The sequence below is a fragment of the Pholis gunnellus genome (genome assembly GCF_910591455.1).
Source record: "Pholis gunnellus genome assembly, chromosome: 17".
Classification (NCBI taxonomy): Eukaryota; Metazoa; Chordata; class Actinopteri; order Perciformes; family Pholidae; genus Pholis; species Pholis gunnellus.
Window position 1 is genome coordinate 18,038,922 of NC_136544.1, and position 60,948 is coordinate 18,099,869.

The following is a 60,948-nucleotide window of genomic DNA, read 5'->3' on the forward strand; positions in this document are numbered from 1 at the left end:
TCTGGCTTCTTCAGTCTGTCTACGTCTAGCAGGGGAGATTCACTTCTTGCTGTTTTTCTCATGCTCTCCTGAATTCCATCATTATACTTAGTGATGCCAATCGACCTGCACATCACACTTAACTTGCAAGTTGTATGGCTTTCAAATATGTGTTTATAATATGTCGTATGTGACAAGGTTAATTATATCATATCTTGATTGCATGTTATTCAATAACATCCTAGTTTGTCTTATTTAATGGACAGATGTGAGAGTGGTAATAATCTTCTCATCAAACTCTGCCAGACAGTGAATAAGTGTTTCCCGAAAATCACAAACTAAACGCTTCGAAATGTACAGGCCAAGAAAGGAAACTCTATTTTTACAGATATTTAAATGTGAGTATTGCACTGCTACTTTTTGTAAAGACCTTTTTTTTTAAATATTTTGTAATTGTATTAGAGCGTACATTACTGGGTCACAGATAATAAGAATGACTGACTTCCATTTCAAGAATCACTGCAGTTGGTGGTTATTTTCAGATGTCATTGAGTATTCACCTTGCCTTTCAAAAACACTCTTGCTGCAGGCAATGCATTATGTGTGAGAGACCCAGATATGTGGGTCTGTGGGGGGGCCGTAATGCTTTTGGTGCTGGGAACATTAGCTGCTCGGAGGGGGAAAAAAACTGTGGACCTGCCACAGCAGAGATATCCAGAATTGGAATGCCAGTCTTGGCACATAACCCAGAAAAAATTGTGACTCAACTGTGGCAATAATGTTTGAATGTCCGTCCAGTCCACTCCCAGGTGAGCTAATCCACAAAATACCATTACTTTGTTTACTGAGCTTGTAGTTTCTTTGATTATTTTTAGCGACATTCAAAGCACAAGCGTAAAAAACATTTTGATACGACTAGAAAACAATGTTGCCACAAAAAAACAGGCACTGTGTTGCTCAAGGGACCGCAACGTTTACGACCCACAATTTCGAGCTGAGTGATAAAAAATTCATATAAAACTTTCATATGAACAATTAAAGCACAAAAAATAACGGTTAAATCAGAGATTTTCAACCACTGTGCCGCCGTGAGAGATCGTCAGGTGTGCCATGGGAAAATGTTCAATTTCACTTAATCGGTCCAAAGAAATATTTAATTGCTGCAAATAATTTGCCATAGTTGAGCGTCTGAGCCAGCATTATAGTGGCTGGCTAAGTAATGAATACTCTTCCATGCCAGTGAGTGGCACTAGGTAGCGCAATAATGACCTTGATAATTTAAGACAGTAGAATTAAATGATGAGCGGGAGAGGTTGCGGTGACAAGATGAACAGCGATGGAGAAATATTTGAAAAGGAAAAATGCAGACTCTGAACTGGGCCCTGGACAACATTCTGCACCGACTCCGTTACGCTTGGTTTGTGGGGAACAGCTATCCAACAGTGCCATGGTCCCAAGCTAGCTTAAACGTCATCTCCAAACGAAACACCCGTCACTTCAAAACAAGAACATGTATGCTGTGTTATGCTACAATGTGTCATTCTGTAACTCTTTTGGTTGTTTGTGTTCTTTTCAATGAAAAAAATGTACTGCGGATCAGAAAAGGTTGAAAAACACCGGGTTAAATGATTTAAGAACTAAATATCATCAGCAAAAAAAAATAGAAATGTTATTATTCTAATTATAATAAATAATACAAATAATTCACTGAGGTCCAGGAAAAAAATACCAATTATGTTTAAATAATCACTTGATGTTCCCTTTGCCAGAAAATTATATATTTACACTTGTCACTGTCTTTTCGAGCTCAACTATTAAATTATTCACCCATTATTTAAAGAATTGATTTATCGGTTTGTAGTAAAAATTCTCTGATTCCAGCTTCTTAAATGTAAATATATTTTCTGGTTTCTTCACTCCTTAGTAACCTGAATATCTTTGACTTGTGGACAAAATGACATTGTAGCAACATAAAAATAACATTTGAGGACATCATCTTAGGCTTTGGGAAACATTTTTTTCACAATTTTCTGACATATTATCGACAAATCAATTATTCAATTAATCGAGAAAATAATTGACAAATTAATCGACAATGAAAATATTAGTTTGCAGTACTTTGCTTCTGCAACTTCACTGTGTTGATAATGTGACCTTGACTGGTGTCCTGTACGAGTCTACTGTGTGCTGTTCAGTGGAGACCTCAGTCTAGAAAAGTGAAGAGGACATCAGTAAGAGCTTCAGCTGCATGAGTCTCCTGTGCAATGTAATATGAAACACTAGTCTTCGATCAGGCCTATTTTCAGCCCACACATTTTGCTGGAGCAAAGCTGATCTCCCTGACATGCACTCTTGGAGGATTGGCAGGAGTGACACAGACACACACACACACACACACACACACACACACACACACACACACACACACACACACACACACACACATAGAAAAGACACTTGGCTGGGTTACTCAAATCCAATTGGGGCTAATTTTGACCTTTGAGGCAAAGTCTCAGGTCTGTCCAGCCTCCTCATCTGCAATGAGTATGTGAAAACATTCAGTCTAATCTCTGTGTTTATGTCTCTGTCCGTCTCCTTAGTTTGCATATTCAGTGGAAGCAATAGTTTGAGGACAATCGTCACATAAAAATGGTCACAAATATTTCAGATCTGTCTCTTATATATCAAGTATGTACTTTGTTATGTTGAGTTACAGTACGTTAGCTTGTTTTAATGAGCTGCTGATGTCACTGCTGCATTTCAAAGCACGGTTTGTGACGGTTTTGACAACGTGATCATGCTGCTCAATTTGTTTGAGGGCCAGAAGACTTTTCCATTTACAACAAACTGTGCTTTTATTCTACTGAGCTTCTGTCAGAGCTGTTTGTCACTGCTGCTAGGATGGACGTTTATTGCTGATGTTCACTTTCTCTCTGCAAATTTATTTTCTCCAAGTCATAAATCTCTCCACGCTGTTCCGTCTGCCCGTTATTTTCTCATCTTTATTGCTGAAGTCGTTAGGTGGAGTTGAATTGAAACTGACAACTGCATCACAGCTGTGAATTTAGTTTTTCATGGAACGTGTTTTCTGACAGCCTCACATATTTATTTGCTGTTGCACTCAAGCAACACCTGCACATTTAAAAACATAGTGATCAATTGTGAGTCTCTGCGTGTTGTTGTATTGTTGGTATTTTACCCACAGATTCCACTGACTTCTCAGTCACTGAAATATGAACACATAAAGGTGATACGTTTTGAAATCCAGAGCATATCTATGATTGTGAATTTTTCATTTAATATAGCAATCAATTTTTGGTCCAATGTATATCTGTTACAGTACATAGGTAATGACGTACTAAAGATTCTATATTTGTTTAATCATACAGTATAACGATTGATAAACTTTACAGCATTGTGGGAAAACTAAACTTAACTGTATTGTACTTCTTAAAAAAATACCAATTCTCTGCTTTCAAGGGCGACTTCAGATTTAGATGAGACTATTGAGCAGCGAGACGAGTCTAAAAGGGAACAAACTAAAACCTAATTTCAGAATTTTCACACTTTCAAAAGCAAACTCAAATGCTGGGCACCAGTCCACTTTACTGGACAAAACTGTGCAGCACACTGACAAGTGATGTTTGTAATTACATCTTAAACATTTAATCAATGAATGCGTTACTTAATAGACAGAAAATAACCACCAGCTATTTTGATTATTGTTTCATTGTCAAAGTATTTTTTTTTAAGCACCAATGTAAAAAATTCTCAACTTCTAGTTTCTTCAATGTGAGGTGGAATATCTTTGGGAAAATGTCATACACAAAATGTTTCATCAAGAATCGAATTGGTAAATTGATTTACATTTAGAAATGGTGGTAAGTTTCATGCCTACCTTTTTATTGAAGGTTGTTCATTCTAATATACGTCTGTCTGTAAACTGCCAATTGATTTAAATTAAGCATAAGCTGCCAGTGAGCAAAAGAAAATGACAGAAAACACTCTTGCAGTCTGCCAAATGTCCCTTTAGCAAATAGCTGTTTGATTACAATGTGAGTGTGTTCTTTTGTGTCAAAGTTGGCTTATTGTGGAAGCGCTAATGAACAACTATAAACCAAATGCTATAAATGGGGAAAAAGGAAAATGCTAATGAGCTTTTCAGCTACTGTACCCAAGGGGATTTCATATCGACCCTTCAACTCTTATCTATTTAAAACAAATGTCATCCTTCTCCAGATGATAGCGCTCAGAAACCTCAGTGGCTACAGTGAAGTTATTGCCAAATGACAGTGTCCCACCTCTCAAATTGTTCTGACATTTACATTCAGAGAGTCGAGTTGAAGCTGGTTTATTTGTATAGGCCTTAATCACTGCTGCAGACTCTTGAGGACTTAGCTGCAGCCACACTGACAGAAGCATACTGTTCGGAAATGTAATGACTCATGAGTAATCAAGTTATGCATTTAATTAAGAGTTCAGCACCAATGGCTACCGATTAGTTGGTGCCATTTTTGTCATAAAATTACATTTTTATTTTCTGTAGAGTACAGCATACTTTTGCTCTTATGTTTTTCTTTATTGATATATCTTAGTAAAATCAGACAAAGGAAATGGAGCACTTGGGCTTATGAGATAGTTGGGCTATTAATAGAACATTTGCATAACTGTGGATAAAGCAACAGGATTAATGATTGCAGAATTAGTTAAAAGAGAAACCAGTTATACCGTGTGATCATAAGGTTTGTTGTCGCCTGATGTTTGCTGCGAGTTGATTTCGAATGAGCATAGTGTGTGTTTCTCCTCCAGGACTTTGTTTTCAGCTCTGTTTACTTTTTTCTTCATTGCAGAACATCTCAAAACAACTTGATGGGTTTCAAGGAAACGTCATAAAAAGTTTAGAGCACTGACTAAAGAATAACTTTAGTAATTAATTCTCCAGATTTCCAAAATGTCTACGAAACACATGTTTTCAGCAATGTTGAGCAGTTGAAAAGTTGTTTTTTTTTTCTATTTTTTTATTTAGCAAAAATCACTTTCTAATTGGTTGCCTAATTGTCAAAACTCTTGGGCAACATAATTGTAATGAAACGCAGACATATGAACTCCAAGCATTATTGCAAGTTTTATGACATTTTCCCTGCAGGTTGCAGATTAAGCAAGACACTTGAGTACGCAAAAACAACAGTTTTGTGTAGAATAGATTCATGAGCTTTGGCTTTGTGTTTGATGGAGTGAAGCAGCATAAACCCCCTTCTAAAAAATGGTACTGACACCAAATTACATACAGTAAGTACTTCAGTGAAACTTGTTATCCTTCCTCTTCACACTTCATGAATATGATATATTGAAATGAGTGAAGTGAATGTGAATTTAAATACAGTCATTCTGATCATTATAACCTCAGCATTCATTTGTTTTAATGTAGTTGGACATTTGAGATAACAGATCCTGCAAAATCATAATGATTCACTCCCAACAAAATGCCTGCAAGGGGGAGAATCACTGACTAATATTATCACACTCTTCTAGCTTCGTACTTAGCTCTATATTTGGACAGAGCTGATGGAGGGCATATGGACTGAAAAGATTTTAAAATGATCACTATGTGATACTGAAGCAACACTTATAATTTTAACCTACCAGATTCCAAGGAGCCAACTGTGTCTCATAAAGACTTCACTGCCCCCATGTGTCTGTGATTAAATCCAGGCTACTATAATGTCCCTATTTTAAAAGGATGAGGAGACATTAAGGTTCAGTCAGATCACTAATTTATTCTATCAATGCTCGTTTATCCAAAGCAGCCGAGGTATAGGGTTTGTTTTGGGGAATAATTACATGAGGTTTACTTGAGGATCGTTCTTAAAAGCCAAACTTGACTGTATTAATAGATAACTCCTCCACAGTTTCATTGTCCCACTATCGATCCTCTAGATATATACTCAACCTTCCAGTCTACTGATTTCAACTGTGACTCTTCAGAGAAATCCTCTCTGAATTAGCTGTTGGTTTAAGTTGACACTCTTAAAGAAAAGTATGATTATTCTGTGTTATTTGGACCCCTAATCTATTGCCTGTACTTAATTTGGTGTGCCGAATGTCTAGCTGCCTATCATGGCTAGACAGCTGTCCAGAAATGATCTGATATTTTCCTCCACACAGCAGGTGATAATGCATTATTGCTTATCATTCTGATAGAGGAGCTAATAGGCTGCAGCTGTTTTTGGTTTTAGTCCTCACCAAATCCTCAATAAACAATGTCACCGTTTGCTGTAGCCTCTGTCATATGTGTTTCTCTGAGGAGGAAAATTGTATATTGAGTTAAAACACACTAGATGGCAGTGTAATCCACCCATCCATTAGCTTGGAGACTGAAGCCAATCCGATTTGACATTTGGTGAGAGGTGCGGGACAGACAACCATTCACGCTCACATAAACACCTATGGGTAATTTAGAGTTGCCAGTTAAGCTCACCTATTTCAGAGCTTCTGACGAAAACCCGCATGCAACGTTTATGTGTAGAGTTCCCAACTGGCCCCAATATTGAAACCTGCCTCGATCCCTAGAGAGCGATATTGTGGCATCGTAGATTTTTTTGTTCACTTCACTTAAATTCAATAAAATAAGATTTATGGGATAGCTTTAACTTTATTTGCAAGGCTGTAAATGAATCTGTAATATTAAAATCTATATCTACGATTCCAAAAATATATATCAACCATTTTGAGCTGCTGAGTGTCACATTTTACAACATGCTTTTTTTCCCCACAGTGTAGCAAGGTACAACAGAGAATGGGATATTTGTTGTGAAAGTGATGGAGTAGAAAAGCTGTGCCAAAAGTGAAGGTCAGATGTAAAACTAGATAGAGCTTCCTAATATACCAGTATATAATATAAACTTAACCGTGTTAGATTGCATTACACATCACAAAGCTGCGCTCATAGTGCCCTCCTCTGGTGAGAGTCTTACAAGTTTAGTGGGCCAGCTTGTAGTGCTGGACATAGTTAGATAAGTGCGGGTCACTCTCTCAGTGATAGCCAGGCCAGTTCTATATTTAGCTTATTATGTCTGCCAACACAAGCTGTCCCATGTTCCTGCAGCAAGTGAATTTCCTTTATTGTTTTTGATGATTCAAAATGTACAATCATTAAAAATATATGTCCTGCCATGTGTCAGGTCTTTTATTTTGCCTGGTAAGTGCAGCCTGAATTTGAGGAGCATAATAGAGTTATTTTTTGTTTTGTTTGGGTTAATTCAACATTAAGAGTGGTGGAATAGTGTTATAACTTCCAGGACACACAGAGGCTTTAAAAAAACCACTCTGTTTTTCAAGTTTGAAATCACACCAGTTGAGGGAAATATGGGGGAGTTTCAGGGGGCTCAAAGCCAGAGGGGGCGCTCAGAGAGGCAATATGCTCTTGTACAATTTTGTGCAGCAAATCCAGTCTTATGTCTTATCAGTGCACCCATGGATTCAGGCAGTACAGAAGCTTTTGAAATATCAACCAACTTGATTAGATTATCTAATTGCCTCATATATCTTTTTTTTCTGTCTGGATTAAAACGAATACTCTCCCAGGAACCCTTGGCCTTTGCAGTCCTCGATGCATATGCCATGTGGGTGTGGGATCTGCAGTTTACCGCTTCAGGCCTGAGTAAATATTGCAGCCATTCCAGGCATTGCTGTGAATGGTGGAGGAAGGAAATGTCTGTAATCAGGGTAACTTCACTGTTTCCCATAGTTGAAGCAGGAAGTAAATCGGTTGCAGAGAGATGACAGTAGATGAATGGAGGGAGCATATCTAACTGACAGAAAAAGGGAGAGGTCTTTGGTAAGCTTTTAGTTTCCAGTTTTGGATTGCAGCTCAGTGTAATCTATCATATATTATTCTGATACCCGTCATCAATAGGACATTATTTCACATTTTTATAACTCATTTCTGCTGGGAGGAAGCACATTTGTGTGTTGATCAATGTGACCTTGTGTTGTCTTCAGTGTATAGGCAACATTATACATTGTCCATTTGAAAACAACGCTGCACACTCTATATTCCTGGCATTTATAGAGTGCTTAATGCTTCCCTTGTGGTCTGGACTGTGTTCTGGCAGCCCGCTGCTCTGACTGTCCTTCTCTCCTGAGGCTGAGGCCATGGTTACACTGTTATTGTTACCTGTTATTCCAATGAGCAAATGTTATTCCTGATCTTTTTCTGGGGATACAAAAATGGTATGCATACTGCTTTGCTGTGTTGACGGTGAGTATATTGTTGGAGAGTTCAAGAAGAAAATGTTCAAACTTAAGATTTAAAGAGGACATCTGCATACTGACTTATAGTTCCTGAAATTAAGATTCACTCGAGTCTCGCGAGGGTTTTAGTTGCACAAAAAAACTGAGTCATAATATTCCAAACTGAATAAGGGAAAAGGTTTTCTCTTTCCACTCAGGCATGGAAAAGTTATGTGGTGCCAAATGTTGGCACCTCATCTCTCTGTAAATTGGTGCATTAACGGTAATTCGGATAAATTACCTTTTTCACACTCCAGGAACTCCACAACTCTATTTTTCTGATGATATCATCACATCAGTCTGAGACTATACTAAATGCTAAAACCAAGTTTCTGTAAATGTCATTAGAATTAATAGCACATATAATGCAATGTGAAGACCATCGCTGGCATAAAGCAAGAAGCTTTCCCCTTGCATCAGCAGAAATGTAGGCCTGTGATGGCATTACATAAAGCATATCTTAGCAGTCCCCTAAACTGTCCATCTACACAAATACAAAAGCTACTTTCTAAAAAATTGTATTTATCTCATAAAATAAGTAAGTAATGTTAATTTAGTATAGCAGCAGAGCAGAGATGACTTGCGAAGGCAGGTGAAATAGGAATTGCAGTAGTCTAGCCAGGATGAAAAGCTGAATGAGCATCTCTAGCACAGGTGACGTGCAATGAGGGCAGGGGCAGAGTGTGAGCAGGTAGCCCGTCCAATCATTTCAGATTGTGGATGTGCTTATTACAGTCCATCGACAGCCAGATACCAGATTTTTCCTTTTTTTGTTAGAGCATTTGATATATACTGTATGTATTTGATATTCTCGGGATGTAAAGAGAATTTCAACCACAGCAAAGAGCAGCTATTTTAGACATATTGGGTCAAAGCGACATAGAAAAGAGAGAAAGCTGGAGAACCAGTCCAGTGTACTCCCAGAGACACCCACCCACTGCCTAAGCCTTCCAGTCAGGATGATGTGATCTACAGTATCAAAGGCCTTGCACTAAGATCCAGCAGCACAAAAACAGAGCATTCAATCACCCACATCAGACGACATAATTATGTCATTGGAGACTCTTGAGAAAAGCTGTTTCAGTGGAATGCTTCTGACTGAAACCAGATTGGAATTTGTCTAAATTGTTGTGTGCAGTCAAGACAACAGTGAGCTGTTTGGCAACAACTTTATCCGAAAGGTTTGAGATAAAAGGCAGCATAGATATATGGATCAAGGTGAGTTTTTTCAACTGCATGTTAAATGGGACACAACCAGATTTCAGGGCTCTATTTATAATAGGAACCAGGCATAGACCAATAGACCCAAGTAGTTTAAGCATGGTAGGTGATAAAATACCTACAGGGCTTAAGGGAAGTTTCACGCTGCCCACCAGATCAATGAGGTCTTGCAGGGAAATTGTAGAGAAAGTGTTGGCCAAGTTGGATAAGCAGAATAGGGAGAAGAAGAGGGGAAGATGCTAACCCTGACATCTCTAATCTTATTAACAAAGAAAGATAATGCAATCCTTATTTGAAAAGTCAGGCACATCAGGACGTGCAGGAGTGACAACGTTGTTGATTGGTTTTAAACAGGACTGAAGGGTTGCGTTGGCTGGAGGAAATTAGGTTAGCAAAGTAAGAAGCCCTTACATCCCTAACCATGTTGTTTTCATACAGCTAAAAGTATTTTTTTAATGAAGACGAGGAATATAGAGCGTGGTAAATTTCCACAGTTGCTCTACTGTACCCTTCTACATTTATGCCGGAAACGATGAGTAGTGTAATTTAACCACGGTAAAATAGAATCACTTTAAGAATGGATATCCTAATCTTAAACATATTTTCCCTTTGCACTCATCAGATATGAACAGATAATAAAGACAACTAAGTCTGTGCAGTATGAAACATGATTATTCAGAGAGGATGTGGGCTTGTTTTGACTCAAAGCAGCCTTAATACAATTGTAAGAGTTTCTGTTTTCTTGAGGCTGCCACTCATAGTATTGGTTTCAGGGTCCACTATGTTACTCGATAAAAACACAGAGGCCCTCTCTGGCTCCCAGGACAACACCACGAGTCGCAGCATGCCAGTTAGAAAACAAGAGGTTATTTCTGTCTGTGGTCGACCCTTACCCGACCCCCCGCCAAGCAGACTGCTGGCCGGGTCCACCGGGGAGGAGAGAGGGGAGGGCCACTCGAGGGTTAATTAGACTTATGGGAAAGGTATGGTTGTTGAAATCAGGGAATGTTGGAGGGGAAGTGTAAAGGAGTAGCCCGTCCTTCGCTGTAGTTGTAACATTTTGTTTTCTTACATGATGTCCAGATTGTGGGGAGAGACCGTTACCCCAGACACACACACAGAAACGGAAAAGATCTTTTTTTCCCCCTCATCCAGTTGCTTGTTCTGGCTATACGATCAGCTATTTTTAGCAGCATAGTCTGCGCCTGCTTTATAGTGTTGAGTTAACCACTGGTCAATGTGGACATGTTTCTTCATAACAAGGTTCTTTTGTACCTCTTTTTTTAAAGCATTTCCCTATTCTATTATTTATAGCTGCGTGCACATCACTCTCAACAAATGCTTTGTTATGATGCCTTCCAATTTAGTCTCCCATCAACCCATTTTAAAACGGCTATTATCTTTTATTGTCCTCATGTTGCAACACGAAGCCAGATGAACTTTATGATGACTGAGGAGATAAAATCCTTGAGGTTTAATCACCTTTGTCTATTTGACTGTGAAAGAATGAAAGAGAAGAGAATTGTTGAGAAATCAACCTCAAGTAGATATTATGGGATGTTACTCATTAAAATGCCAAAATAATGAAATAAATGTGTCCATCTGAAGTTGTGACATGACTCAGTTATATTGCCTGACTGATTTACCATAACTATGACTAAAACACAATGGTGCAATACAGCCTGTGTTTTGGGGATTTCATGGAAAAACCCATGGTTCATCCAAAAGAGCAAATACAAATGATATGTGGATGTTAGTGGGTTGATGCGCATGCTTAAATGTAATTACAGTTTGCCTTTGCAGCTGTGAGCATATTTACTTTTTGGTAAGTGTGTGCAATTAGTTGTTTTTGGTGATGATGTTAACATGGCCCAAGCTGCCACAGGCCTGTCTTTATTTAGCCTCCCGTAGCAGCTGCATGTAGCGCAGCTTCAAAGAAAACTTGAGGCCTACGGGGATTTCCCTCTGGCTTTCCCACCATCTGCAGAGGCCTCCATGGGATGGGATGTTAACGGGTGCTATGGAGACTCCCCTGTGAAAATGAATAGCCACATTTACTGCAAAGTCTCAACACATGCAATCTCTCTCAACATCATTGAAAATGCTCATAATTATGATTTTATATCATGTTCTTTTTATGTCCATTTACAGGCTGATTTTCGTTCGCCAGCCGGCATTCTTAACATTTTGAACTGCAACCTCATCATTATTGTCTTTGACTAAATTTACGTCCAGGTGTCATATGATACACGTAATGCCTTTTACTAAAGATAATGCCATGGCAGCCACCCAGACTTTAGCTTACCATGATAAAGAACTCCACACTAAGGCTTGAAATGTCAGTGTTTTATAACCTTGCAATCAGTGCTGTACAGCCCAACACCTGATACTTTGGGAACTAGTTTGATTAACAGATTAATAGTTTGATTAAACTGAACATCTGTCTTTGGTGTAGAAGCACATGCTCAACAATGCGCTTCAGAATTTATTCATTCTAACGTCTTGGCTCAGAGTGGGCCATAAATGAGCTGTGTGTTATGGAAGGAGCTGTCTGCTTTGCATACCTGCACCTAAATTACTCCAAATGTGCATCTTATCCAGACCTTCCCTGGGACTCTTTCTGGAACCACCCCAAAGAAAATCCACAAGGAATGAAACACAGTCTGGGTTTATAGGAAATATGTGAGCTGAAAGGGGCAGTATTGATGACTCCCTCATCACTGCACCTGAACTTGATTACAGTGTGCCCATCAGCAGGAACCATCCAAACAGGACAGGGTTACTCCCAAAGCCTGGTGGTTTGGAACCAGCTCATGATCCTTCAAGAGTGGTTTTTCTACCTTTTAATGTTGTTGTTCTTATGTGATGAAAGTTAACATCAGTGTTTGTCACAAAATCTCGTTTGACCATGACACTGTACTGTACTGTGAGCAAAAAGAAGCTGAGCATGTTTTCGTAGATCTAAGTATGTGAAGCCCCCACATGGGGCTTGATGTTAATACGTGCTTTGATGTTCAAAGAAACTTTATCAGTGAAAAAGAAAGTGTTGATTTTGGCTCTGAAGAATACTCTGGCACCGAGGGTCAGGAGTCTAATGAGATTGTTGGGATCACAGTGATGGGGCTGGAGTGCACTTTCTCAACAGGACAACAGTATGACAGCACAGAAGCACAAACTATCTGCATTACTGGTAAAAAAAAAAATAGATCGATAATAATGGCCATTTGTTTGTCCTTCGCTGTACTTGTTATCATTCACTAAAGAAAGGAAACATTCTGCAACAATCACTTCTATTTCAGTGGGCTGTCATGACATACGTGACATGCCTTCAGTATAATCAAAGGTGTGACAGAGTCCAGAAATTGAAGCAGTTTAACAACACACAGACACAGCTAATAAAAGTTGTATCCTGTTGACTCCACATTGCTAAAGTCAGTTACAGATAGTTTAAATCTAATTAGATCCTAAGCGTGTCCAGGTGACAATAACGCAACCTCCCTGATCAATGGATGATCAGACAGACCAGCGTTCACTCTTCTTAAGAACCTATATACTGTATTTGTTAGCCTTGTAAAATCATGGAGCAGACAAATTAAACATACATATCAAGCTAGATCACAAGAAATCCTCTCCATCTCGCAGGAACGAGTGAACTATGTGTGCTCTGAAAAACAGCTTTATCTTTATGGATATAAAGAGCAACTTAAATCTAAAAGAATCACTGGAGCATACCGCTTAACGTCTTCTTTTTATGTGGAAAAAACAACAGTTTTGCTCAAAAAACCTTCAGGCCAGAAGTGTTGATGGTTTTTTTCCACATAAAATGTAAAGTAGAATGAATAGTAATGTTCCTGCAATTGTATTATTTGGCTCATTTGGAAGATCTGGAACCGAACTAATTTGTGCAAACTTTTATGGATATTTGCTGTATTATTTCTCTTGGCATGGTCCTGTCATGACTTTGAGTGCTACTTTACTTAATATTGTGTATAAGATGAAACAAGGATGTAGAGTAGTAAATAAAATTGTTGCAGTTATTCTTTACCCGGAGTGAAATAAATGGACACCCACCTGGTAATCATACAGTAATCCATATTTTTTGTAGGCCCTGGTATAACAGCTTTGATGTTGAGAGGCATTGGGAAAGCGAGTATGGATTTAACATGGACAGCACATTGAGACCTGGTATTATTCAGCTGAGATTCAAGGCTCATAATTGCCCTCCAATTGTACACCAACATTAGAGCCCCTTTTCCTCATTTTTAGGTTTTTGCTCCCCAATGCCATGGGTCATGCATTCTACTGCATCACCTTTTTACTACCAAACGTTAGTTTGGAACCATGTAACGCAGCTGGTTCCTCATTGAAAAATTGTGCTGTGGTAATGGGACAGATGAGAATGGCGTTGACCACCCTTGGGGAATGTGCAGCTCCTAATTACAGAGATTCTCATCTAGACGGGGAGGCCCAGAATGAAGTTGTGCAATGTTTGGCTCTGTGTCACAGAAATTACTCATCCCACTGTCACTCTGCAGTTTTTCACATGAACACAAAATAAGCTAGTCTAAGTAATATTATACAGTACATACATTTGAGTAATTGACATAGTATATGGCAAAAGTAAAAAAAGACAAAAATCTCTCAGGTCAACGGTCAATTTATAGTAACTTGAGAATTTAATGACTTTGGTTTTTCATACACTACTTTATGTGTGCAATTAATATCCATGTTTTCATTTTTACTAAACTCCCCATCACTCATGCATAGATAAGCAAACACATGATGCAGTATAAATAAATGATATTGATGTTTGCAGCCCCTGCAGAATAACACCTTTAGGATGATCAGGAGTCAAGTTTCACTGACACCTAAGAGTCTCACTCCTCCTGCACAACCAGAAGATCTGTCCCTACAGCCTCTGCTGCCTCAAGGACTGCAAGATCGGTGAGCTGACCTACACAGGAATGAATCAGTGACCAAAACATCAGAGTTTGGTAACACATACTAGTATGTTGACCATTTAAGAGCAAGAACACTCTGGGAAAACAAACGATGTGCGAAGTGATTTGTTTGTGTAATGACGTCAGGAATTTAGAGCAAATTGCCTTTGGAAGCAAACACGTAATCACAGCTTAAATTGTTACTGAGATCAAAGATTTTCCTTGGGAACATGGATTTATTACATGTTTACAGCAGTGCTATTTTGCATTATTGCATCATTAAAATATTTTAATTTTGATTCAATGTTACAAATATTTATAACTTTTCTTTTTTTGACTGACAAAAAAATTCACACTGCGCTTTCTAGAACCGATCACTCTTAAACAGGACATATGATGAATTACAATTAATTATTAATAATGTAAAATTCACAAAGCTGAGACTTTTAAATCAATTCATTAACTTATTCAGAGTGAGTTGTGAATTGTTTTCATCCCGTAAATTCACAGTTCCCTTTTTGGTAAAACAAAGTGTTGCTTTGTACACATCGGGTATCAAATAAAATAATAGGTGTCTTCTGGTACAAATATGTAGGTTCACTGGAAGAAGGGAATAGTTGTGGAATAGGGGGGATCAATTGTGTGTGTTAGAGGGATGTAGAAATGCAGTCTACTGTAAGTAAGACAGGAAGTGTGGGGAAACATTCTGAAGAACTAGTGGCATCATTTCTTTAAAATGTTGATAGTGATTATGGTGTAGAATATGTGTGCTCCAATCACTTAATAAAGCATAAATGTAGTCTGGGTAAAGCTGAACAAGCATGACTCACAAGTTTCCAGATGGAAAATATGTTGTCCTTAATTTCTGCAATAGTTAACAGACTTTTCTGTACTTCAGTTGTGATGAAACACAATTTAAAGTATGTGTGTTTACAGCCCTTGGTTTGGTTGATGACTTTTCCTTGGTCCCGACAGAATGAACAGAGTTACATGTGTGGAAGCACCCTTGAGCTTCTTATACTTGTTGGGACGTTTCAAACAGTGATGTGATTTGTTGCTAAGTTATAGAATATTATCTTTCTTCAACATAAACTTGCAACATAAATCAAACACTGCTTAGTGACTGCAACTGTTAAGTTGATTCGCTCCATAACTTAGTAATTATAAAGTGTTAAGTGAATGGAAAACAGCTGGCAGGTGGGAAGCATGATGGATGTAATACTGTGTGATCATCATCAATGTCGTGCTATTGTTGGGGTGCTAAAAAAGATGTTAAATTCCAAGTGTCCTGCATACGGTCTAGAGTTTTTTTTGTTTTGTTTTTTTTAATATATTTTTGTGTGAATGAAAAACATCTTGTAATAATACAAGTTCAAGGTGATAAATTAGACTTTTAAATGGTTACTTAAGTTGTGAAACGGCACTCGTTCTGGACTGGGATGGGAATTTGAGAGGCCACAGCTGTCATTAATGCAGGAGAGATGTTTTGATTGTGGAAAAAACAGGTGTAAGGCATTCATGAAGTCTGTTGTTTTGTTTCTGAAACTTTGGAAATGGGAATTTGAAAGAATGGCGTGTATTTATGGACGATGTGACATGCAGAAAGAAGTCTTTCCACACACCAAATGCTCCAGCGACTCTCCCATATTTTTGATGGTCTTGTTCACTATTATTTAATCTCAGCAGTGAGCTGTCATAACATATTGTGTCTGACTGTACCAGTCCCATTTACTTTATCAACTCCATATTTACCCTGTCCCATGCTGTTTGACATGCATATTTCTTGATTGTTAATCTGGAACAAAGTGGTCTGATCCTCCCCGGTCAGCATGCATTGTCCTGCCTCGTCATATCGCAGGAACAGCCTGAGGACTGATAGCATCCTGATTCTCTGCAGCTTCCCCTTGACATCAGACCCTCTGTGAGATCAGATGCCTGCTCTTTAGCATTGACATATTTTTTACCCAGCCTTCCTGGATCCACTGAGACACACAGAACGCACCACAATTAGTGAAATTCCCTTTTTATCTCACTTCCTGTTCGTGCATTTTGTAGTCATGGATGGAATCTAACCACCATTGTAAGCCACGACTAAGCATTGGCTGCTCTTTGCCCCCTCTTTGAATGTTTACACACTTCAGCTGTTTATTTTAATGTAATCTCATCACATGTTTTTAATATATAGTCGCTTACAAGTTGGAGTTGCTGGGAATTATTATAAGTTATAGACTCAGTTAACTCCTAACTAATCATTAAAAAAATGTTTAAAGATAAGCTTCCATTTCCCTGTGGACCCAGTGTGTTTATTCGTGTCATTGTTATTTAGTGCTACAAAACGTTTCTGGAGAAAAGAACACTCATGCTGTTTCTCATGGAGATAGTCCCACTCAAAAAACGGCTTGTTTTGATCAAATATGTACTGGTTGTTTTGGTCCCCTGCTGATTATGCAAAAAGGAATATCAAAAGTTCCCCGGGGTTTTGTGCTGTAGTATGATGAGCCCTGTGAGTAGAGCAGAATGACCTAGCGAGGGTTAACATGAGCAGTGCTGTGTTCCCTCCTCCTGACATTGACTGAGCACACACACTCACTCTCTCTCTCACTCTCTCTCTCTCTCTCTCACTCTCTCTCTCTCTCACACACACACATTTTCTCCACTGAGGCCAGCACAGAGCCTGAGAGGAGGGACTGGTAGCAGCTCTGAGAGCCAGCTGTCGTTCGCTCCAAGTCTACTCTCCCTGACTCCCTCGATCTCCCCTAGCCTCATCACTCCATGGGACTCCAGACCTGGCCGACAAGCAAACCACTGTCCTCTATGGCCTGCCTTGATGTGGAGGCCCCTTCCATCTGCAGGGGTAAATTTAAATCAGGTGATTTTTCTTTTGTCATTGTCTAACCTGCATGCAGTTCATTGTTTTATTTGTATGTCTCCGTAAAATATACTAGAAGTTTTTTTTACTAATATTTACTGATGCTGGCAGTACTGACAGGGGGGGTTGTAGTGACGTAGCTGCAGCCCCAACAGGAAATGACAGGGCAACAGTAAAGCTCATCACAATGATTCATGCCAAGCATCGTTCTTACAGAAGAGACTATTGTGTTCTCATGAATCATAAATCAAAGTTACTTTAGAAGTCACGGACTGTGAGAGAGGGAATACTCAGTTTTTACTGCCTATGTTTATATTGGCACTCTGTTGAGACACTAATATGGTTTTCTGTCACATCATACAAGCACAAAGTCACTCCTGTTATGTAAGTTCACACAAAGAGCTTCATTCAGATGAAGTGCCATAACCAGATATGCTTCTGATCAAGATTCTGACCATTATTTGCATGTTTTTAATTTTCCTTGTTTGCATTCATCTCCAGCAATTTCCTTTTGATTAGACCAGGCCTTGAGTTAGGGTTAACCTAACTTCTATTTTTGTTTTAAATACAACACAAAGCTGTCTTTGAATGATAACCAATGTTACTGGTGTTTAAGTTCTATATTTATTTAAGATTATGGTTTTCTTATTGTAACTTCTGTGAAGTCACATTTAATCTAAATATTTACCAATTAAGCAGGTTCTTGAGAGTTCATTTTGAGACAGACTAAGAAGATGGATAACATAACAATCTACTGGCAAATGTGTATAATACTGAATATGTATGGCATGCAAGAAGTAAACAAACATTTTAATTCCATTCTGTCAGAGCCATTATGCAAGATTTGCAGGTTTAACATATATTCCATTTCATTAAATTATTATTCATGACCTGACTAAAGATAACTATTTATTAACCAGACCCAGACCAGTTTGCCAACACAGACTTGGAGGACACGCCCACTCATGGGGAAGGAAACTAATGTTTTTCATCTCTTTGAGTCTGGCTTCATTTTAGGCCCTTTTTGTTTTGGGAAAATAACGTATTTCTGTGATGTGCTTACAAATATTCTTAAATTAAGAAAGCCACTGACTACCCATCAGTGTTTTATTCAGGCATTCATTTTCAAGTAAGAAATAGTTAAAGTTCAGCAGCCTTATTTGTCTTCTATGCATTCTCATTATCAACAATCATCTGATTCACACTGTTTAAGCCTTGCTGATACATTTCTACTTTGTTGAAGTGATTTATGATAAAATGAGTCATGATATAGTTTAATTTTAGAACATGTCAGCTAATATGTTTATAGACTTTTTAAATAATCACTAGCTGAATATACAATACTTCATTGTTTCCAATTTCTTACAATACAAGACAATGTTTATCAATTCAGTTGAATTCAGATAGACTTTATTTTAGAAATCATCATAGGAAAATGCATCTAAATAGGCCACCGCACACACAAATTACTTTTTGATAAACCAATGTAATCTGTACAGTCATGGTTTAGTCTATCTCTGGTTATAGATGCCTCTTTGCCAAAATGGTGTCTTGTTTATAGTCACACTAATGTCAACATAACCCAGTGTCAGTCTGTTTCCAAACCACTTTGTTTTTGGCTTCCGGTACTCTTTGCACAGATAAACCGTTTTATTATTATTTGTTCTGTTTCTAAAAAAAAGCAACAGGAAAGTCAAATAAAATAAAAGTTCTGATGGGAGTCCTCCAGGGATGATTTGCTGAGAACAACATGGGTCTGAGATTAGCGATTACATCAGTAGACGGGGATTTCAGCAGAGCCCTCTCTCTGTTTCTCCACAACCTCTGTTTACGCTCTGCTGGTGAGCAGGAGAGCAGAGCCAGTTTGCATCATGGAAAGGTTAGCCAGGGTTCAGGTTGAATACAAGAAGTGAGGAGCACCCTGGGCATGAGGTGTACCCCCATAGTGATGCTCGGATCAAACTCTTTATTTTCTTGTGGCCCTGAAGGCAGCTTTTGATGGTATTGATATGCAGCAATATGCACTCATACATTGTCTTGCCTGTGGCATTTCTTTCCAAGTCACAGTGGATATAAATAGTGAGACAAACCAATGGCAATTTTTTAACAATCTCCTGGTATGATCTGTCTCAGACTGACCATAACCCCCCTGGCCTGGGTTTGTAATAGGAAACACAGCAGGCGGAGCAGGCACACTGTGTTCTCTTCCCCAAAGTTGATGGGCTGCTGTGAGAGTAGACTCTGCCTCCCACCCTTTGCCTCGGCACTTGTCACTTTGTGTTCCCTTGCCCACCAGTGGAAGCCCGTGAACGTCCCCTCGGCTCTGCATTCAACCAGAGACCCCACCCCCTTAACTACCCCTAAATTTCCTGATTCCCAGGCCTTGTTCTCACAGCTGCCCAGTTTATTTTTGCTAGAGTGAGTCACAGAGGCTTGTTCAGACGCCTTTCCCAGGAGAGTAGAGCAAGTCTGTGTGTGTGTGCATGTGTGTTTGTGCGTGAGTGGGAGTAGCTTTTCCCTCTGAGCCACTGAGTAGCTCTAAGCTGGCTTGTCCTCACTGTAGTGACGAGACACCGTCTCTTCACTACAGTGATGACAACAAGGGTCTCATGTACCTTACACCGCTGCCTCATTTGTCACCATCACCCGTTACCTTTCTATACAAACAGTTTTTACTGAAATACCATGTACACGCTCACTTGTTTATAAATGTTTAAACTGGGATCTTACTACAGTTTATATTGAAATAACACGGAGGAGCTTCCAAGTGTATGGGGCGCCTGCATGCAAGACTCAACAATTTCTGCTGGAAGATAGTCATGTCTTTGATATTCCACAATAACATAACTGATCACTGCTTTCCACCCAATGCAAAATTACATTTAGAAAGCTATTTATTAAATACACATGACTTGGCTTTTGCTGGTGTCATGAGCATCTCCAGTGTTGCTCATTATTGTGACTGCAGCCCTGACATTAATCCCTTTTTTATCCTTTTGTAGTCTGTACTGTAGTTACTTTGTTTGACTCCTCTATGTATTTGCATCCACACAGAGATATCGACTCTCGTTGGGAAGGCTCTTGGCCAATCAGGGTGAACTGTTCAAGAGCAACTTGTGGTATTCTTAATAACCCTAGTTAAAACCATACAGGAAGGGAATAGGATGTCTGTGGTGGTGAACATGGTTTACTGTTGGGCCTTGAGGTAGCGTATTGATTGAGAAATAATAAGTACTTTGTTTTATTTGAAGTCTGGCCTGTTTCACATTTAAAGCTAGAGAGGGTTGTTAGATGACTCGTCGGACTTGGCTCTGAATGGTAAAAGTTCAACTTTGACCTCTGTGTCTCTGCACTCTCACAGTCCTTCAGCTCTGTTTGCAACAGAGGAGAACTCGGAAGCAGCTTGTGGAGCAAGGCATCATGCCGCGTAAGTATTCACATCACACAATAACAAAACCCTCAACCTATGCTTTGAAAAAATCTAAACTAATTGACAAGCACTTAAAGAAATACAAGAAGAAAGTAACCAATATGTCCTGTTGTATCTCATAATTATCCTCTAATTTCCTTATTACTTGGGTTATTTTCTGTGTCTCAGGCATCCTGCTGTTATTTGTGATTATGCAATTACGTGTTTTAAGTGTATTCATAGCAACATGCACAGTACTCCTGCTTTACTTGTAGTTACGGTAATGATGTTGGAGCTCATACTGATCTTTTAAGGTTAAAAAGATGACATCTGCAATCTTTGCACATAGAACAACTTTATAATGGGGAGTTTTATGTTATAGAATTGTGTTAATGGCTTAATAACATAGTGTGTGTCTCCACATAAATCAATTGCTTTATTTAGACAGTATGAAGTGTATTGTCCTACTCAGACGGTTGCTAATAGAAGCGTAACTGTACTCATGTAAACATAGACAATGATGAAAATGACTCAAAGATTTAACAGGGATAAGGCATATATCAGAAAGAACTCGCTCCTACTTTATACCATCCCTCCTTTGATGTGACAAAAGTGGAGCACACTCAGTCCCTGTACTACACCTAATAAAAGATGAGCTGAATATGTGACAGAATCGTGCTGATAGCTGGAAACCTAGAAAGAGAAAAAGACAAAGCTCTTTCTCATTATCCTGTTTGCCTCCTGCAGTCAGGCTTTCAGCTCCTCTCTGGCTCCACACAGCCACAGGAGTCAGCGACTGAGCCTTCAGTGGAGGTCCTTGGCCTGGCCAAGCGTGGCCTGCACACAAACCTCCCAGGCCATTTTTCTCTACGAAAGCACTATGCTGCTCCCACACTTACAGGCTCATGGTAGGTATGCGGTGAGGTTTAGGTGACGAGCAGGAATGTTTTACTTTGCTCCTCTGACACACTCCTCAGCACCCCCTGGCCAGTGAGTCCTTAAACCAAACAGCTCTCGTCATAGCAGAAGTGACTACTCAGTGTGCCAGACCTCGCTTAAAGCAGGATAAGTTTATTCTGCGAGATCAAAGATTAACTTTCTGCAACAATCTCTCTGCTTGAGTCAGTAAAGCTGGTACTTCCTGTTTGACTCCCATGAGGTCCTGTTTATTAATATCACACTCATGCAGAACGACAAAGGCAAAAAACATGAAAATAATTATATGAACGATGGATTACAATGTACTCAAGTCAGTGTGAAAAGTGATTGTTGTGATATCCGGGAGAACAATTCCAACATGTTAGAGCTCACTACTGTGTATGCAGCTTTGATAGATTTGTACATAATTTGACATAAATCATGCATATTTATATAACAACTTTATTCATTTTGAACTTCAGGCACATTTACACTGTTCTAAAGTTCATTTTGTGCATTGTCAACTTTCATGTTGTGAAACTATTGGCTGCTGGGTGTCGAGGATTTCAGGGACACTGTGATAACTTACATTACAGTGTCTTCAGTCTCTACAGGGTGTAGCCTTGTTATACTTTTTATGAAGCAACTTTATACGTTTAAACTGCTTCCATTAGTCCATTACAAAGAATGTTTACAGTAGAACTATTGTGTAGTTTACATTATTCCACTGTTGTTACATTATCCTTTCTGTTGTTTTGGGGATCTTATCAGTAAGTTGTTTACGAATTAAAGTTACTCTGTCATAACTGCAAAAGAAAAAGGCCTTTTTGAAATAGTTGGAAGGAGACCTAAAATCAATAATCTATTATTTTAAAATGGAAGGAACAGTATGCTCGTGTGTGGAAATACAGTTTATTGACCGAGAAAAGTTATGAATTTTTTTGATTCACCTTCTCACAGCTCTGAAAACACCTGCTGCCTTTCATGAGCAGATTCGCAGCCTGGAGAGAGCCAGGGTAGGACAAATATCATCACACTAATCATCTAAATCTAAATGATGCCCCCAAATATATATTTAATTAAATTGTCTTTTTAACAGACTGGAAGCTTCTTAAAGCACAAACTCTGCAGCAGACCTGAGCGCTCCGAGTTGGTCCGTATGCACATCCTACAAGGTAATCTTCCTCCTGTGTGTTCTTACTTGGTAATGGCTTCTAGATAACAGAGATGAATATGGTGCTTATTCATCCAATCTCACTTTGAATTTGTTTTACAAAGTTGGAACCAGATAAATGTCTTTAAGGTTGACAGAAGTATGTGAGGTCTGGCTGAGCCTGCAGTGACTCATCCTGACAAAGCAGTTAAGAGTCTGACTGTTCCTGGTCATATCACAGCTAATGATCCTGTGTGTATTTATCAGAGACGCAGGCTGAACCCTCCCTGCAGGCCACACAGATGAAGCTAAAGAGGGCCAGACTGGCTGATGATCTCAATGAGAAGATCGCCCAGCGGCCTGGACCCATGGAGCTGGTGGAGAAGAACATCCTGCCTGTGGACTCTGGTGTCGAAGAAGACATCGATGGTAGATACTCATCAATGCCCTTATATCCTCACTTTCAGAAGACCAGAGAGAAACATTTAGTTTTAGCCCATTTTAGTGCTTCGTTCACCACTAACTGTTCACCTCTTACAGTGACAGCCAGAGAATGAACTCAAACCTGCATTGCAGCACATCAGGCACATGTTTTAGCCATAATTGTTGTAATTGCACCTGTGGAAAATATCTGTGAAATATCAGGACAAGCATTGAATGGACGGCTATTCAATTTGGTACAGATGATTTCGCTCTAAGGATGAATTGTAATGGGAGTTTGGTTATCTCCAGACTCCCAGGCACCAATGCCATTATCAGGTACATACATTGGTGTGTGGTCACAGCCTCCAAACACATTACATTCCCATTAGCCTCAGCTGTAATTTGTGTTTAGTGTGAATTAGCAAGTTAACATGCTAAACTAAGATGGTGGAACTTGGTAAAAATTAGACATGCTTAGCATCAGCACATTTTCTTCAGTACCAAATACAGCATCACAGAGCAGGCTGAACCTTCCCTGCAGGCCACACAGATGAAGCTGAAGAGGGCCAGACTCCTGTACTGTCATGTGCTCATTAAATTGATGGCTTCCTTACTTTGTAGTATAACTGATAACTCAAGTTATCCTTTAGTTTTGATTTATCCTTTAAGTATAATAAACTGTACTTGCTTATGTTTTGATGTTGGGCCAACAGGTGGTGAGGCAAACAGTTCTAAGCCATCAGACATTTTTAACTTTGACGAGGACAGCAGTAATGCCTTATCATCACAACGGCCTGCCAGCCAAAAATCTCCCAGCTCCACCTCTCAACGGGAGTCTGGCGGGACTGAGGCCACTTCTACTTCCTCTTACTTAAACTCTCCCATACAGGTACACCAATATCTTGAACCACTACAATTTATAAAACATAAACTGGTAATGTCAGCAGACAAACCAGCCTTTTTTGAAAAGTTCTATAATGCAGCAGAGGCTTAAATGTATATAATTCTTTAAATAAAGCCAAGAAAGTTGTGTTTGTTTGGACACTGGTCGTGTTTTTAATTCGTGAATATTTTTAGATGTAATTTAAGTTTATTTACTGTATGCATATACACTTTACTAATAATATATTTATCATTTGTAGAAACATTTTGTATTTATTTAACATATTTAGATGTTTGATAAGTGCTATTTTTGGTTCCAGTTGAGGGGTTTTTCTTTTCTTGCATGGGATGATGATTAACAGGCATAGTGGCTTGACTGTTCTTACTGAACGGATCATGTGGTTTCTCTCTGTCTCTGCTTTTCTTAGCACTCCCCACCACCTAACTCACAGTCCACATCAGATGTAGTCAGTGAGCAACAAAGCAAACAACAAGCGTCTACACTTCAGCCAATCTCTACTGTTGTCCCCAGTATCACACCGGGACCACTTCTTGTGAAGGTTGGCTTCAACTGTTTTTTTAACAGCTCCGTATTTGACCAAAGTAATTTCAATGTCTTCTTAAACTTATTGTTAGGAGTAGTGCTTTTTTTAGAGGATGACTTCATTGAAGCAGAGTATTCACTTACAGTCTCCCAATGTTTACAACCAACTGACATGAAACTGACCTCTGGTACTGAGCCCTTCATCTCTCTGATTTATGGACTTTGTTTTTGTTTTCTTTTTTGCTGCTTTTGGAAATGAGATGAAGGATGCAATGTCAGAAGACACAGAGTCTGTGTTTTGTCATACTAAAAGTCATATCAGTTTTAGAATGAACTGAGAGTCAGCATTCAGCCAAGTTAAACGCAGTTCAAAGAACAACAGAGTTTAAATTCATTGGGTTGAAATGTGTTCCAGCCACAGTTTGTCCTCAATTAGGGTCAAATGACTGGCTGGCCTTCCTCATTCAGGCTGTGTGAAATGTAAGACAAAAATGAAAGGACGTGTGTGAAGCAATAACTTTGCGTTTATCATAATCCAATTATCCTCTCGGAGCATAAGATGAACTCTCTCCTTGGAATACAATAGGAGAATGAGTTTGACAAATTGGAGGGTGTCCGCTTGCTTCACCCAGCTTGAGTTTCTGGTTTCATAGCTAGAACCTGCTGCTCTTAAGCCAAACCGTTTTCATGTGTATCCTGTAACTGCAGGTGGTAAAACAATAAAGGTCACATTTCCACTACCCGTTTCCTCATCCTGAGGTTTTCATCGGGTGTCAGAACAATGTTCTACCTTAATGCTTCAATATACAAAACCCAGTATCAGTTCCAAGACTTGTAGTGTTGGTACTGGCAATGCTAACTGTATTCCCTGATAAAATTGGACTGAGATCAATCACAGGAATAAATATATCCTCCAGATGGTCCTCTCAGCTTTTACATGCCCCTTTTCTATGTTGTGTTCTGCAGCAAAGCCTGCCCAAGCTACCCAGCGATAGAAGTCGCAGCAAAAAGAGCAAAGAGCCCAAACCACGGGTAAAAAAGTTAAAGTACCATCAGTACATCCCCCCAGACCAGAAGCAGGAGCTCAATGAAGTGCTGATGGACTCAGCTTATGCCCGTCTCCTGCAGCAGCAGCAGCAATTCCTGCAGATTCAGATCTTGAACCAGCAGCAGCAGCAGTACAGCTTCCAGGCCGCCCTGCCTGCCCCACCCAAGTATGGCTCCATTTATAAGCACAAACATAGATGGGATATGGCTTACCCACAAAGTTTGCCTTTATGCGTATACGTCGATAAATGACTTTAAAGAACAAATATTGCTTTTTTAAAGAGTTAACTTATTTGAATATTGTTTTTCAACAAACCGAGTCAAAAGTCTATACCTGGTTTTACAGAAAGTAATAACTGTTTAGCCACGGCTGCTGTTTGTCTCAAATACTTTACATGTCCTGCCAACAGCTTCCTACACAGAAGCTGTTGATTGTGAAAAATGTATAAACATTTAGCTTTCCTCTCTAATCTGTACTCCCTTTTTTTCTTCTGGTCTTATTACAACAGACCAACAACTGAGGTACAAACCAGCTGTTCCAGTGTTGTTCTGAGTAGAAACGCTACGTCTACCCCTGTACAACCCCGCCACACTCAGACAAACTTCAAACCGGATCATTTACCAGCTAATCTGGATGAGATGAAGGTGACACATTGCTGCCTGCACACAGTCTTGACTATCGGCACCTCATGCATATTGCAGCTGATAATCTGTTATCTTTACAGGTTGCTGAGCTGAAAATGGAACTAAAACTCAGATCTTTGCCTGTTTCTGGGACTAAGACAGATCTGATAGAGAGGCTAAAGTTGTACCAGGAAAACTCGAACAGTCAGATTGCTGCTGTCAGTGAGACATCAGCCTCACAGTCTGACAACAAAAAGTTAACCCCGCCTGTGTCCCCTATAGCCTCTAAGGTGTCCAGTCTGGGCATAGAGGACAGTAGTATAGCAGACAGCCCCACCAAGCTCTCAGAAGCTCTGTCTCCAACTCACACCGCTCCCTGTGGGAACTCCCCACAGAGACCTCCACGGGAAGAGTGTCCCACAGAGACAAGGTCCTATGAGAAGGACTCTGAGAAGGACCAACGTCTCCACGATAAGGAGCGTCAGATTGAGGAGCTGATGAGGAAGCTGGAGCAGGAGCACAGGCTGGTGGAAGAGCTGAAGATGCAGCTGGAGGTGGAGAAGAGGAGTCAGCAAGCAGATTCTCCAGCTCAGCTCATACCTCTTGCTCCCATCCAGGTCAAAGAGGAAAACAGGACCTTATCAAACTGCTCAGCGTCTTGCGGTTCTCCTGGTCTGCCAGTGTTGGTCAAACAAGAGCAGGTGGCTCCTCAAAATCAGTTCATCATCAGCGACCAGACTTTCAAGCAGCCTAAAACCTTGCAGCCAGTCGAGGCTGGAGCTCGGATCCTCCAATCTGCATGTCGTCCTGCCTCAGCCGTGACTATCCAGCTCCCTGCCAGCGGCATTAAATTACACACTACTGTTAGCAGCGTAGCCCCAGGTCTCATCCAGACCTCTGGACAGGTGCCACAGAAAATAGAGGCCTCAGCAGCATTACAACAGCAATGCAGCACTCAGATTCAGCCACTGACAAAGGTAAGAAAACACACTAATGATTGCACAGGCTGCCATGGTTCATCTCTTTATATGTCATCACTATCAGTTGTGATTTCCTGATAGTTTTCGATGGCACCAGCTAATCACACAGCACAGGGTTTTTTTTTTTACATTGTTGATGCTCTATCATGGGTAACGCCTCTCTGTTGCCACAGTAATAACAGGCCTCAGCTGCGTGGTAAAATCCTTCCCTATTCACATCAAAAGAAGGCTTGTGGAAACTTGGGTTACTAGAGCAGGCATTGAGTGAATGTTGACGGTAGTGCCCTGACTGCGCTCTGTCGTCCCTCTGCTCTGAGCCAACATACAACCAGCCAGAATTAGCAACAGAAACCACAACTAAATGCTAAACGAGAACAGTCATGAGCTAAAGCAGGGAGTGCAGAGGTATCTTTATTTAGGTTCCACAAAGATATGTGGTGCTCTCCTATTCTGTGATGCCATTAATGCATTATTAAATGATGTCTCCATGCTGACCTGTTTAAATGTCTCTGCAGACATGGAGGATGGGTCGTACAGCACAAAGCTTACTCAACACATTCCCAGTGAGTGGATGTCCTGTGGGAGCCTCCTCTAGCCAACCTGGTCCTAAAGATCCAACAAATAAGGTCCTTAGTCTCTCATGCTCTTTTTCTTTTTATCTAAAGCACTTTATAACTGCTGTTTTCCAAAGTCCTGTCACCTGGTTTATTTACTTATTGGTACCCCGATGTTTTTTAATTTGATGTAAAGGACCGTTGTCTTTTCCTGTTAAACAGGCTCCCTGTACCAGGCAGCCAACTGTGATCTTGCCAAAATTCACAAACCATGTGTCAAAGTGTAAAGACCCACCCCGCTATGAGGATGCAGTTAAACAGACACGCAGCATGCGAACAACTGTTCAGGTGACAAATAAATACACTCTTAAGTACAGTATATTGTTTTAAATTGTTACTATAGCCACTCAAACATTAAATGGTCATTCTGGTTTCTCTGCAGGGTCCCACTGCTGCTAGCCAGCAGATGGATGACTTGTTTGATGTGTTAATCGAGAGTGGTGGTGAGAAATACTGCAACTTTTCTTTTTTGGGGGGCTCTGGTAAAATAAGATGTAAAGTATTTATGATTATGGGATTCTCACACTGAACTTGTGTTTTAGAGATCTCACCCATCATCAGACAGGATCCTCCCAGTCTGGACAAGCCTCTCCCTGTGACAGCCAGTGTAACCACCCTTCCCATCAACACGGTTTTATCGCGCCCTCCACCCGTCATCCAAGTGGCCCAGCTGCCTGCAGCACAGCTCAATCCCTCGCCCAGCTTGGCTGCTCTAACCTCTAGCAACCAGCTGGAAACCCTCCCGGGTGCTCACACCAAGCCACAGACACTGAAGCTGATAGAGGAGCGACACTCGCTTGTGGTTACCATGGAGGGATACTTAAATGAAAACACATCACCCTCTACTTTGAACTTGCACGGCACCAACATGGACAATATGGATTGGCTGGACCTTACCCTGTCTGTGCCAGCAGAGGGGGTGAACTCTTTAGACATGTCAGCGCCAGTGGGCGTCTTCTCCTCTGACTTCCTGGACACACATGAACTGCACTTGAACTGGGACTGACTGCTGTCAAGGAAAATCCGTACACCCATCAGACAGGTTCAGATAAACATACTTTTTATGCAAGGGAGGCTGCATTTATTTCCTATGTGGAAAAATAGGGTTTTTTAGAGGTTGTGGCAGCTCTGTTTTGTTTTCTGGCCAAACAAAAACAAAACCGAGCTGCCACAGCTCTGTTTTGGCCGTGTACATTAGCTCAGTAATAATCTATTTGTGCTGCGTCACTTTAGAAATTCCTGCATTGCTTCCTTTGAGGTCTTCAAACCCTTTGATTGTACAGGGAGACAGGGGGACTGGCACTGACAGATTGAGCAGACAGTTTAAGTTGCCTTTACAATTACAATCTTAATTTATGCCACAATTTTGCTATCAATATGTTCTCACGTTATTGCCTTCTCTTTGTCTTCTAATTATAATGAATGTACAGTGTTATATTGGCCTTAGTAAGAGCAGGAAAATGTCCTAATGCTGGTTTAAGAACTAATGGACTAACACTACATTTAGCTGGGCGCTATTATGCAGTTCATTCCACCCTGACTCGGAATGATTATCACTATCAAAAGAGATTAACACACATATGGTGAATGTTCCCTGTGTATATGTAAATTGTGAAGCATAAATCAGATGTTTGATTGAATTGAGAACGTGAATATGATAGTGATATAATATGAGACCACTGAGTTACCACTGTGTCAAATTAGCTTGACCAAACAAGTATTTACTACAAAATACTCAACACTCAAAATTGCTCCATCTCCAGTTCTGACAAGATTTCTACCTGATCAGCCAAATCTTCACTTCTGGATCTCCAGTATGCATCTTTACACTATGTAAAACATACTGCACATGCGTTTGTAAATCCAATAGTCCTATCAGCTTGAAAAGTAGAATACAGGTAAGGGCAACTAATCACAAAGGTCATCCGCTGTGCTCTGTTAAGGCTGTTTCCAAATGAATAATGATAAAATAGTTCTTGGAACATCATTCAAAGACTCTTGAAGGGTTACAAAATATTAAATTATTCTTGTTTTTTGTTTAGGCAGTTTATTCAAGAGGTGTAAGCATGGCAGCACATACCAGACCCCAATCTCTGTGTGCAACAGACATACTGTACAGACACATCTTACAGAAAAATAACAACATCCATCAATATGAACCACTGATCCCTTCCAACTGAAATAACATGAATGCATTAGAGTTGATTTGTATTGTAGCGACATCTGCTGGCCACATCCAAATCTATTCAGCTTGAGCAAGCAAAGACTGTGGTCTGACTGGTATTCTATTCTTTTAGCAAATTGCAAATAACGACTTCTGGTATGATGAAAATATAATTCAGTGTCAAAGAAACCACCATACACAACATGATGAACCACAGCAGGATAGTTTCTGGGCACTGTGCTGTATTATTAGGGCTCTATTGTCTGCCTCTGCAGGTTATATGGAGCATTGCTGACAAACTCATCTAAATGCTGAGGGGATTGTTTAAAAAGGAGAGGATTGTATTTGTCATTTGTATTAGTTTTACTTTCAGCACATTACTGCTTCATTTGACAATCCAAATGTAACCCTTTAGAAGACATTTCTGGGAAATACAATGCTGAATATTGTTAACGACTTAAAGTTAAAGTCTTACTTATCTGCGGGAACACACTGTGATTCCTATAGCAATACTACATCTACATGTTTCTGATGTTAATTATGGTTTATCTCAGGGCTCTGATTTTGGCCCTCTGCTTTTCTCTCTTTATATTTGACCTCTAAGCCAAATTTATTCCACTGCTTTGCTCATGATACTTAGCTGTATGGGCCTGTAAAAGCAGGTTGTCATTCCCAAATAATAATTTAAGAGGTGTGCTTGTCTGGATGTTGCGCATTCTGTTAAAACTGAGATGCTGGCCCAGCTTGACATAGACAACAGTTTGATCAAGTACAGTAACAGTAACTTCATTTATCAAAGTTTGACATTAAAGAAATCAACGACACAATTTGTTCACCTTTGCATCATGGCTAAAATTCTGTTATGTCTGATGAATTCCTTTGTTACATCCAGACTTGATTATTGTAATGTATTGTCTGGCCTGCCACATGCTTTTTCTTAAAGACAAGCGGCTAGAATTTTAGGTGGAACTTACACATTACACCAAATTAAGCTTCCAACCATTAGCTCCCAAACCATTAATCAGACTTTAAGGTGCCTCTGATGCCCTTTCATGTCCAACCTTTCTGATCTCCATCCCTTGCTCTGCACTTTCAGAATATAGGGCTCCTGTCTGTCTCCAGAGTTAAAAAGAAGTCAGCTGGCCACAGGGCCTTTTCCTATTATGTTTCCTTCCTCTGGAATTTACTTTCCTGCTGACCACAGACTGTCTGACTCTGGTAAGGCCTTTAAATCCTTTAAATTTCACTAAGGCTCCTCTGCGCTGGACCATCGGCCATCCAGAGGACCAATCTCTGTCTCTCAGCTGGCTCTTGGTGTCTCATTCCAGATGTGTTGGATCTGGATCTTCATCCTTCAGGAGATTCAGCCTCTCATATTGCTTCCCACTCTACCCATAGTGCATGTTACCAATGTCCTTGTCTTGCTTTAAAGATTAAACCCCATGAATGAGCCCAATATCACGAATTGTGAATTTTACTACTACTGTAAATACTGCAGTATATTTACATTCCTATTGATCAGATTTTCTAATCAGTGAAAGTAAATTTGATACAAATGTCTTAAAATTGTTCAATAATATACATCTACATGCAGGCAGACTGCATTAGTCAACACCACATGCTCCATTAAAACCAAAGTGATTATTGACAAACCTTATCCCTCAACCATTGATATTCAGGGGTTATGATGATAGTTAATGCAAACGGGTCAACTCTGCAGGGGATCCATGCTGTGGAAATACTACTCGGCCGATGTCTGATGCTCTTCTAGTCTGAGCTTCAAGTTTCCACCAGCTGCTTTTCTCTCAGAGCTTTTTTATAGTTATGATTGGCGTTCGACACCTAGGACATCTGTGTGTGATAGATTTGAACTTATCCAGGCAGAAGGGAATGAGGCAACAACCAGCCACACAGCTGCAAAAGAAGTAACAGGAACAAATTAAAATGTTGACACCAGGAAACGTATGCCTGTGATCATAGAAAAACAGCTGCAAAAATAGAAACCGGCACACCAAGGTGTGATTATATTCTCATGCAAATATTGTACCGAGATGGAGGAAATATTTTCCTACCCAATCGAAGCTATCATGAAGCACATCATCCAGGTGACACTGCTGACGGAAGCAAAAGTCTCTGTCATTATGAACTGCTTACACTCAGGACACTGCGTCCTGTATGGACATGGTGGAAGTTTTTCCGCGTCCAGAATCACCGTAGGGGCTGTTAACGGGAAGATTTCATGTTAGTTTTTCCCAAGAAAACACTCGAAACCTCTCTAAAACTTCTAGGAGGAAATATTTTGTAAAAACAGGCACTTGGAATAAAAGAAGTACAAACAGTTAGTGTTGCCAACATAAATTGTGATTCAAAACATTTCACAATTTCAGCATTGGTGGAATGTAACTAAATGCAATTACTCAAGTACTATACTTAAGTTAAATTTTGAGGTACTTGTACTTTCTATTTTATGCTACTTTATACTTCTACCCCACTACATTTTGGAGGCAAATATTTGACTACTAAAGTTACTTTTTACTGTGCAGATTTAGATGATTAATACAACAAATACATCTAGAAATGAATTCCAATATATTATTATTATTATCATTAGTAGTAGTTGTAATAGTAATTAAAATTAGCCCCACCAGCTGTAATATTAAAGTGATGTACACATGAACGCATCAATAACTAGTATTCAGTAATATAATATATATGATTCTAATGACTACCTTTACTCTTGGAGATTGAAGTATATTTTGTATACTTTTTCCACCACTGAATTTCAAGGGCCAAAGGTTTGCAAAGGTGAGATTATTTTTTTTAGAGGAAAGAATATGAATACAAACTCTAATGGGGCATAACTGAGGAACTTGATCTGTGCAAAAAGTGTTTGCACATATGAAGCTAAAAATATGTTGCATTGATGAAGGACAAAAGTAGGGTGAAAGGTTTGTCACTAGATGTGACGTCAACAAGTGTGACTGGCTGCAGAACATACTATTTGAAGACAAAAGTCAAAATAAGCATTTGTGCATCAATGACTCACCAGGGATATTAGGTGGACCCTCAACATGGAAAATATCGGCGCGAGGAACAGGAACATCAGGCACAATCTGACGGGAGGAGATGCTAACCTCTAACAAAGAAGAATAGGGTTGTTACAAAACCAAAATATTGATAAAGAGTAGTGAAGTAATGACATGCTGCCACTAAATTTGGATTCAGCTTTCTTGCCATTCATCATGTCTTTGGACTCAGCTTTCTTGCCATTCATCATGTCTTTGGACTCAGCTTTCTTGACATTCTTCATGTCTTTGCCATTTAGGATGTTCTCGTGGCTTATTTGGAGCTCTGCCTTCCTTTCTGTCAGTTGTTTCAGTTTGTCATCAATGTTGTCAATCTCGTACAGATTTGAGGCTGCCCCCTCTGGTAAAACAAAAAGCAACATACTCATATAACTAAGACAACAGCAGCAAAATATAATATGCAAAAGACTTGAGATATCCACTTTATTTTCATGATGTAAATATCTGTCTCATTACTGTTTTGGAATGTCTTTAATGCTCTGTCATACATCACCTGTTTGTCCAAATTCTGCACGATTCCTCATCTCCTGAAATATGCACTGGATTTTTCTGCTTTCTATAAGTCGTTGTCTCTCGAGTGAAAGATGGTTCAACTCGGTCAATATGTCTTTAAGGTCGCTCTCTGAAGAAGTCATGGTAGAAATGCTGAAAAGACGGAGTTGTTGGATTTTTTTTAGGTTTGATATTTGGTTGAATGTATATGCTTGTTTAGTGTGAAAAATGTTTCATACTTGGGCAACTGGTAGTGTAAAGGTTAGAGAAGGGAGCTTGTGAAACAACCTTGAGGTCGTTGGTTTAATCTCCGGACTGGCAGGATAAATCTGAAGAAACCACAGGTGCTCTTGAGCAAGGCCCTATACCCTAACCGCTTTAGAGGAGCTACTCGGTTGCCAGCAGCTCAGACTGGTTACATGTGCAGCTTCCAGATGCGAATGTCTGTGTGAATGTGATCAAGGTGTTCCTGTAAATGAGAAGCTTACTCAGTGTAACTCCCTGAATAAACACAAAAACAAAGTAAATAAAAAAATAACACATACGTACCGACATAAAATGAAAACGAAAAATGTTTTATAGTGAGAGAGAATAGTTACTACCAAAGTCATATTCATATGTGACCACATTTTTCTGTTACATCTTCTCAAAATAAAGACACATTTTCATAAATTGTTTAATCTATTTAGGTGAATCTATCATTTGTATACTTCTCCCCCTTTGTGTAAAATGAACCAGAGACAAGTTTCATGGTTTAAAAAAAAGATGGCAGACCAACAGTATGTAATGAAAAGACTCAATGTAGTGATGCCTGCCGTGTTATCCATTTATGGCTGAACAAGTATTTTGATAAAATAGTGAGTGGGTGGTCAACAGTGTTGCACTAAAGGACACATTTACAATAAACAAACTAGTTATTGCCATCAAAGGTTGCCTGAGAAAATAAATGCTCACTCACTGTCCACTCCACCTTTACCATATTTATATCAAGTCTTACATTAAATCCATGCTTTAAAAATGCATTTTAAGATGGTTGGTAATGAAACTTACCTCTGCTTTTCCTCCAAAAATAATAAATAATAAACGGTAAAGAGAGCTTTGGGAAAATAAAGAAATCCATTAAACTCATTCTGGTTTGAGTGAGCAAAAGCACCAACAATAATAATTTAGACTAGATAAAATGAGAAAATGCTGAAATTAGTTGTCAAATTAACATGTAACACAAATCTCAAGCTCACAACTAACTTAAGTCAAAAAACATTACTCAAACATCTAAACTACTGACTCCATTAGGTCCCATTTAAACTGTATTAAATACATTATGTCAAAGAGAAACGATGTGTATTACCGTATATACTCGGCTGCTCCAAGTGTATCCTGTGCAGCTAACATTCAAACGAGGTCAACAAGGCCATGCACTGTTCACTTATACCAGGAAATATTCAAATCATTGGGTTACAACTGCCTTCTATGGAAATGTAACAGAATGCTCTTGTTGAGATGCAAGTAAAACACAAACACAAAATAAATAAATTCTTTAATATGTTTTAATGTTTGCGGACAACTATACAAAATCCCGGCACACTTGTCAGTAAAATGGGGGCTTAACATCTCCAGATATCTTATTTACATGGACCCTCTTTGAGCGACATGCTCAGTTTGTAATGTGCTCAAGATAAGCCCCAAAACAACCATCAATACTTTGTGAAAGTCATTTCCTGTCTGCGGGGCAAGTAGCACCAGTGTAGCACCTGGTGTAGTTTCCTGACGAGACAAACGTTGGCTGTGACATTTCATTTTTTCCTGAGTCTCTTCATAAATGTCACTTCATCTCTGTTCCTGATCCCGTAGCTGAAGACATGAAGATATACAGAGTCAAACAGTGCTGGTGATAACAGCATCACAAGTAAAGGAAGTGATTATTTACTTACTCTTTAAGCCTCATCTTGTCATCTTCAAGCTTTTCCCCTTGAAAAATTAACTGATACGTTCTCCAAACATATCTCCTGTAAAAGAGAGGAAGCACACCGTTGCAATCAGTTTGGTCATTTCATTTTAAATCCCTTTTATGTTATCTTGTGCTTGTGAGTGTATTTACCAGCTGACATGTTTAACTCCACCTTCGCGTTGTTGTTTCAGCTCCATGAATCTGCGAATGGCCTTCTTCAGATCAAGGACAGTGGCATTTTGTACCACCACTATGGCTTAGGGAGGAAGATTTTTTCAAGGTATGGTTGATAAAAATAAACTTTTACAAAATCTATTGCAAACAATTATTTTTATCATTTAAAAAAATGTGAAGTGATGTGCACAAATGAAACTAAATGCATAATTATGTGATCAGAAAACAGTGTCTATGAAAATAATGTTTAGGTTCAAAATGAAACAACAAAACAATATCAAGACTCACGCATTATCTCTCCATCTGCCTTTACGACCCTCACAGTCATCGCTTGGCCATACTCCAAAGCAATCTGAGAATTGACCTCCTCCAGAGTCACCTAAAGATAAAGATGATCAGGGTGAAGGGACATGTACAGCACTTCTTCTATCAGTACTGATTCTGACACCCACATAACACACTGCTCTGTTTTATCAAACTTGGGAGCTAACCACATTTTTATAAAGCAATCATTTTCTATTCTTCTTAATGTTTTGTAGGACTTACTATAATGCATGCTATGGATTTCAAAGATTCCATGTTTTATGTATATATATAGTGACCAGCTCTGTTTTCAACCAGGTGTGAATGAATGTACTGCATGTAAATGTCATATTTCTGTTTTTTAACACTTAATATTTTCCTCACGATAACTCATATAAAGTGAATTACCGACAGATCAACCCAACCTGAATTGGCAGATCACAGAGTAAAGGGTCTTGCACAAGTCGAGCAAGTCCCTCCTCGAAAATATCCAAGATCTCTGAGTGAGGAAGAGTCTCCTCATCTTCCTCCTCTTCGTCTAAGGATGCCATCTCTGTCAGGTTCTCGTTTTCTACGTCTTCATCCTTTACAGACAGTCCTCCTCCAACAGTGTCCTGACTCTGCTTCTCCATCATCACGCTGTCCAACAAACAGTTACTCCTGAACACTTAACATATTGAAGTGGGAACTAGTTTCGCTGCAAACAGCCATGAAGTAAACACACAATGTGTACGGTAAATAATACATACCGGAAGGCAACCGCAGCTCAGTGTAATTAGTTCCCCTCATTGGACGGAAATTCACACTCTACTTTGGTATTGTATTGAGAAGAAACAGATTTAGGTTGTTTAATATTATTTAGTGGTGATATCATTTTTGGATTTGGTTTTAAATCAATATAAACCGCGTCCTTCCTTATGTCGTTTAATGTGTCGTTTCCCACCGAGCGATAAAAGGAGTAGCACCTGCTTTCATCAGCCACTTCCGCCTCTCCACATGCACCGACAGCGGGGAGAACTTAACAGTCTGCTAACTGTGTGAAACTAGTACTCGCATTGAGTTTGAGATTGCTTTGGTTTGTAGCGTCTTGCTACATATATAATCCCGGGTAACATGCTTCTGTTCTGTCCAACCTGCGGAAACGTTTTAATTGTCGAGGAAGGACAGAAGTGCATGAGATTCGCCTGCAATACCTGTCCGTATGTACACAACATCACAAGAAAGGTGAGTTATGTTGACGTGAAATATCACGGCAGAAATCGCGTAACTTCAGTGTGTGATGTTTAATGTCTACGTTTGGACAAAGGAGGTGTTGCTGCTTGGCTGACACGTGACTGAAGTGTCTCTGTGTTTGACATACTTTTGTTTTCTGCAGGTTAATTACAGAAAGTATCCCAAGCTGAAGGAGGTGGATGATGTTCTTGGTGGAGCTGCAGCTTGGGAAAACGTGGACTCTACTCCCGGTAAGTGACATTACATGAATGCATGGTGTGTGGGACTCAGTTTATCACTGTATCAGAGGACAGTAATCCCGAGTCTCTCGCCTTGATACAGTTAAAGCAAGTGCTGTCTCATCTAAAGAAAACATGGTATTGGTTAAATAGTACTTTACATTATTCTTCAGCCTTGTGGCCCCAACATGCGCGTTCACACACCCTTAACTCTGACTTGTAATGCATGTTTACAATGAGACACATGACATTCATGCTATGCAAAATAATAAACCCACCTCGATGATTTGCACAATTTGTTTCACAAAATGGTTTTAACATAGAAACATTTGTTTAATTATCTCAGATCTCCACAGTTTTTAAATAACATGAAAGCAATAAGTAAACTGAGTCACATGCAAAAGTGTGGTCATCTTGTGTGTAAAGCCTGATTTGGACATCTGAGCACTTGTTTTGTTATTTTATGGATGTTTGATATTTTAATAATAATTCTCATAAGTTAATGACACTGTGTCACGATGGTTTACTGTCAGCGGTGTTTCAATTCTGTCAGTTTCATGATTAATAAAATAATGTGATCTCAATATGTGATTCAGGGCTATATTTAAATTCAGCTTTTTATTTTAAGCCACCGACAAAGCTCTCATTCAACTCTAATCTCTCGTGTGTGTCTTGTATTTGCAAAGCTGTTCTGAGTCATGAAATAGTTCAGAGAATAAGAGCTGCATGCACACTCATTTGTTTTTCCTGGAGATGATTCTTTTATTAATTTAAATATGAATCAGGTGAGCTTTTACAGCTGTATCGTCTTATACATGATGTCTTCTCTTTTGCACGGTGTAAACCAAATATGGCAAACGCCACAATGTCTTGTGATTGCAAGCTGACACTTCCTACTTGTATCCGTTTCCAGAAACCTGTCCAAAGTGTGGACATCTCCGGGCGTATTTCATGCAGATTCAGACCAGATCAGCTGACGAACCAATGACCACTTTCTACAAATGTTGCCATGCCCAGTGTGGACACAGATGGAAAGACTGAAATCTTTGCACTTTGAAAATCTTAATGTATTTAATGCTTATGTAGCATACCTTGTCCCTTTTTATAGCCTGTATTTAATGGCAACAGGCTTTATGGAAACTCTTCTTCTGATGTCCAGTTCCTGTGCACAGGCCCAGCTGAAGAAACTTCAATTTTCTTTTTGTGTTTTCAGATCATACTTGCACAGTTCATTTTCACACACAAATATTAAATTGAGTTTCAAGGAAAAGTCATGTTCTGATTTTTATTGATAAAATAATACCTGTATACAACGGTCAAACAAATGTTGACTCGCATAGTTATACATCACAGACATTTAGAGAGCAGTGCAGACCAGCATTATCCACAACGGTCCGTGCACGAAGTATAATTCATGTTCCATTGTTCATTGTTGTCGTATAATGAACAATGTCAGTTTAGGGAAATTGACTAATCTCATTGGTCTACTTATGCAAATGTCTTCTGCTACATGTGAGTTTGTTGCTGCCTAGACGTGGTGAATGCTCAGCCTGCGTTACTGTCGCATTGAAAGAACACGTGCAATGCAGTTCAGCACCAAAACGTCAGCTTGTTCCATTTTACATATTCTAAACAATGAACATAATATATAACTGTGTATATATAGTCATATTTCTGCCACTTTCCCACAACTGAACGTGAATAAACTGCCAATGGTCACAAACACTGAATTATTTGATTGTAATGATTCATTGTGTCATCAATCTTAAACTATTTGGGGGAATGTTTCAGGCTGTAGACTTCATGAGTCAGACTGTAAAGAGTTGAATTAACTTAAACTTTATTGCTGGCTCAAGTTTATTTACTGTTTGCACTTTTAACTATTCTACATAAAATAAATGAATAAATAAAAATCCTTCTGCAGGATTATCCTCTGGGCAGTGTATGAAGTGCTTCCACATTATATTTCACCACATAAACTCACTTTCAAACATTAACGCAGCACTGCCAGCCCGTAACGTCTAACAGGGTGCACACGTTTCTACTCACAACACGGGCCCGTATTACAATACTTATTAACAATAGTAATAACATATAAAACATACCGTCACTCTTCAAGTTGCTTTACTTTTAACCTTTTAGGTTTTCTGCCCGTTGGCATCATGGCAACATGTCAGGCCAGCTAATCGGCTCCGAGACGACAAATGAGTCTGAAATAGTCTGATTTAATAGTAAAGCAATTTGAGAAGTGAAAATGTGTTTTAGGTTATTACTATTGTAAATAAGCATTGTAATACAGACCAGTGTTGTGAGCAGAAACATGTGCACCCTGCTGGGGACTGCTGTATGAAAATGCTATTAAAGAGTAGCACTGCTGTGTTGACCACATAAATCCACTTTCCTTATGCCACAGAGGATAATCCAGCAAAACATTTTTTGTTTGTCAATTTAGTTTCATGTAGAATAGGTAAAAGTGCAACAGTAAATAAATGAAGGATTTCACATTGGACCCCTTAGTGGCGTTATGTCGTGACAGCATCAGGGAACATATTCATGTCTCAGCACTATAGCCTGCAACATTCACCCAAATAGCTTAAGCACCCTTAATTAAATAAATAGATAATATATTTCCATACAGACAATTCCAGTGGTTGCGCCAATTGGCAATTTATTCACAATCTGTGGGAAAGAGGCAGAAATATGACTTCATACATACTTTTATTTTGAAGGCGAGCTGTCTCTGTTTCTGACTCTCGACTTCCTTTTCTCAATTTTCATTATTAAAGTTGTAAAATGGAACAAGCTGGCGTTTCGGTGCTGAACTGCATTGCACGTGTTCTTTCAATGCGACAGTAACACGGGCCGAGCATTCACCACGTCACGCATCGGCTATCAAACAGCAAACACGTAGCAGAACACTTTGCACAAGTAGACCAATGAGATTATGAAATATCCCTAAACTGACATTGTTCATTAAACAACGGCAAAATTAATGATACTTCTAGCACAGACCCACAACAATGGCATACAGTACTTTGTATTAAAAGTTTGATGCAATCCTTCAACTCAAAATGTACTTTCTTGCACAGTTTATCTATCCTGAAGAAGAAAATAAATCAAATGCATAGAGTCAAGAGACTAGCCAGTGAGAATCGTTTGTTTTGATGTGTGGCTCATGCAGACAAACTGCACTTTGTGAACCGCAGATTGGGCATGCTGTGGTGGGCGTACAATGGTTGTCTCATTGTTAGTAATCTCAATGGAATCACAATGTGGGATACAATCATGTATTCTGAAGCTTACTCCTAGCAGAGGTCTCTAGTTAGTATTGGTCAAAAGACATCGGTTTTCTCTAACATGCATCTTAGCAATGCGGGTAATCTTAAAGGCTTATGCCACATTAGGAGTGTTACAGGCTGAACAATGTTCTGAGATAATGATGGTGCCACCACTGTAATGTGTTAGCTGACACTTTTTTTATAGAGAGGACGTGTGATTGCTAAGTTGTCGGTGCGTCTCTATCAGTAACGGTGAAACTCTGTCGGCTCTACTTTAAGTCTACTAAAATGATAAAACTGCTTTTACTCATGAGACGACGATGCAAGTCCTCAAAGACCAATGACAGCTGGGGTTGATGGGTAATATGAACGTATCAGCGGGGGAAATTAAATTCCAACTTAAAGTGCAAATCTTGGCATTATTATCAAAATTAAGTACATCATGGACAGAGGGAAGTAACCGTAAATCACTGAACGTTTTGTGACTGAAGCCCAGAAGATTAATAAATATAGCAAGAAACATCAATCTCGGTCATTCCCAAACAAGCAGATACATCAGTTTACCGAGCTGAAATGGTTCGTTAGTTTGCTCACATTCAAAAAGGGATAATAATAATAATAAAAGGAAAACTAGGTCTGTTAGAACAATGATCAGACATGGACAGAAATGTTCACAGTTCTCAATATTAACTCGTTAAAATAGATAAAATAAATAAGAAAAAAAACGATGAGGCTAACCCAGCATGTTTGACCTCATTACGCCTGCTTTCCAGCAAGATTCACAGATGAATTGAAATAAATAGTGACCATTTTCACAGCTTTCGTTTCCTTCCTGTCCATCCGGATGTTTTTACCCGCTAACATGCGTACCTCCACATGCCTTTTCTCCAGGATTCCTTACAGGATGAGATGCACCACGCTGCCTATCCATCGCCGTGTATGTTTTAGTGCCCTACATCTTCTGTACATTTCAAATGAATGTTTATACATGAAAGAATTCTGCTGAAAGATATATATATACAGTAAATATTATGTGAACTAATGAGAAAACTGCACTATTTAAGAAGGCTACACAACACTTTGCAAAATGGGGGGGGGGGGGGGCTGTCACTACCAGCAGGAGGGGCTGTGAGTTTACGTGTGTGCATGTACATGTCTCTAGCATACAGCTGTCGGTGGTTAGCATATACGCTTGTATGTGTAAATGTAGCCCTTACAGTAAGGGCAGGTGTGCGTCACATCCTTGAGGTCATCAATCAGACAGGGAATCAAGCAGCAGCCAAGATCACACCTGAAAGTGAGGAACACAACATCATGTAACGCTGCGACGGAGCAGAGAGAAGTCACGGTATCTCTGCTGTGTGTCGTGATCCGAGCTTCTCCGGGTTCTCTTTATGTAGCTGGTGCAGGGCCAACAAAGCCCATCACTAACCCCTGTTGGGTAACCTTCATCAGTTATGCCACTTACCCTACAAAGAAGCAGAAGAGGCAGAAGAGTGAGTTCATGAGGCCAACATCGTGGGTGATGCGGGTGACGATTGCCTGCTGACAGTGCGGACACACAGTCTGCACCGGTGAGGTCTGGAACATCTCCCCCTGCAGTACGGTCACAGTGGTGGCTGCTCCTGGAGGAGCCAGGACGGTCGCTGTGTGACCCCCCATGTGGACAAACTGACTGGGACCAGGGCCCATCTGTCCCGGCATCGGGTGAGGAAAGTGACCGGGCGGATGTGGGTAGGGGCCACCTGCACAGAGGTAAATAACACTTAATCTAATGTATATGAGGTTAGACACAGATCAACTTGTCATGTTTAATGATAGTTAGGATAGTTTGTGAAGAAAGTTAGCGGGGTAAAGTCCCAGACGTTGGAGCACTGAACCTGGGCTGAACTGAGATAAAAGGCGAATACATTTTGTCCCGTCATGAGGCCAGAAACATGGCTCCAAATAAAAGCTAATGTTGCTCTTTCTGAAAATAGGGAGTCATATGTTATGACATATGTGTGTCAGCTTATTTTTAGTTTATTTGCAGACTGTCTGCAGCACCTGGTTGTAGTGGAGGCATGGGCATGGGCATGGGCCCCTCTCCAGGGACATGTGGGGGGAGGAAGCCTGGGTGTGTGGCCTCATAGGGTGGAGGACCGTAGTCTGGAGGCAACGGCTGTCCCTGTACAGGACCACTTCTTACAGGACCTGTTACTGAAGAAAGAAAACACAGGTTTGAGTCATGCAAAAATAAATCATACTCTAACCACCTCACAGCTGGCCCTGCTTGATTATCAGTTTGCTCAAAACGTGTTTCCTCTTCATAAGAGTTTTCAGTTTACTCATACACAATGATTAAAATATAGTCAAGAAGTGCAACGGTCAGGGTCCAAAATCCTGCATGTTTAGCTTCATTACCAGGTTGTCCATTCTTCTCCTCGATGAGCGGGGCACTGGGACCTCCAGGGTACGGAGGAGGAGGATCACTGGACATACTGGCCGGATGTCTGTAAAGGGGAAGGGGCCGGACGCGGAGCTACCAGCAGAACTCCTCTGGACTTTTATCCTGTGAGGAAAAACAAACACACATTCACAGGTTGAGTCCCGCGGCTCGGACTTCACTCAAGTCATGAAACATTCACAGCAACAGTCAGAGAGCCCAATGAAGCAGGTTTGAGAGCAACAGCGTAGGTTTTAAGAAGCTTTGTGACCCGACTACCTGATATCAATGAGTAACCAAATAATGTTACTATGATGACATGACTGTGGCCAGCTGTGGGGAACTTTGAACTCAGCAAACTAGAGACTAACGGAGTCCTGTGGCTTAAAAAATGTGTTTGTGAAAGAGTGTTTTTTCAAAAGTAAACAGATTGAGGCTCTGTCAACATATTCACTAATACATGTCTTTAAAGGGGAAAAATATTTACCTGCAACTGGGAAAAGAGAGACTCCACCTGAGGAATCTGGCCACTACCTGTAACATGATGAAACATGTTAAAGTTACTTTAATAAGGTAAATAACAATAATATTGATAATGTCACTTCAGGCTACAGAACCACTGAACTCATGTAAATAAAACCAGCTGAGTGACACCAAACAGAAAGACTTAAAGACAAAAGAGAAACACCATCGCATTGACTTTATGTACTACAACAACAACAACAATCAACCTTTTGTTTGAGGCATTTCTCCTGCATTGATGCTAACGCTTCCCAGCTAAACTAGCTAGCTGGTGTTTCGTGTAATCCTTCCACCAGATAATCCAGCTCAACGCTACTTGCACAACTAACCATGAATAACTGAGTTACGTAATGGAGGCCAGCACTAACCAGCCCTGGTGTTAATGTGAATCTAGAGTAACGGTACGTTAAATAATGGCGGTGTTAAGTGTTGGCTAATTGCCAAGTCGCAGGGAATTTATCTCACCTGGCTCATAATAGCGTGAAGCTGAATGTGTTGAGAAACGACTGACAGCGAGTGTGTGTGTGTGTGTTTTCAGATGGTTAACGTTAATCTAACCTGGAAGAAAATGTTGTTGTTTTTCAGACAAATCAAAGCATGTTTTGCTAGCTGTCGATACGCTAGCTAGCGTCGCCATTCTAGGAACAACAGACTGAAGATATAAAGCCTGAAACACGTCGCTGAAACGACTCTAAACCGTCTTTATTGTTGTAAAACACCGAGTCGGTGATGCTGCAGCTGAAAGACACATTACCTGGTTGTGAGAGAGATGCTTCCCGACGGAGGTGTCACGTTAACTGAAGTACTTTGACGTTAGCAGCTTGTCTCCTGATGAGAGTCAACATCCGTTCACACGGATTTACACCCCGCGTCATTGATTATGTTTCACACAGGCAGGGTATTTAAAAAAAAAAAAACACACACAAAACACAAGATGACAAGTGATAAATGTGTAGTAATAGTATGTATACCCCAATAAGAAAGACTAAGATTGTAAGTTACAAACAGTAAAATGCTAGGGCAGTAAGTGCTTTTGAGAAGTGTATCTGTTGAAACGTTACCTACCTTTTTATACGTATTACCGTATCAAGTAAACATGTGCGATACACAAAAACAACAAAAATACAAATACATGATCCTATTTATTTTGAAAGGGCTCACCGGAAATGATAGTATGATATCGTGTCTGTATTGACGCTAACTTCAACGTCTGTAGCAGGCAAACTGGTTAAAATGAGTTAATCTAGGTATGATATGCTTAATCCGGTAATAATCAACAAATAATGAGTTGTACAAATATATATCAATAATAATAATGTATTGTACGTATTGATACAAAAGGTAATTGCAATATTACTGTTTAATAGCTAACGATTGGTCACAGCGAGGAATTGCATTACATTACATTTTAACTATAGACTGTATAGTGTTAATAAAAGTTAAATTGTTATTAATATCAATATATAAAATTCATTATTCGTGTGCTATAATAAAAAGTAACAGTAGTTTGTATTCATAGATTTGTCTCGATAATAATGTGCTGTGAGGACACTGCAGCACTATATTCAATAACTAAGTCCATGTAAGCATTAAATCAAGCTGGGCCACAAATTATTAATGTAGTTATTATAAATAACAACATTAGCATCAGTATTGATGTATCAATAAAACTGTTTTCTCAAATGGAGTCTAATGGAGAAGACAGTTGGCCAAAGTCTCTTCATAGGGTTATCTGCCCTCTAGTGGACACGGGAGGTAACTACAACACTAACCAACATAATCAAGCTAATGTCAATACAGACAAAACAATAAAAATACTTCCGGTCTATAGTTTCAAATGAATGTGACCAAAATAAAACGAAAAGAAACAAACAATATCATGAAATGATCGATTTCATTGTTATCCAGTCTGGTGAAGTTGAAGGTATACTAGCAGCATGAACATTGGTAGTGTAAGGACTGTATGGGGATTTCCAAACCGTCATATTATTTTACAGTAACATCAATCATGCAATGGCACTGGCACACCTCCACGGTACTACACATAAATACTGAATGAGTGTAAATTCAGATGATATATTCGTATTGAAAAGCAATATTTTTTTGTGTATTGGTATGAAACGTATATTATACATTATACTATTTATAATTAATTGTATTATTATTATTATTTTTTGTTTTAGTGTGGTTACTTTATTTTCAAAGTTCCTACCGAAAGTAACGTCCGCATTAATGCTATCTTGATTAATTTAGTGTAACGAAGTTCCACCTTGTGGCCACTAGAGGGCAGTATATATTAATAACGATTGTATCTATACCAACAGTTTGGCCAACGTGTATTTAGAATTGTAGGGTTATATGCCCCTTAGTGGACACAACGGGTAACTACAATACTACATTAATAAAGTTAGCGTTGATGTAAATATAAAACAAGGTAAATACTTCCGGTCTATACTTTCAAATTAATGTGACCAAGATAAAACGAAGAAACACAAACATATCACGGAATTATAATTGTCATCGTTCTCTAGCTAGTAGTAACTACATTGCCACCCTTTAGTGGAAATGGCATAGATATTTATGGTGACATTTTTAATTTTTTTATGAGTCACTCACAGTTAGTCCATGTCTGTATTAAGGCCACACGGTGTTGTCAAAACAATGGAACAGTCAGGCACTGATGTCTCCGAAAATGCTAGCTGGGGAGTCAACATGAAAAACTGTACGGCTGACGGGACCCGCATCTCCAGGACAGTAAAGACTGACCTGTACCCACTTGATACTGAGGATATTTCTCCAGCATCTCAGTACAGTCCAACATCAATACGAGAATACACTGCACTCCAAGAATCACAGTGAGGAACTGTGATTATATTTATCAACATTAGCCTACATATTGTTAAACACCATGTCAGATACTGACAGTACTAAAATTACAATATGCTTTTCGATACCTCAAAATAATAGCTGTGTAAATTAATTTATGTATGTATTTTTGGAGCACCGTATACACATGTATTTACTTATTTTCAATCTATTGTGCATATTATGTTTTTATTTCATGTGTTATGTGCCGATATTTTGGGCTTTGTATGAAACAAATTGAAAAGGCAGACAGTTGTTTTGATTTTGCTCTACTTTTATTTGTATTGCATCTACTTTGTCCCTATAGGTTTATAATAAACAATCGACGCACTTGCCCTGACCCCTTCCCCTCCCGACCCCCTTCCCACCGGGCGGTCCCAATACTAAAAGCGAACGCCCTCCGCTTCTGGACCGCTCGGAGACAGCCAATCAGATTCGCTCGTACTTCCATTAGCTCAGCTCTGGATAAACAACAGAACGTCTCACTCGTCTCAATTTGTTTCCTGTTAGCATTAGCATTAGCTTCCGCAGCATAGCCACTGATCACACTGAACGTGTAACATGTAAACGAAAGCGTTTACATATTGTCGATTATATATATATATGTTTTTGTTGACCTTAGTGTCCGTTTAAAGAAAGCGGTAATCGGAGCAGTAACGCGCTGTTAGCTGCCGAGCTGCTAGCTAGCTAACATCAACACAGAACGATGGGGTCCATCCTGAGTCGCAGAATCGCTGGTGTTGAGGACATCGACATCCAGGCGAACTCGGCCTATCGATTTCCTCCGAAATCGGGTAAGCAGTCATTTGGTTGAATCGATTATTCCCACTATCACGTATCTTTGTAAGCGAGAATAAACACGGAGGCACCGAGCACACATTGCCGTTAGCTAGCTAGGCTCTAACGTTAATGATTGATTATTGTCTGTTGATTATCATCCGCTCGTATTCAGTTAGATCATGAGCGTGTAGAAAGGTGACTGTCTGGATCACACGTTATTCATCTTCTGTTGTCTACAGAGTCGTGCTACTGGACTGTCAGAGTATTGCACGTTGGTGTATTGTTATTACGAGATCGTGGTCATAACACACGGAGCTTTGTATTCCTCACACCCAAGCTTCATGTACAGACTTCGTCAAAGTGTTTCATCCGCATAGAATTGAAGCAACAGGAGCTGAGGAACACGTGACTCTGACAGCCAGAGACATGACACCCAATGATGTTCAGCTTCCATACACGACCTTTCAGGCTCTGTTTCTTGTTAGTGTGCTATTTCAAAGGTGTCTAAGATATGTATGTCTTAGTGTCACGTGTTTATTACAATGTGCTTAAGATATTGTCAAACGGTAAAAACACAGAATGGAGTTGTGATGCCACGAGATTTAACTTTAAACCCATAAAAATACCACACACTGTACTGTCAGCTGGTCATATAATCTCCATCTCAGTACACATGCATACTTTTCATCTTATTTAATCTTCTTATTTTATTTAAGGATGGTTAGAAGGATTACACCTCAAAAAACTCTTGTTGAGATATAGAAATATGAATGATCACATTCATGCTACAACAGGTAGAGATCATTAATGGCATGGTGTTGTGTGACTTTATATTTGTTTTTCTCATATGAATTATATTCTTACGTTAGATGCAAAAACACAAAGAAGAGAACCTGAAGATATAAGTTATGATTACCAGTCTGACTTTGTTTGGGGGTTGAAGTCTACTGTCCTCCTGCCTCTGAAATGACGGCATTATGAACCATGAGCTCGAACATGTTGCTCCAAAGAGTCATATTACACTTCAGCCAACAATAGATAAACCGTTTAATTTTTTACAGGCAGATCATTTTAAGTAACTGTATGTGAATTGAGATATTGATAACATTGACAGACAGAGAGGTCCCTTTAATGAAAACATGTAGAAAAACAAAGTCATAAATGATCGGTGTTGCTGTATGATGTCGCTTGCTGCATCTTTTATTATTCATGTTTTTCTTCCTCTTGTCTTCAGGGAATTATTTTGCGAGCCACTTCTTTATGGGAGGAGAGAAGTTTGACACACCGCATCCAGAGGGATACCTTTTTGGAGAAAACATGGACCTCAATTTTCTTGGAAATAGGCCAGTGCAGGTAAAAACAGATGTTTCTTCAATCCAGTTGTGTTAATCATCTGAGAACAGCTTTAAAACTATGATGTAGTTCTACATTTTATCTCACACCATGTTGATGATTACAAATCAAATATCATCATCCATGTTGCTCTTATTATGTCAATAGTTTCCATACGTGACGCCTGCACCCCATGAGCCCGTGAAGACCCTGAGGAGTCTGGTCAACATTAGAAAGGACTCTCTGCGTTTGGTCAGGTAAAAATAACAGACACAGTGTAAAAGCAAACAACTGTTTAAAGGAAGAGAACCTCCTCTGTCACCTAAAGTCTGAAACCGTGTGATTGTAGGTATAAAGATGACTCCGACACCACGGTGGAGGAAGGTGCGAAACCAAAGGTTCGGTACGGCGTGGAGTTCACCTTCGATGCTGATGCTCGGGTGGCCATCACCCTCTACTGCCAAGCATTCGAGGAGTTCTCCAACGGGATGGCAGTGTAAGAGCTTCATCTTTTCATGGGACAGAGTCAGACGAAGCTATAACTATCGGGAGCACGAACATGGGGTCCACATCTCTCGGCCTTTGAGAGGATCCATTGTTCAGACTGGAACAAAGCAGCATTGTATTAGTGGAAAACCTTGTGCCAGAGACATTTAAACTCTGTTTTATGGATAGTGAGACTCGAGCCTGAGAACACACAGACTAGAATAGATACAGTTATTAGCAACCTCCAGTCACCATGGATACTGCTCAGGAGACTTAGAAGAAGATGAAAGTAACGTTTTGCTCTGAAGTTATCGTGTTACGATGAGAGGAGACAGAAAGATGAGGTGTTTCTTACGGGGCTGCATCAGATATTGCTCCGGTCCTGCTCTGCTCTTCAGTTGTCTTTATTTTCATCTTGTCTGGGGTTCTAGATGTCTAATGTAACGAGTACTTAAAGATGATTTCCTTACAGACAATTGTCTTAATGAAACTGCCCAGTTAGAAAAAACGCGTCCAGGATTTCTTGGTCCTCCTGCACGTTGACCATCTTTCTCTGAAACATACTGTGTGCAGATACAGCCCCAAGAGTCCGTCGCTGCTCTCTGAAACTGTGCATTACAAGCGCGGGGTGAGCCAACAGTTCTCCATGCCGTCTTTCAAAATAGATTTCACCGAGTGGAAAGAGGAAGATGTAAGTATAACTTCTATTGAAACATTTTTATGAACAATACAGTTTGTAATTATAGCATAAGTCTTCAAGGAAAAACGTTTACAAACAAATTTAGTTTCATGACCGACATATAATTACAGAAAGAGCATTTGTCTTAAATATTAATACGACATTTAAAGATGATGGAATTTATCGGGTAATATCTGTGAATGAATTTAAATAACATGTCTTTGTTACTCAACACGTTTGTAGAGGAGAGTAAACACAGCTCTAGCACCAAGAGCTCGGTCTGCCCATTTATATTTGTATTACTTTAACATGAAGAGAAGTATCTGCAGCAGTTTGTGGAGTTTGTTACCTGATCACACGTCACTAAATCAATTTGTCTCCACGTGTGTCGGTTTATGTCGCCGTGCCTCATTGAATAATTCAATCTGTCTCTTCTCTGTTAAAGCTGAACTTTGACCTCGACCGCGGTGTGTTTCCTTTGGTAATCCAAGCTGTGGTGGATGAAGGAGACGGTGGGTCACTAGAGTCAGGAAGGAAATCACACCAATGATGCTGCTGAAATAAATAGGACGTAAACATTTTTGGTAACCAAAATATTGTGTGTTGTTTTACAGATTGTCTCGGACACGCTCACGTACTTTTGGCAGCCTTTGAAAGAGTACGTATACATCTAATTAAAATGATTTGTTTTAAATTTCAATAAAACAAGTTTTTAGCTGAAACAAGTTTGTTTTTTCATCTCCAGCACGTTGATGGCAGTTTCTCCGTCAAGCCTCTGAAGCAGAAGCAAATTGTATGTTTATGAATGTCCTTATTTGAATGATTATAGAGTCATCACCCCATAGCTGAGTCCGTCCCCCACTGGCTGGCTACTTCACATCCTTGTGGAGTTCACAATGCATTTAACCAATAAGCACAGGCCTTCATCACATGGTTATACACTATTACACTGTTTCTCTCTTTTTTCACCATACATGTCTTTGCGTCGTTTCTGTTACTGTATCTATCAGGTGGACCGTGTGAGCTACCTCCTACAGGAGATCTATGGGATTGAGAACAAAAACAACCAAGAAACCAAGGTTTCAGGGAACGTTTTACTATATTCATGAATCACTATGCTGTGAAAGTTATTTCATGTTTTATTTGTGTTGCTTTTGATTTGATTTTGTTTTCTTTTTCCAGCCATCCGACGATGAAAACAGTGACAACAGCAACGAGTGTGTTGTCTGTCTGTCTGACCTGCGAGATACACTCATCCTCCCCTGCAGACATCTGTGTCTCTGCAACTCCTGCGCAGACACTCTGCGTTACCAGGCCAACAACTGTCCCATCTGCAGGCTGCGTAAGAAGTTCTGCTCTTCAAGATGCTTAATTGATGCTATTTTAGGAGTAGTCATTAGAGTATTTACATTATTATTGTGTTTGACTTGTGTTACCAGCCTTCAGAGCCTTGCTGCAGATCAGAGCTGTGAGGAAAAAGCCTGGTGCTCTTTCCCCGGTGTCCTTCAGCCCTGTTCTGGCTCAGACTATGGACCATGACGAGCACTCAGTAAGTCTCATGTACATGTGTGTATAACCAGATAACATTGGCTAAGACGATACAAAATCTAGATTTTGATTGTTTATCATTTTGCCTCTGCAACTTTGTAAATGATGTCATCCAGCAACTATTTCAGGAACTACTGAACACAGACTGACGTCTGATCCTCGTCTCTGTCCCTTTGCAGGGCACAGACTCGGTTCCTCCCGGCTTTGAACCGATCTCTCTGTTAGAGGCTCTGAATGGGCTGCAGTCAGTGTCTCCTGCCATCCCGTCTGCCCCTCTCTACGATGACATTAACTTCTCAGGGGGTCCGGGCGGCGAAAGCAGGCAGCTGAGCTCCCCAGAACATTTGAGTGATGGAAGTCTGCAGAAAGGCAAAGTCAGCAAGTCACCTGACAGGTACAGTTTACCCGTACATGCGCTCAAAAACATTACTGTAAGAAATCAGGTTTGGACAGGAAATGACATACTATGAATATGTTTGTATCTGTAACATTAAGAGCAAACATCACTTTACATTGTTTAATACATTGACGTGGTGTTCAGTTATTTTCCACATTGGTAAATTACTGTGGCTGCTGCAGATTTTCTTCCATATGGGTTTAGTCATGACATGATTGTGGAATGCAGCTACTACCTGCTAATGGCCTTACGTTTGTAAAGTATATCTAAATACTACCACATCTAGAGGACATTATCTTTTTGTTGTTTACGGTGTAAATAGAGTGAAATCTGTCCATTTGATGAAATGACCTGTTTGTTTTGTCTTGTCCTCCTCTCCAGCACCCTCAGATCTCCATCCTCTCCCATCCAGGAAGAAGATGAAGAGAAGCTGTCTGAGGTGTCTGATGCTCAGCCACACACACTGCTGTCCAGCAGCCCCGCCCCCACTGACGTAAGCCGCCACCGCATCAACTGACATTTAAACTCTGCTACAAACAAAAGCGTTAACCAGTCATGTTCCCTTCTTCTTTTAGGCCACAGCCACAGAGGATGTGGCAGAATCTCTGTCTCCAGATGATGGTGAGTTTTGTCGTTTGCCAGTCAGTGAACAGTGATTTATGTGGCAACTGGTAAAGATTTGTTGGCTTTGAGGGTTAGATTCATGTATCCTCTCTTGGGTGATCCAGAGGACAGGATGCATTCTGGAGGAGACATCCTACAGGACTGCAGCAGTGAACACAGCAGCTTGACCAAAACAGAGAGCGACCCAGCGGGCGACTTGTCTCTGCCAGGTGAGAAATTCTCTGCCAGGAAAAGAGAAGAAATATACGACTGTCAAGAATAATCTTTACGCCCCTGAAAACAGCCCAATATGCACCGTGTATGTAATCTATTTATCTATAAAGCCATATACAGTATAGACCTGTACTTTCAGACAGCTTAGAGCAAATTGGATCAAACATTGACTGCAGTTTCTAAGATTGATAGCATTATCAACTACAAATCGCCCGGTTCTTGCTTATTTTTGACAACTTTCTAGTTCTCTAACGTTTCTTTTCCTAAAGCCGAGACTCAAGGCTGTGGTTCTCTGTGCTTTGCATCTAACTTGTGTGCTATTGTGCCTCTCTGTTTCCTAACACTCCTCATCTGTTTCCTGCCGTCTTGTCCCTTCGTACCGCCTCACTTTGGGCAGCTCTAGGTCCTGATTCCTGCTCTATTGGTATGGAGGAATAACTGTGGTATGTAGGCTTTCCTGTCTGCTCTGCTTCTCTGTATGAGCTCTTCTGCTCTCACTGAATCCCCTTTCCCCATAAATAGATCCATTGACCTCTATCCCAGCTAGAAAAACAAAAGATCCAGCAGGTATTATCACATGAAATTCTTGTGATAGGCCCATCTCATCAAGAATGAGCACTGTTTCTATATTTGCATCTCTATTTATGTGAAGTCTGACTGGAAAGTTCACTTTGAGTCATATTGCTTATTCATAGCTTCTCCCTCTTCAGGATCATCAGAGTCAACAGAAAGCCTGAAAAGTCAGAGCACAAACTGCTCCAGCCAGCCTCTTCTGTGTCCCACAAGCAGCCTTCATATGGAAGATGAGCACCTCAACCCCTGACTCTGATCTCTCCTCTTCCCTCGCATCCATCAGAACAGATTTATGCGTTACAAAGATCATCCAGTTCCTCTATTCCTTACAACCCTCTACCCAGTCTTCTACTTCACTGATCAGAGCCAACGACAGCCCCGAAAGGAAGTCCACCAGGACTAAATGTCTCTGACATGAGAAAAGAAATTTGACTCCTGCAAAGATGTTCTTGGTACCTTACTCTATGACTGATGTTAAAAAAACAACCATTTCATGAACTGTCAGATGGTGTTCAGTTGTGTGTCTTGACCAGAGTTGTGGTCGTGTTATGTGGATTCCAGAAATATTTCACTACCTGTCGTGGTGGTTTTAAGCACACTTACTTTAAATTAACTATCAATTCCTTAACTCTAAATTCAGAAGAATTTATAAATACAGTTTGTGTCTAGATATTGTATTCATCAGTGAAATACATTAATGACTTGAGAACTTATTTTTACAGTAAGGCTGATTTGGGTTATGAGCAGAAATTTGAAAACATATTTTGTATGTATCGTTTGTTCATTTGAAGTGATTTTGCACTCCGACAAAATCGTTTATAATCCATTCCTTATAACAAGAGTTCATGAAGAGATGAATTTACATTGTCTACCGTCTTAAACATCTACATGTCATGTATATTATTTCAATGATGTGATATCTATGTATCATAACTGTACTAGAATCCTGTGTCGTTGCCTCCAAAATTCTATTCTTGCATATTACATTAAAAGAAACTAGATTCAGTTAACATGCACATTATATATGACTTGGATAATCAATAAGAGCTACAGATTCACATCCTAACAGCTAAACTCAAAGATAGCAAACGCCTGCAACAAGCATCGACGCTCCAGCTACATGTATGCTGACTCACTATTGCGCAGTAAGCGTGCTTGTCGTAGATGTCGCAGATCACTGTACAGTCTTTTTGTGGCAATGCCGGTGTCTGCTTTTGTGATGTAGCTGCGAAAAAAGGGGGTCTGGTGTTAGTGTGGCTGCGACACATTTACATAACATGGTCCATTACGTGTAGCGCCATGCGTATAGATCTATGTGCCTTGAAGTGATATGGCTGCTTGTTGCATTGGACATTAGTGTTTGTATAAATACTACAATATAAAACAGTTTTCATCCCGTAGACAGGATTTTGATGCTGATGTACAGAGCCTTTTTTTTCTATCGCAAACTTCATGCTACTGGAAAAATGTATATTGTTATAGTTGTTGCAATATGAAATTGAACTGTTCATTTACTATGTTATTGTCATTTATTAATTATGCATTTAATCTTAGTACTTAAGTTGAAGCGGATGTTTGATTGGAAGGACCACATCCAATGCAATAAGTGCAAACATGGCATTTTAATAATTGGGCTAACATTTGCATGTGAATTTGTAGTGGATTAAACCTCTCACTGCTTTTAAGTAACATGGTTATTTTGTCTTTCCCTCCCCTCCTCTTCTGTGCCATTTCAACTTGATACTGTGCCTTCCTGTTCCTGTTCTGACCACTATTGACCTGGTATCCAGGATAACTCCACAGCAGGTGGTTTGTGGCTCTCTGTAAAATCAATACTGTTTTTCCTTGTGTGTATAGCAGCATGTGTATGACAATAAAGAACAAATATTCAGCACTTCAACTACCAGTGCTTTTGTGATTCATCCCAATACTTATTTAGTGCTGACATTATTTATGTTTATTTAATTTAATATGTGCCCGGGGAGCTAAGGGGACAGTGTCTCGCTTAAGGACACTTCGACTCAGCCAAGGATCGAACCTTCAACAATTACCAGACAACCCTCTTAGTCTAGTGAGCTAGTCGCCCCCATAGTGATGGTATACTATCACTATAGTATATAACATCTTTTAAGCCTTTTTTTCATGGCGTTCTATACCTTGACATTATATATATGGTTACAGGAAATAACCTTTCTGACACTTTGGGGGTCTCCAGACACTGAGAAAACAAATCTATGTTTAAGAGTGAAAAATTGTGTATTTTGCATAATGACAGCTAGACGTATTACATTTCATTGGGATTCAACAGGACTTTTGATAACTGTTTTTGGCCAGTTTAGAGACAAAGATTGTAAATGAGTGTGTGCTTATGTGAATTCATCCACGTGGCTTTGAGTCCATTCTAATTAATCCGTTGACAATGATGGTTTAACTGTTTTGTCCCTCAGCTTTCTAGTTCCAGTGCTCTAGGGTATCTTAAATGAATAGGGTATCTTGAATTAAAACCATACTTTCATAAACCGCATGTCATGTCTTTGTTACACTTTATTGACAGACAAGACCCAACAGAAATTAAAGCTGCAAGCAGCGATGTACGGGCCCTCGTATCCTCCCGCACGTCGGAGGTACTGGCGGGATGCCGGCAGAAGCGGCCATAAATATCTGCGGCCATAAATATCTGCGGCCATAAATATCTGCGACCATCAGACAGCGAGCCCACAAGTTAGACTTATTTTTAATGATTGGACTGTGTGACACTGGAAATTATGTAGTGCAAATATTTCACCAGTTCCTGTATCCACTATGTGGCGCTAGAGAACACGCGCAAACATGCATTATGTTGCTCTATATCAAGTATAGACCACATCGTGTAAATCCAATTCAGTGTGTCACATAACGCTGTCTTCCTGTTGTCAGTAGGTACTTTACTTTTTTAGTTACTTTTAAAGTTACTTTACTTTTAAAGTTGCTTTTTTAGTTACTTTACTTTTAGAGTTACTTCTTTAGTTACTTTACTTTTAAAGTTACTTTTTTAGTTACTTTACTTTTAAAGTTACTTTACTTTTAAAGTTACTTTTTTAGTTACTTTATTTTTATTTGAAAAACTCTAAGTAACTTTAAAGGTAAAGTAACTAAAAAAGTAACTTTAAAAGTAAAGTAACTAAAAAAGTAACTTTAAAAGTAAAGTAACTAAAGAAGTAACTTTAATAGTAAAGTAACTTTGAAAGTAACTAAAAAAGTAAAGTAACTAAAAAAGTAACTTTAAAAGTAAAGTAACTTTAAAAGTAACTAAAAAAGTAAAGTAACTAAAAAAGTAACTTTAAAAGTAAAGTAACTAAAAAAGTAAAGTAACTAAAAAAGTAACTTTAAAAGTAAAGTAACTAAAAAAGTAACTAAAAAAGTAAAGTAACTAAAAAAGTAACTTTAAAAGTAAAGTAACTAAAAAAGTAACTAAAAAAGTAAAGTAACTAAAAAAGTAACTTTAAAAGTAAAGTAACTAAAAAAGTAAAGTAACTAAAAAAGTAACTTTAAAAGTAAAGTAACTAAAAAAGTAACTTTAAAAGTAAAGTAACTAAAAAAGTAAAGTAACTAAAAAAGTAACTTTAAAAGTAAAGTAACTAAAAAAGTAACTTTAAAAGTAAAGTAACTTTAAAAGTAACTAAAAAAGTAAAGTAACTAAAAAAGTAACTTTAAAAGTAAAGTAACTAAAAAAGTAACTAAAAAAGTAAAGTAACTAAAAAAGTAACTTTAAAAGTAAAGTAACTAAAAAAGTAACTAAAAAAGTAAAGTAACTAAAAAAGTAACTTTAAAAGTAAAGTAACTAAAAAAGTAAAGTAACTAAAAAAGTAACTTTAAAAGTAAAGTAACTAAAAAAGTAACTTTAAAAGTAAAGTAACTAAAAAAGTAAAGTAACTAAAAAAGTAACTTTAAAAGTAAAGTAACTAAAAAAGTAACTTTAAAAGTAAAGTAACTTTAAAAGTAACTAAAAAAGTAAAGTAACTAAAAAAGTAACTTTAAAAGTAAAGTAACTTAAAAAGTAACTAAAAAAGTAAAGTAACTAAAAAAGTAACTTTAAAAGTAAAGTAACTTTAAAAGTAACTAAAAAAGTAAAGTAACTAAAAAAGTAACTTTAAAAGTAAAGTAACTAAAAAAGCAACTTTAAAAATAAAGTAACTTAAGTAAAGTTATGACTTTTCGACATGGTACACTGACTTTTTCATGACTTTTTTCAACATCCTATACTATGCTGTTTATAACTCTGCAGCAACTCCCTTCATCAACATCTATTGTCTTCCTTCAGGATGGAGTCCAATCGCCAAAGACGTTGCACTATTCACATTTGTACAATGTGTAATAAATTATTGTGAAATTCTAATGAAGTCTCTCCTGATTGAATGACTTTTTTGACTGTTTTTCGACTTTAACCCCAGTAGAACAAACTGAAAAAACACAATTGGGTTTCATCATTAATTCTTTTCTTTACTGCATTTGCACATAATTCACTGAACACACGGAAGTCCAGAAGCATCCAATACATAAACTGACCAATGAAAACAAGGTAAAAACAATACGTCTGTAATAAAATACACTTTCATGTTCTTATATGCATAATATAAAAACAATAAAGGAAAATATTTAAATTGCAGTAATTACTATTTACAAAAGGCATTTTCTTTTAAAAGGAACTTTTACAACTTCAGTACCTATAAATAAATCAAACTATATGCAGGTCAGGTGCAGTAGTACAAAAAGGCTTTGATATCAGGAGAGTAAGGTGACAGTTTTACAGCAGGACAGAAAGGCGGGATAAGGCCTGATGAACATTAGGTAGCCTGGAGGAGTTCACCAATGAGGAGCGAGTGCTTTTCCTCCGTTTCGTCTCTGGCCGGTCCAGGTTGCCTTCCAACCCAGCTGATATCACGCAGAAGTTCCAAATCATCAAGGTTGATAGGGTGAGGTCATCGCTAACGGAAATAACGAGCCTGTTGACGAGGGCAAACATATCAATAGTACAAACTACTAAACTTTTTCCCCCTATCATGTCCTACAGCCCGTCAACGGCCTCCCTACTGCACAGACCTGCTTCTTCCTGTTTCGCCTGCCCCCTTACACGAGCCAGGTCATCCTCGCTGAGCGTCTGCGTTACTCCATCCACAACTGCCCCTCCATCGACAACTACATGCTGACCCACAACACCGACGCAGCAGACAGATCCGACACAGAGGAGTGAAGCGGCCAGCTGTGGTCAACCTGGTGATGAATGTATCTTCTCCCATGCCATGCACATTATGCACTGAACACAGACTTCTATTCGCCAAACCTGTAAGGTAGTGTACTGTACTGTTTATATGTTGGTTGAAATTAAAGATATGTGTAGTTTTGGTTTTCCAAATGTGCAAGGTGTTGTAATTAATGCAGTGCTTACTCTGAATCAACACTACAGGGATACGGAATAAGAGTTTTTCAAATAAAAATAAAGTAACTAAAAAAGTAACTTTAAAAGTAAAATAACTTTAAAAGTAAAGTAACTAAAAAAGTAACTTTAAAAGTAAAGTAACTAAAAAAGTAACTTTAAAAGTAAAGTAACTAAAAAAGTAAAGTAACTTTAAAAGTAACTAAAAAAGTAAAGTAACTAAAAAAGTAACTTTAAAAGTGAAGTAACTAAAAAAGTAACTAAAAAAGTAAAGTAACTAAAAAAGTAACTTTAAAAGTAAAGTAACTAAAAAAGTAACTTTAAAAGTAAAGTAACTTTAAAAGTAACTAAAAAAGTAAAGTAACTAAAAAAGTAACTTTAAAAGTAAAGTAACTTAAAAAGTAACTAAAAAAGTAAAGTAACTAAAAAAGTAACTTTAAAAGTAAAGTAACTTTAAAAGTAACTAAAAAAGTAAAGTAACTAAAAAAGTAACTAAAAAAGTAAAGTAACTAAAAGTAACTTTAAAAGTAAAGTAACTAAAAAAGTAGCTTTAAAAGTAAAGTAACTAAAAAAGTAAAGTAACTAAAAAAGTAACTTTAAAAGTAAAGTAACTAAAAAAGTAACTTTAAAAGTAAAGTAACTTTAAAAGTAACTAAAAAAGTAAAGTAACTAAAAAAGTAACTTTAAAAGTAAAGTAACTAAAAAAGCAACTTTAAAAATAAAGTAACTTAAGTAAAGTTATGACTTTTCGACATGGTACACTGACTTTTTCATGACTTTTTTCAACATCCTATACTATGCTGTTTATAACTCTGCAGCAACTCCCTTCATCAACATCTATTGTCTTCCTTCAGGATGGAGTCCAATCGCCAAAGACGTTGCACTATTCACATTTGTACAATGTGTAATAAATTATTGTGAAATTCTAATGAAGTCTCTCCTGATTGAATGACTTTTTTGACTGTTTTTCGACTTTAACCCCAGTAGAACAAACTGAAAAAACACAATTGGGTTTCATCATTAATTCTTTTCTTTACTGCATTTGCACATAATTCACTGAACACACGGAAGTCCAGAAGCATCCAATACATAAACTGACCGATGAAAACAAGGTAAAAACAATACGTCGGTAATAAAATACACTTTCATGTTCTTATATGCATAATATAAAAACAATAAAGGAAAATATTTAAATTGCAGTAATTACTATTTACAAAAGGCATTTTCTTTTAAAAGGAACTTTTACAACTTCAGTACCTAAAATAAATCAAACTATATGCAGGTCAGGTGCAGTAGTACAAAAAGGCTTTGATATCAGGAGAGTAAGGTGACAGTTTTACAGCAGGACAGAAAGGCGGGATAAGGCCTGATGAACATTAGGTAGCCTGGAGGAGTTCACCAATGAGGAGCGAGTGCTTTTCCTCCGTTTCGTCTCTGGCCGGTCCAGGTTGCCTTCCAACCCAGCTGATATCACGCAGAAGTTCCAAATCATCAAGGTTGATAGGGTGAGGTCATCGCTAACGGAAATAACGAGCCTGTTGACGAGGGCAAACATATCAATAGTACAAACTACTAAACTTTTTCCCCCTATCATGTCCTACAGCCCGTCAACGGCCTCCCTACTGCACAGACCTGCTTCTTCCTGTTTCGCCTGCCCCCTTACACGAGCCAGGTCATCCTCGCTGAGCGTCTGCGTTACTCCATCCACAACTGCCCCTCCATCGACAACTACATGCTGACCCACAACACCGACGCAGCAGACAGATCCGACACAGAGGAGTGAAGCGGCCAGCTGTGGTCAACCTGGTGATGAATGTATCTTCTCCCATGCCATGCACATTATGCACTGAACACAGACTTCTATTCGCCAAACCTGTAAGGTAGTGTACTGTACTGTTTATATGTTGGTTGAAATTAAAGATATGTGTAGTTTTGGTTTTCCAAATGTGCAAGGTGTTGTAATTAATGCAGTGCTTACTCTGAATCAACACTACAGGGATACGGAATAAGAGTTTTTCAAATAAAAATAAAGTAACTAAAAAAGTAACTTTAAAAGTAAAATAACTTTAAAAGTAAAGTAACTAAAAAAGTAACTTTAAAAGTAAAGTAACTAAAAAAGTAACTTTAAAAGTAAAGTAACTAAAAAAGTAAAGTAACTTTAAAAGTAACTAAAAAAGTAAAGTAACTAAAAAAGTAACTTTAAAAGTGAAGTAACTAAAAAAGTAACTAAAAAAGTAAAGTAACTAAAAAAGTAACTTTAAAAGTAAAGTAACTAAAAAAGTAACTTTAAAAGTAAAGTA

General features: G+C 39.0%; 6 protein-coding genes across 10 annotated transcripts; 3 read left to right on the forward strand and 3 right to left on the reverse strand.

The window, feature by feature from the left end:
- Positions 1-17,204: 17,204 nt before the first annotated feature.
- Positions 17,205-28,916, forward strand: mrtfbb (myocardin related transcription factor Bb; the record flags this gene model as incomplete). The annotated part of the gene is made up of 14 exons (XM_079178263.1): positions 17,205-17,301; positions 20,663-20,728; positions 22,589-22,644; positions 22,728-22,803; positions 23,049-23,210; positions 23,918-24,093; positions 24,515-24,646; positions 25,597-25,844; positions 26,187-26,322; positions 26,403-27,278; positions 27,797-27,907; positions 28,058-28,183; positions 28,278-28,338; positions 28,438-28,916. 14 exons carry the CDS (start codon positions 17,205-17,207, stop codon positions 28,899-28,901), a joined length of 2,787 nt encoding a protein of 928 aa, XP_079034389.1. The 3' UTR covers positions 28,902-28,916.
- A 2,932-nt stretch (positions 28,917-31,848) lies between these two features.
- Positions 31,849-35,015, reverse strand: LOC306709942 (uncharacterized protein). Of its 3 annotated transcripts, XM_079178264.1 has the most exons (8): positions 34,986-35,015; positions 34,688-34,733; positions 33,877-34,106; positions 33,639-33,790; positions 33,294-33,485; positions 33,106-33,195; positions 32,132-32,279; positions 31,849-31,973 (listed from the first exon to the last, which is right to left on the reverse strand). In XM_079178264.1, exons 4-8 carry the CDS (start codon positions 33,778-33,780, stop codon positions 31,865-31,867), a joined length of 681 nt encoding a protein of 226 aa, XP_079034390.1. In that variant the 5' UTR covers positions 33,781-33,790; positions 33,877-34,106; positions 34,688-34,733; positions 34,986-35,015; the 3' UTR covers positions 31,849-31,864. The 3 variants fall into 3 exon arrangements, with proteins under 3 accessions (XP_079034390.1, XP_079034392.1, XP_079034391.1); XM_079178266.1 differs by having other exon boundaries at positions 33,639-34,106; XM_079178265.1 differs by lacking the exons at positions 34,688-34,733; positions 34,986-35,015 and having other exon boundaries at positions 33,877-34,249.
- Positions 35,016-35,199: 184 nt separating this feature from the next.
- On the reverse strand, positions 35,200-36,795 carry snrnp25 (small nuclear ribonucleoprotein 25). Of its 2 annotated transcripts, none has more exons than XM_079177193.1 (5): positions 36,488-36,795; positions 36,048-36,138; positions 35,736-35,835; positions 35,569-35,643; positions 35,200-35,488 (listed from the first exon to the last, which is right to left on the reverse strand). In XM_079177193.1, exons 1-5 carry the CDS (start codon positions 36,695-36,697, stop codon positions 35,431-35,433), a joined length of 534 nt encoding a protein of 177 aa, XP_079033319.1. In that variant the 5' UTR covers positions 36,698-36,795; the 3' UTR covers positions 35,200-35,430. The 2 variants fall into 2 exon arrangements, with proteins under 2 accessions (XP_079033319.1, XP_079033318.1); XM_079177192.1 differs by having other exon boundaries at positions 35,736-35,841.
- A 266-nt stretch (positions 36,796-37,061) lies between these two features.
- On the forward strand, positions 37,062-41,853 carry polr3k (polymerase (RNA) III (DNA directed) polypeptide K). The gene is made up of 3 exons (XM_079178300.1): positions 37,062-37,286; positions 37,438-37,525; positions 38,427-41,853. The coding sequence occupies exons 1-3, from the start codon at positions 37,176-37,178 to the stop codon at positions 38,552-38,554; spliced, it is 327 nt and encodes a 108-aa protein (XP_079034426.1). The 5' UTR covers positions 37,062-37,175; the 3' UTR covers positions 38,555-41,853.
- A 100-nt stretch (positions 41,854-41,953) lies between these two features.
- On the reverse strand, positions 41,954-43,753 carry cdip1 (cell death-inducing p53 target 1). Its single transcript, XM_079177911.1, has 5 exons — positions 43,704-43,753; positions 43,195-43,342; positions 42,838-42,990; positions 42,260-42,536; positions 41,954-42,082 (listed from the first exon to the last, which is right to left on the reverse strand). The coding sequence occupies exons 2-5, from the start codon at positions 43,268-43,270 to the stop codon at positions 41,971-41,973; spliced, it is 618 nt and encodes a 205-aa protein (XP_079034037.1). The 5' UTR covers positions 43,271-43,342; positions 43,704-43,753; the 3' UTR covers positions 41,954-41,970.
- A 3,323-nt stretch (positions 43,754-47,076) lies between these two features.
- On the forward strand, positions 47,077-55,129 carry LOC306709937 (putative E3 ubiquitin-protein ligase MGRN1). 2 transcript variants are annotated; one of them, XM_079178258.1, is made up of 16 exons: positions 47,077-47,397; positions 48,618-48,736; positions 48,884-48,972; positions 49,065-49,211; positions 49,775-49,892; positions 50,326-50,392; positions 50,495-50,538; positions 50,626-50,673; positions 50,891-50,959; positions 51,063-51,222; positions 51,320-51,429; positions 51,608-51,822; positions 52,207-52,318; positions 52,401-52,446; positions 52,554-52,658; positions 53,358-55,129. In XM_079178258.1, exons 1-16 carry the CDS (start codon positions 47,310-47,312, stop codon positions 53,483-53,485), a joined length of 1,665 nt encoding a protein of 554 aa, XP_079034384.1. In that variant the 5' UTR covers positions 47,077-47,309; the 3' UTR covers positions 53,486-55,129. The 2 variants fall into 2 exon arrangements, with proteins under 2 accessions (XP_079034384.1, XP_079034385.1); XM_079178259.1 differs by having other exon boundaries at positions 53,373-55,129.
- Positions 55,130-60,948: the final 5,819 nt, after the last annotated feature.

Bases quoted from the DNA above. Each gene is read 5' to 3' on its own strand.
- LOC306709942 (XM_079178264.1), bottom strand. From the start codon at position 33,780: ATGACTTCTTCAGAGAGCGACCTTAAAGACATATTGACCGAGTTGAAC. The intron at 33,486-33,638 runs GTGATGTATGAC...TTGTTTTACCAG, and splicing joins TGCAGAATTTGGACAAACAG to AGGGGGCAGCCTCAAATCTG. The intron at 31,974-32,131 runs GTAGGAAAATAT...CTTCTTTTGCAG, and splicing joins TTCATGATAGCTTCGATTGG to CTGTGTGGCTGGTTGTTGCC.
- LOC306709937 (XM_079178258.1), top strand. From the start codon at position 47,310: ATGGGGTCCATCCTGAGTCGCAGAATCGCTGGTGTTGAGGACATCGAC. The intron at 51,430-51,607 runs GTAAGTCTCATG...GTCCCTTTGCAG, and splicing joins TGGACCATGACGAGCACTCA to GGCACAGACTCGGTTCCTCC. The intron at 52,659-53,357 runs GTGAGAAATTCT...GCTTATTCATAG, and splicing joins GGGCGACTTGTCTCTGCCAG to CTTCTCCCTCTTCAGGATCA.
- snrnp25 (XM_079177192.1), bottom strand. From the start codon at position 36,697: ATGATGGAGAAGCAGAGTCAGGACACTGTTGGAGGAGGACTGTCTGTA. The intron at 35,842-36,047 runs GTGAGTCTTGAT...TTCCTCCCTAAG, and splicing joins GGCAGATGGAGAGATAATGC to CCATAGTGGTGGTACAAAAT. The intron at 35,489-35,568 runs GTAAGTAAATAA...TCATGTCTTCAG, and splicing joins GACAAGATGAGGCTTAAAGA to CTACGGGATCAGGAACAGAG.
- cdip1 (XM_079177911.1), bottom strand. From the start codon at position 43,270: ATGTCCAGTGATCCTCCTCCTCCGTACCCTGGAGGTCCCAGTGCCCCG. The intron at 42,537-42,837 runs GTGCTGCAGACA...ACCTCTGTGCAG, and splicing joins CATGCCTCCACTACAACCAG to GTGGCCCCTACCCACATCCG. The intron at 42,083-42,259 runs GTAAGTGGCATA...CCTCACTTTCAG, and splicing joins CTCTTCTGCTTCTTTGTAGG to GTGTGATCTTGGCTGCTGCT.
- polr3k (XM_079178300.1), top strand. From the start codon at position 37,176: ATGCTTCTGTTCTGTCCAACCTGCGGAAACGTTTTAATTGTCGAGGAA. The intron at 37,287-37,437 runs GTGAGTTATGTT...TGTTTTCTGCAG, and splicing joins TACACAACATCACAAGAAAG to GTTAATTACAGAAAGTATCC. The intron at 37,526-38,426 runs GTAAGTGACATT...ATCCGTTTCCAG, and splicing joins AAACGTGGACTCTACTCCCG to AAACCTGTCCAAAGTGTGGA.